This window comes from Pithys albifrons, chromosome 1, assembly GCF_047495875.1.
Source record: "Pithys albifrons albifrons isolate INPA30051 chromosome 1, PitAlb_v1, whole genome shotgun sequence".
Taxonomy (NCBI): domain Eukaryota; kingdom Metazoa; phylum Chordata; class Aves; order Passeriformes; family Thamnophilidae; genus Pithys; species Pithys albifrons.
This window is the reverse complement of record NC_092458.1, coordinates 84,925,094-84,981,447: the sequence shown is the minus strand read 5'-3', so window position 1 is coordinate 84,981,447 and position 56,354 is coordinate 84,925,094. Positions and strand designations below refer to the sequence as shown.

The 56,354-nt window shown below is 40.6% G+C and overlaps 1 protein-coding gene across 1 annotated transcript; it reads right to left on the bottom strand.

Annotated features, from left to right (window-relative positions):
* Positions 1–9,503: 9,503 nt before the first annotated feature.
* Positions 9,504–42,829, bottom strand: LOC139672755 (ovostatin-like). Its single transcript, XM_071557274.1, has 35 exons — positions 42,683–42,829; positions 40,945–41,128; positions 40,108–40,264; positions 39,043–39,095; positions 38,564–38,584; positions 37,635–37,803; positions 36,328–36,412; positions 35,585–35,702; positions 34,835–34,955; positions 34,497–34,606; positions 33,477–33,635; positions 32,550–32,774; positions 32,277–32,334; positions 31,104–31,249; positions 30,560–30,703; positions 29,772–29,942; positions 29,056–29,179; positions 27,632–27,731; positions 26,683–26,911; positions 26,042–26,168; positions 24,672–24,793; positions 23,974–24,025; positions 23,581–23,664; positions 22,419–22,595; positions 21,851–21,932; positions 20,860–21,016; positions 20,321–20,395; positions 19,641–19,806; positions 18,848–19,068; positions 17,546–17,761; positions 17,280–17,404; positions 17,000–17,090; positions 14,425–14,496; positions 11,042–11,144; positions 9,504–10,194 (listed from the first exon to the last, which is right to left on the bottom strand). The coding sequence occupies exons 1-35, from the start codon at positions 42,745–42,747 to the stop codon at positions 10,142–10,144; spliced, it is 4,362 nt and encodes a 1,453-aa protein (XP_071413375.1). The 5' UTR covers positions 42,748–42,829; the 3' UTR covers positions 9,504–10,141.
* Positions 42,830–56,354: the final 13,525 nt, after the last annotated feature.

The window sequence follows — 56,354 nt, the reverse complement described above, 5'->3', positions numbered from 1 at the left end:
CCATAAAACCAGATTAGTATTTGAGGGTTTTCCCCATTGTTTTTGGAATTTACCACCTGGATTGACAATATGGGCAAAGTAGTCTAAACTTCTATACTTTGACACCAGATTCTGGTTAAAGTAATATACTGACCTGTCTTTTCCCTTGTTTCATAGATATTTTGATTATTGATGAAATGGAATAATAGAGAAGCCAGAAAAAGAAAGAGATCTAAAAGCTCTTAATTACTTTTACCTTAGCCTTTAAGCTCTTGGCGGTATTGTTGAAGCGTAATTAATTTCAACTTGAAGTTAGCCAGTTGATTGGTCCATGTGAATTTGTTAGTTCCTTGGGTTTGTAGTTTTCACACCTGTGTGAAAGCTAATTGAAATTTTTTATTAGGGAGAAAAGAAATTCTGCTTTCATCCATCAAGACCAGGTTTTTTAGGATAAAGAAGGATCACCTTCTTCTTTTGTTCTCTTGTGCTCTGGAGAGAAAATAAAGCACTTGTAAGCTCCTCCGCACAAGAAAAACAATGCTGGAAAGCAAAGTTTGGTAATTGTAATTAATTTTTTACAGGAATAGGAATCTTGGTTCTGGGTCTGTCTGGGATGAAGTTAGGAAGTACCTTTTCTCTGTAGTAGTGTGCTGTGCTTTTCATTTGAGGCTAGAATAGTATTCATAACTCACCAGTGTTTTGGCTATTGCTGAAGAGTGCTTGCACAGTGTCAAGGTTTTCTATCTCACCTATCTCCTAGCCAAAAGCCAGAAGGTTTGGGGTGGGCAAGAGACTGGGACGGACCACAGCCAGGAGGGATGACTGGAATTGACCAAAGCTATATCCTATACCATATGACATCATGCTTAACAATAACAGTTGGGGAAAGTAGGAGGAACAGCATTTGTGGTGACAGCATTTGTCTTCCAAAGCAACCACTACATGTATTGGGGCCCTGCTTTTCAGTAAGTGGCTGGACATCTGCCTGCCAATGGGAAATAATGAATAAATCTTCCATAGCTTCTTTTTCACATGCATCTTTTGCTTTCCTTATTAGGCTGTCATTATCTTTGACATCCATCCTGGAGAAAGGGAATGAATAAAAGATGGGGTGGCTTCTTGGCTGCTGGCTGGGGTCAGCACAGCACTGTGTGCTATCAACATGGCTAAATTTTGTAGACCTGAAGGCAGAGAGATATGGCTTCAAAGGCGGAGTACCTGTATGGGAGCATGATTTTCTCTAATATCCTGACATGTTATAGGACTGTCTCTTCTAGTTTCTTGCTAATGTGTGATGCAGAGAATTGGGCAGCATTGAAACTTTCTTCAATAAAAACATAGAGGACATAGGGCAACTATGAAATATTGTTCACTTATGCATACAGATTTTTCACAGAAGTATCAAACCATACAAAACATGTTTGAACATAGCAGAAGGAAGAGATGGTTCCCCAGAGGTCTCTCTGTGGCTTGCTGTGGTTGCTCCGAACACAAACAACAGTGTAATGTTCTGTTCTGAAAGCCCATCTCACCATCATTTCTGTTAAAGAGGATCTCTACAGATTCTACAGTTAAGAAGCTTCACTAAGGATCAGGCTTTATTTTGTCTACAAATGGGATACCCATATCAGGAGCTGTTGAGAACAGAAATTCACTGGCGAAGGCTCACACTTGAGCTGACATTGTGAAAAAAAGACATGATCAGCAGTGCATGTTCTTGCTTTCATGGTTTTCTCAGGTAGTTACGAATTTATTGCAATGTAATGAAGTATTCATTCCAAACAACTGAATTTGATAATCATCATAGTCCACATCCCTATGTTTCAAGAAGCTTTCCGAGGCTACCTTTGAAAGTTTAATCAAAGGGTCAAATGAGTTAGGTGACATTCAAAAGTCATAGAGATAGAGGAGAGTAGTTGTGTATAACTTACTGTTATAGTGAGCAGTGGTTTTGCCCCACATATAGACTGAATTGTGGCTTTGGTCCAAAACTCCACCCTTGTATTTTCAAGAACCAGCACTAGTAGCAATGTCTTCCATGCACATATGTCTCCCGAACAAATAAAGGACAAAAATGACCCAGGCATCCTATATCCAGATAATTCACTAGTTTAAGCCCTCCACTAACCATAATGAAGAACATGCATCTGGTAATAAAATAAACAAAGAAGAAATGCAATTTCGTGGAATAGAGAAGTTACTGCATTAATATATGTTGGCAATCAAATACCTCAGGTGAAAAAAGACCATTGTACCTTATCACAGCAAAGGAAACTAGGGGTCCTCCCATCTTCTTGTCTATAATGTATAATAATTTGTCTTTCAGAGGAAAAAGAAACAGCATTCCACTTGATACAGCAAAGCTATTGTTTTCAGGGCAAATATTTACAAACCACTGACACTGAAATTTTATTATTTCTACATCATTATTATTTGCTGACTGCATTTCTTTGCTATGCAAATCCTATGATTGGCACCTAAGTTAACCTAACCTCCTAACCACACACACCCACACAGGAGACATATAGGATTCTCTCCTTATTCCTCCGTTACTGAGGTTTCTTGGAGATATGTCTCAAGACTGATGTGTTTGTAACAATATGACATCTTTCCTGGAGATTTTTATTGATCTTTCTGGGCATATATGAGGAACTGTGAAATAATGTTGGAGAAATATCTGTATAGGGATGGATTATCTTGCATTCTTGACTCAAAATTAGTTGTTTGCCAGTCTAACTTTGAGTGCCACCGAAGCCATGACTTCAGACCTAAGCTACCTTTGTTTAGTAATAGCACACACAGAGATATCTGTGCATTTGCAGATGGAGAGCAATGACAGGGAGCCTTGGCAATAGTAGAACAAGCTGATTGATTTAGTTAACTTTCTTAATAAATGATCTACCAGCTGAGTATAGTTAGCATTCTGCTACTGAAGCAGCCCTGTTGCAGGCATAGTTAGACTGTAAAAATTGTGCCTTTGCGATTGTGGTTTCATTTATTTGGTACAATAGAAATGGTCTACCTGTAAAAGCTTACTTTTACAAATAAAATGTGTCCTGTTGAGAAAGACTACAGTAATACTACTCAGGTGCAATTTTTTTTTTTTCATAGAGAATTGGCCACAGAGATTTCTGTGTCTGGGAATCATCTGACCTCAAATTTTGTTTACAATTACTGAAAAGAGCTCTATTTCTTTCCTGTGGGAATCACAACATGGCATTACAAAAATTCCGGTAGTCTTTGGAGCTCTGTATTTTTTCCTGGTTTTGCAGTCTTTATGAATGCTCACATTAAATTTCATTCTGGTACTCCTTCTCACTCCTGCTGTTTATTGTCATCACCCGAGCACTCTTTGTGCTTGATGACAGCAGTGGGGGACAGTGGTGATTCTGTGAGAGTTTGCACAGCCTGGCAGAGCAGCTTTGAACCAACCAGCTCAGCATTGCAGTAGGTAGTGGCATGACCTCTGGCAAAGCCCATATGAGAAGTTTCATGGCTGCCCTCCTGCCAGCGCCTCAGCTGGCACTCTGAAACCAACTTGGCTGTGCCTGCAAGACTACAGCCATATATTTGTGGTGTAGATACTGTCACCTTTCTTGTGAATGGGTTAATTGCTGCATTCAGAAGAGGATGAACACAAAGAAATTTGGTCATTATAGCTACAATAATTAGTTGAAAAGCACTGAAGCAACCTGTGACTTTGACTATGACTTCTTCCTATAAAACCTTCTTTAAGTAGATTAGATTGTAACAATATGTTTAGACATAGTAAAGGTCGAAATGCTTGGTTTGGCCCAGGTGGTTGGGGAACAATGCTGAAACATGGTAACTACAGATAAAGTCCTGTTTGGTCAATAGAGTCTCCAGTCAAGCATGCAAGATTTCTTTCATTGTTCAAAGATATGTGAGCCTTGGCAAAGACCTCTAGCAGTTCTGCAAGCTAAAAGGATGGCGAGGTCATTAAAGAAAATAGGTATATCCCTAGCAGAATAGTCACAGCTTGCAGTGACTATGATGAGTGATGAAATTTTTTTTTCAATAAATGTGTTGGTGGGGAGGACTGCAGTTTATTTCTGTGTTCTATGATGTTTTCAGTCCTGGAGAAGGCAGTCATATAAAAGATGAAAGTAGTTCAAAGTCAGCCACTTGCAAGGATTCTGTTATGCCAATGACTGGTGAGTGTGAATGTGTCATCCACAACCTGTTTTCAAAACTGAGACCTGTGTAGAGGCTGAGGTCTGAGCAAGAATGACTGTGTGAACTAAGCTGTGCAGTTTTGGTGACAAATGTTCCAGTTGAAGGTGAGTGAAGCTGGAATCTGACTACTGTCCCTGCACCAGCACAAGCCTAAGGGTGGATACTGGTATACTAATGAAATTATCTTTCCTAGTTATACACAGGTTACCTGGCAGTCTTCAGGCTAAGCTACAAATGCAGTGATATAGTTAGGCTACTACGATAGTCTGCACTTGTTTTGAGAGGGCTTTGCAGCCCCTGTCCTTTAATGAACAAGAAATAGGGATTATTCAGACCTCCTTTTTTTTGTGGTCTTGATAGGCAGTAGCAAGGGTTCGATTCAAATATGAAGAGATCACTAACAAAATATCTGAATAAGGCCTCAAAAAATCTCTGGTATTAGTAAGTTCATTCTTCATACTTGCAAATATAAACCAGGGGTTTTTTTAAAGGGGGAAAAGAAAATATTTAACAATAAGTATCAAGGGGGAACATTTGACATGTAATTCAAAAAACATAACTATTTAAGCCCTCTACTCTAGTGGGACAACTAGTCTGGCTCCATGTTCCCTCCCTAAACCTTTCGTGCTAGCAATTGGCTCATGTCTGGTACTGAGAAATCGTTTTGTGTACCAAAATCTGACACAAGCTGCACATGATATTGCCTTGCGTTCGCTCTCCTGGTTATCAGAAAGATACCTGGGGCTAGCCATCTCTAGCACATTGAGGGATGGTCAACTGATTGTCTGACCTTTTAGCCTCTAAGCTAAACCCTGACCCTTTCTTTCTATTTCATAACTGCACACACCTATCAGAGCTGTAACTTCTGCACTTCGTAGGTAGGAAAAAAAAAAGATCTGGCAAAGCCGGTGGTAATGATATGAAAAGTAAATTAGAACAGGAGATAGTACAAAGATGCTGAGTTGGGCAGGAAATTATTTCTAAAATGAAGTAAGTCTCTCATTTATAATACTCATTCTACCAAAATGGGTGCATTTAAATTGCTGTTTAGGTACCCTTATTCATTGCTGTTTATAGAATATTAGTTTAAATGCAGAGTTCATTTCATTCTCACTAGGTCAGTAATTGTGCTTTGATTTGGGGTGACAACTCATGAGTCACATGTAGAAAGAAGTAGCTCTCTGAGGATTTCATATGGCAATGGCTTTTCTCTGCTATATGGTAAGCTTGTTCTTAATTTCATTCTGCAGAAATGCCCCATAAGTGCATTGTAACAACCAATTTATGTGTGTTTACAACTCCATTAGTCCATCGTATTTTCCTGTCCTTTCCTCCACTAGTTTCCAGTGCAGTAGACTTCCCTGGCTGGTTGCCCTTCTTCTCTGCAATGGTTTGAGGGGTTTTACTGATGCAATTGTACCTGTAAGGTCCTTTCATGGAGTTGAAGCCACTGATGACATAACAGATCTGAATCGTCTCTCTGAAGTGCAGGTTGGTCTCTGAGAAGGGAGAGATGGAGGATCAATGTCTTTACATACTTCTCTGGATGCAGTTACATGAATGCAGCTTTGTGGGCCAAACAAAATTTCTTAGATATAGTTTTTTTGGGAAATGATGTATGCCTAATCCAACTGCTCCAAGAAAGGAAGTGTGGATCTCACTTCAAAGTTGTAAAATGGTGTTAACAGAAGCAAGAGTTCGTAGGAGATGAATCTGAGAAACGAGATATATTTTAGATTAGGTGCTACCTTTTCTAATTTCTTTCAAGTCTGTCTTCAATGTAGACATGATATTGCAAGGGCTCTGTCATGAAAGACAGCATGGGCTTAGGAGTCTCGCTCAACTGGTTGATAACACCAAATGTTGGAGGGCCAGTCTCTTTAGAAGTACTTTGATCTTTTTTGCCATTGACCAACATCTAACTTCTAAATCCATTTTTTTGTGGTTGCAAAGGTTTTTTTCTTTCCACTATGACATACTAGAAATTGGACTTGTTTCAGGCACATTATGGAAGGCATACAAATACTATTGAGAGCCTGCAGCTTTCTCTCCCTTTATCTGCTATTATTATCTACTTGGCAGCATAACAATACTCTTGTGTTACCCGATATATTAATTGTGCTACTTTAAGGACGCCCCCCAGGGAGAGCCTGTTTGTGCCTTCAACCCCTGACCTTATGCCTGAAACATTTTTTTGATTCATTCTCCTCACATAAAGGGTATTTCTGCTTTGTTTTCAGTGAAAGTATATTCTGCAGCTATATATTGAATTACTGAGCACTGTACAGAACAGGCTGGAGTCTGTTGTGTAGTGTCCTTGATAAAGACCTGTCGTTCTTTATTATTTTTTATTATCTTTGCAAACAGTTGAGGCTTCCAAGTCTTTCTCAGATAAACAGGGAGTAAGAGAAATTACTCATTACATAGCGTTCTCTTTTGAAGAACTTGCTTTTTTAAGCCTACTGACTCACATGCAACCAGTGCTAGGCAAAACTCTCTGCTGGAGATCACTGCGTGAAAATGAGGGAGTGATTGGAGCATCACTTCCATGTCACACATAGTTGTTAGTTCAAGAGTAACACAAGTGTTCTGCTACTACACAAAACAGTGTCAGACCCCTGGCTATTCACACCTCTGACCAAAGCCTCCAGAGTCTATTCTGTCACATTCCCATGGACTGCAGCAGATGGGTCCCATAGGAACTGCTGAAAGAAGTGGAAGCAGACGTATGACCTTTTTGCACACTGAAAGTTAAAGGGAATATTGATTCACAATAGTTTTAGGGTTCATGAGTATCTTTCTAACTATAGCAATCAGAGTAAGAAAACTTGACTCAGGTGAGCTTTTAAGATGGAGAGTTTCATTTGGAAACAAAACTTGATGGCACGTTTGGCTATGACAGCAGAACAAAGAGCCCCACCTGTCTTGCACAGGGGCTCAGCAGACTTTGAATCCTGACAAAACCCAGGTAGATGTAAAAGAAGATTCACACTGGCTTTGGTAGGATTCAGACTTTGGAACTGTATAGGAACAGCAACACTAAAGTGCAGGAGAGGCAGCTCCTTGGAGCTGTGCTGAATAGACAGTCTGTGTGATTTGCACTCCGATACATCTGTGACTATACCCCATGAAAGGCTTTGAGTTCAGAAAGCTCTAACTTTACTTTGTTAAAGATACAGTGCAGATTAAAAAATAAAGTCATGGTGAATCTTGTTTTATCTGACAAAAATACAATGCTAGGCAGTTTCAAGGACTTGTTTTCATAGGAAAATATACATACACAGCAGAGTAGTATCTGTGTTCAAACTAAAGAACTGAATGTAAATGGTTTGTATTTGGCATTTTTGGAGATGGGAGGAAGCCCTTACAATTTTCTAATTGATTCACAGTATTCTAAAAACTCAGGATCTGAAATTCCTGTCAATTGTTATACCTTTTCATCTGACTGGCACTGAGGCTCACATGATGCAACGTTCATGAGTTGTGCTGCAGTTAGAAGAGTTAGAGGTAAAAGAAGGCTATAAAAGGCAGATTTTGCTGGGTACTTCTGTCTAGCCTCTCCTTCTCAGCCTAGTGTTTTGGAAATTTGTAGCAAAATTTAAATGCTGTGCTATTGAAAGAATCTGCATTTCGTATCAGTTTCCATCTGACCAGGCTTGCAGTTGGCCATTCACTGGAATGGCATTAAACAAAGGCTTTTGTTTAGCAGTAGACTGAGTTTACACAGCTGAAGAAGGTGGATTGAAGTAGCCCGATTGACCCCTTTTGAAGCTCACACAATCTTTTTTGCTGACAGGAATGGGAGAGCAAAGGGGAGTTTGGGGTCAGTGAAAAGCAACATGGCCTTAACATCTTCTGAGTCATAACTTATTTCTCAGCATGTGTCTGTCTGTAGCAAAAGTCACCACAGGTCTCATGCAAACACGAAAACAGTGTGACTTTTTGGGTCAAGGAGTGTGCTCAGGGATTGCTGCTGATGGGAAGAAAAACGCTGGGGATGGGAACTCTAGGTTTGGAGCAGAATTGAGAGAATTAAAAGCTATTCACTTCACAACATCCTTTTCTCAAAATGTCATTCTTTTTTCACGAGATAGAATTTCCACCAGGATTGTCAGGGACAAAGAATACCCTCTGAACATGTAATGTAAATACACCCTCCCTTAGTTTAAAACCATTCCCTTTTGTCCTATCACTATCTGTTTGTGCAAAAAGTCACTCCCTCTTTTTTATAAGCCCCCTTTAATTAATGGAAGGCTGCACTAAACTGTCTGTGGATTATTCTCCATGCTGAACAACCCCAACCTCTCAGCCTGTCTTCATATGTGGGGTGCTGCAGCTCTCTGGTCATCTCAGGAAGAAATTCTAAGTTTCTACTGGATGGTTCTTAGAATATGAGGTTTCAGTTTCTGTCCTCCACAGGTCGCTTCCAAACCAACACTTAGGTGCTTCTACAGCTTCCAGATTTGTTTTGTATCTTTTTGGGTTTACACTGAGCCTATGGATTTCTTTCAGGACTGCCCCTTATCACAAAAGTTTCTGCACTCCTCTGTGAGGTAGGATTAGTTCCACCTGAGCCATCACTGGGTAAGCCTGCTACCCTACTAAACAGTGCTCTCAGGGTGTACAATGGACTGATACTCTTTTACTGTGTCCTATGTTGTGTAGTCTGTCCCACATGAGGCACATTGCTGTTGAGTAAAGTGCTTGTAAGAAAGACAACTTGCTTTGAGAAGACCAGTTCCATGGTAACTAAGTTTCTTCCAAGACTACATCTGTGACTATGTCTTAACCCTCTGATTGAAGAAACAACAGCTTGGTCATATGATTCAGTTTGTAAGTGTCTGCTCAGATTATTATGGATATGTAGTCTCCTTTCACCAGTGTGATCTGATCAGGATGAAGGTCATGTAAGATCACTGCAGGCTGTGAGGGACAGTACCCACAGTGTGTGGCTGTGTGCTCTACCTACTCATTAAATGAAGAAACCACAATAGGAAATTTCCTTTGTTCCTTCATCATACGTTCCTTTTGGCTCTATTCTTCAATCCCCCCAGATAATTTCCTTTTTCTCCCTGCAAGGGCATTGGATCCACAATTGCTCCCTAACTCCTTTTTAAAGAGTTTCTCTGCCACAGCTTCCACTTCTAGGCTTTGGGTAGAAAGCTTCCATCGCATAGGCCAGGACCCTCATCCTGGTTGTGTCACAAAATGTCACTTATGTCAGGATGTCATTGATTGACTTATCAAAGGTATGAATGTTTTAGCTTATGAAATACCTTATATCACTCATTTCTAGATAGAACAAGGAGTGGAGACTGGAACAAATAGCATTGCCAACCAGAATGTTTTATTACAAAGAGCAGTAAAATAGGAGATGGTAATCTGAAGAAAACATTTCTTTCTAAATAGAGGTAAAAACTGCATAATAGTTGTCTTCCTGTGACTGGAATTCTGACATCTCTAAATCATTCAGTTCAATTGTTGGAAAAGGTGAGGATTAAAGCAATTTCTTCAGGATTTTCCTTCTGGACAATGTAAAGACCAAAACAAAATCTAGAGAAGCAGCAACAGCTGATTATTCTGCAAGATTAGGATTTCTTAAGAGGACTCTATGGCCATGAACACACATATCAGGTGTTTACCTTTACACAAAGTTCCCACTGGGATATGTCATGAATTTCAAAGAACATGGATGGTCAGGCTTAACAATTGCACAGTATCTCCCTTGTCAGGAAATGCATTTTATCTGCTGTTTCTAATCCACACTGACCCCAAGGTCTTTTTGAAGACTGGGCCAGAACAGATCATTTTGATTTACTGCAATATGGGATTTGCTTATTCCTTATTATTCTATAGGTTTTCCATTGTTTTCCCAGAAACAACCAAATCTCTTATCCACTTCTTCTTCTATAAATGCTTGCCTGGTACTTTGTGAATTAATACTTATTCTGGCACATATTTGATTTCAGTCGGAAGGCAGGGAGCAGGGTGTGTTGTATTCCGAAAGGGCATATTCATCTGGAAAGAAGAAAAGAAGAAGACATTTGCTTGAGAGTGAGAAATCATTCTGACCCCGCTCCATGTGCACCTGTGATTAACATACTATGAATCAGAAAATGTGATAAATTTTGTGGTGATCTTCCATTTGGCAGGGCACCCAGTTGCAGAGTGCATAGTCAGAGACCAGTGCATTCCTCTGACTGTGTTTGTCCAGGCACATCATCACTGTGATTATGCAGGATGTGGATCAGGTGGCTCAATTCTCTTGCTGCTATTCTACTAGGACACAGTACCAAAAGGTTGTTCCAAGCTTGAGAAAAGCATGGGGGAGCCTGAGCCACAGCTTTGGTGTAACATAAGTTACACAACTGGGTGATGCCTAATGCAACTGTACCAATCCAAGAAACGTGATCAGGCACTAAATTTTCCAGTTACTTAAATCTCCTTTTTCATCAAGCAGGACTGTATTTAAATTCCACTTATGTATTTAAGTTCCACTTTGGGAGATCTTTTTGATTGCAGTCTGCTATGGCAAGATTAAGCAAAAAAATCCATTAGATAAGCCAAATCAGGGAAGTCAGGAACACTGCTGCCTTTTGGTCATTGATCTTAAGCATCAGGTTCAAACTGTGGAACCACACTTATTTTTGTATATGGTTTGTAAGAAAGCAACTCCTGATGTATCACTTTCTAGTCTGATTTGTGTTGGAAGGATGCAAGAAATGAAAACCCAGGATGGGGAAACTGTCTGCTCTGCAAACCTTTTGCCGTCTGGTAATCATAAGCAGCAGAATTTCTAAGGGAATCTTTACTCATCTCTCCTTTGGATTCAAAGGTTTTACTGAGGCCTACTCAGGTCACCTACCTGTTTCATAATAATCATAAATATGTACAGGCACTGGTTTGATGTCTGAGACAGGCAGGCTTTGCTCCACACTGAAGGAGAAGCTGATTTCCTTCTGGGAAACCTGGAAATGGCAAGATAAGAAAATGCATCAGAACTTTTCATAACTATCCCTGAGGCCAAGGTTGAACAGATGCATTTCTGTATCAGACTGCCAAAGTGTGACATTCTGCAGTTCTCTCCAGTTTGTATACTTGATGTCAAATCAGGTAATTGTTTAAAAGCTGTTTCTAAATATGTTTTGTTCCTGCTAAAATTGCTTGATTCTTTCTTTCTCTTCATATTGCCATTGCAAATTATTTCAACCGTTCCCTGTTACTATGGCTTTCAGCACTAAGCATTCATCCTGTAATTGAAAATTGCTGTTCCTTTCTTTCCTTGTCTTTTCCAGCTAAAATCACCTTCAATACCCTTAAGAATCTACTCCATTCATTTCTTTCTTTAATGACTTTGAGCCAAATATCTCCATTCTCCCCTGTGGTTCTGTTCCTCATTTCACACTCTTGCAGCCAAATGTCCCAAACTTTCCTTCTTGCTCATCTTCCTCTGATTCTCCAGTTTTCTCATGTATGCCTGGGACAGGGATTCCGGATAACTTTCTACATCACTGGTGCCCTGCTGGGTAAATTTTTCACATCTCAATATCTCAGCTTCTTTGTGAATACAGAATACTAACCACAGTTTTCCTTATTAGATCCATGTGAAAACCTGTCTCTAAGAAATAGCCACAAACAGGTTGGGAGCCTGTGGACAAAAATCAAGGACCAAACCTACAAACAACACTTGTCTGTTGGAGTTTACCACAGGCAACCTGACCAGAAGGAGCCTGTTGGTGAGGCCTCTTGCTGCAGCTCCAGGCAGCATAATGCTTGCAAGTCTCATCCTACTGGGGGGGGGGGGGGGGAGGGGCGGGAGGGTTCAGCTGCAGGGATATCTTCTGGGAAAGCAACACAGCTGACAGCAGGCAATCCAGGAGACTTCTGGAGTATGTTGAGGAAAAATTCTGATCCAAATATTGGACAAACCAACAAGAGGAGAAGTTGCTCCCTGTGCAGATGAGCTCATAAGGGAGGTTAAGAGCAGAGGCAGCCTGGGCTGCAGTGACAATTCCCAGGGTGAGTTTGTTATGTTGAGAAACATGGGCTTGGTGAGGAACAAAGTCCAGACCCTGAGCTTTGAGAAAGTGAATTTCCAGCTGTTTAAAAAGTCAGTGAATGAGATCTGGAAACTCTTCTTAGGGACAGAGCTTTAGACCAGAGCTGGCAGCTCTTTAAGGCCACTTTTCATAGAGCCCTTGTGCAGCCCTCTGGCATGGCTGAGTAAGGACATGTTCCTCACCCTGAGAAGAAGAAAATGTGCAGCCAGAGGAAGCAGGGAGAGGTGACCTAGGAAGAGTACAGAGATATGTTTTGGATGTGTAGGGATGGGACCAGGAAAGTCAAATCACAGATGGATAGGGACTTGGCAAGAGATCCAAAGAATAACAAGAAGAGTTTCTATAAGTACATGAGTCAGGAGAGAAAAGCCAAGGAGAGTCTACCACCCCTATGAAACAGAAGGGAGAACTAGTGGTGACTGAAATGGAGGAGGCTGAGATACTCAGTGAGTTCTTTGCCTCAGTCTTTACTGCAGTCAGGCTTCTCATGTCTCTCAAGTCCCTGAAGCTGCAGGTGGGGTTGGGGGAGCAAAGTCTCTCCAACAGTAAGTGAAGAGCAGGTTTGAGACCATTTGATGAAGATGAATAGGCACAAGTCTATGGGACTGAATGACATGGTTCCCAGAGTCCTGAGGGAACTGGCTGATGTTGCCAAGCCACTCTTCATCATATTTGAACAGTTAACAAGGGAAGACTGATGGATATCATCCACCTAGACTTCTGTAAGGCCCTGAAATGGTCCCACATGACATCCTTATCTTAAAATTGGAGAGACATGGATTTGAAGGGTGGACCGTTTGGTGAATAATGAATTGGCTGGATAAACACACCCAGAGAGTTGTGGTCAATGGCTCTGTGTCCTGGTGGAGGTTGGGGATGAGTGGTGTCCCTCAGGGCTCTGTCTTGGGACTGCTGCTTTTGAATATATTCATCAATGGCATAGGCAGTATGACAGTGCACCCTCAGCAAGTTTGCAGGTGTGAAGCTGAGCAGTGCAGTTGATACAACATAGGGGCACAACTATACAGAGGGACAAACTTGAGAACTGGGTCCACAAGAACTTCAGGAAGTTCAACAGGTCCAAATGCAAGGTGCTGCACCTGAGTTGGGGCAATCCCAGACATGAACACAGACTGGAAAAAGAACTCATTAAGAGCAGCCCTGCGGAGAAAGACTTCAGAGTTTTGGTAGACCAAAAGCTGAAAATGTGCCCACAGTGTGCACTCACAGCCTAGAAAGCCAAATGTATCCTGGACTGCATCACAAGAGGAGTGGCCAGCAGGTTGAGCGAGGTGATTCTCTCTCTTTACTTTGTTCATGTGAGACCCCAGTTGGAGTACTGCATACAGCTCTGAGGTCCTCAATACAGGAATGATGTGGACCTTTTAAAGCAGATACAGAGGAAGACCATGAAGACTATAAAAGGGCTGGAGCACCTCTTGCAAAGACAGACTGAGAGAGCTGAGGTTGTTCATAATGGAAGTGAGAAGGCTCTGGGAAGACCTCTTTGTGGCCTTTTAGTTCTTAAAGAGAGCCTATAAAAAAGAGGCAGAGTGACTTTTCACATGGGCAAATAGTTATGGAACAAGGGGAAAAGGTTTTAAGCTAAAAGAGGGTAGATTTAGGTGTTAGGAAGAAATTCTTTACTGTAAGGGTGGTGAGACACTGGAACTGGCTGCCCAGAGAAGTTGTGGATGCCCCATCCTAGAATTGTTCAAGGCCAGGTTGGATGGAGCTGCAAGCAACCTGATCTAGAGGGTGGCATCTCTTCCCGTGCTTAGGGGTGCATTGAAACTAGATGATCTTTAAGTTCCCTTCCAACCCAAGCCTTTCCATGATTCAGTGATTCATTCCCAGATGAACTGATGAGAAGCGTCACTTAGAGGCTGAGAAATATTATGTAGATTAGGAACTTTTGAAATATGGAATGCGACTTAGCTACATTTATAAAATGCTGTTTAATCATACAACATGCTTCACAAAAAAGTAATAAATGCATATCTCTTCACTGTAGACTACAACAATGTATATATATATATATATATTTGATATTGGACTGAGTGAAGTGCCTTTACATCTTTAAGGCAACTGTATTGCTAATTTGCTATTAATGAGATTTTTCTTCTCTCTGGGAGCCTGTTTTAAACTTCCATTTTAATAAAACTGAAGGCAAACCTCCCAAACTTACCTTCTGAAGATAGAAGAGTATATGGTTGTTCTTGAAGTCTACACGATCTACAACAGAATTCTCGACCTGAAGCTTTAAATAAGGAAAAAAAAAAAGGAAATGTTAACGTGGAGACTTGCCAAGGAGACTTACAGATTCCACATCAAAACATATTTAGAGAGACTGCCAGGCTCCTTTTATGCCACCGCGCCATCTAGTCGCCAAATAAGAGAAATGCAAGTTGAGTGGTTTCATAATCTGGTTTGTACGAAGTAATCAATGGTAAACAGTTTTACTAGTCAGCTTTGATGCTTGTGAATTTTATAATTAACTTCAGAATGTTGTCATTTTAACAAAAAATTACAATTAATTTCTGCAGCTCAAGCTGACTCACCTGCTAGTCTATTGCGTGTTTTAAATAACAAATGTTTAAAATTATTTTAGAAAAGAATTTGAACACAATTATTTTACTATGAAAATATACAACCCCAAAACATTCCAAACTTTAAAAACCCCCTATTTTACTCCAAGTGCATATGAAGAGGAGTAGGGTGCCAAAAAAGATTACATCTCAATGGAAAAATCTTGAAAAAAATTTATGAATATCATACAGTTCCAGCAAAAAACAAAACTCCGTCCAGAATGCTGAATGATTTTAAATGCACCAAGCTATGAGAAGACTCTGCAAGGAATTTCATTCTTCTTTTCGTCTACTTGAAATTACATCTGATGGCTTGAAGCCAATGCATCTGTTGCAAACTTAAATTGCATTAGGAACTGAAATGAGGTGCTTATCAGTGCTGTTCCCCAACATTGTCATCATCATACAGAATTTCTGGATAGTAAAGGAGGAGGAGCAGTACCTACTATTTTTTTTGGTTTGTTTGTTGGTTAAAATGTGCTGTAGAGAAAGGAATAACCATGCCAAAGGGATAATACTGTGAAATACCCATTTAAGCAATTTAAGTATGGCATAAACATTTCTTGCATGGATTCGGTTACATTTTGTGATTACAGACTCATACACACAAACACTAAGGTACCCAGGGAAACCTCGGTAACCTGAGCAGAGCTACCAGAGCACTCTGACCTGATTCCCCTCAGGGCTGTCACAGGGCACTGACAAGCCCCATTGTCAGGGGATGAGACCCACCAGGTGAGTCAACAGCAGAATATCCACGGTTCACCTTGCAGACTTAAGGGGAGTGCTGTCTACAGGACACAAGCCAGAGTATGGGATGCTGGGACTCAATAAAAAAGTTATTACAGGATATTTAGAGGAAGAACCAGAAAGTAATAAAGAGAAGGTTAAAGTCCAATTGGAAGGAAAAAGAGTTGAAAATGAGGTAAGTGAAGCCAGTTACACATAAACACATTGGTGGTCAGCATACCTGTCTGCCCTGCACCTGGTCACCACAGTTTTTCCTCTCTCATTAATCTCTGTTCCTGACTATTTTGTTGGATGAAGGGCTCTCTCTTCTTTGTGGATGTGTGTGTAGGGAGTGCCTGTCACTAGAGAAGAGACCACAGATCACAGAAACCACATGTCTGGGGTGACAGAGACACCAGACTTCAGGTCTGTTGTGTGTGGGTGTGTATGTCAGTGTGTGGTAGCTAGCGAATACCAAACTGGACTAGCTGGTGAGCTAATTAAGGGGCTTGGCAGGAAGCAACTGAAGCAGACACAAATCTAGCCCAAATACTGAAAACACCAGAGGATCTGAGTTAGTCACCAGAGGGACCAGGATGTCTGAACCTATTTCTGGGGAGACCGTAGGCTCCTGTTGGTGGACTGTTGATCCTGTTGGGCTGAATCAACTAGTGGAGACTCATTTGCCTGTGTCTCTGTGTGTATGTGTCTCTGTGAGGTCACTAGGGGACCAGGGAACCCCAGCCCATCTGCTGCATGTCTAAGACTGCTTATAGAGGTACCCACCATGAATATATGTGGTGATGGAGACCTCAGCTCCAGGCACTAAAGTGGGGCTGAGATCTTGAGGAGGCATATGTCCAGGTGCCAGCAACTGATAGAACAAGGATCCAGGGGCAGCTACTGGGCAAACTGAGTGTCTTAGGTCAGTTACCAGAAAGAGTCACATTGTGTATTTGTATTTGTATGTGTATATGTATGTGCACATATTTACTTATCTATCTTTTCTACAAATGAGCTTTTAGTCTAATCAGCCACAAAAGGGAACAGAAAAAAGCCATTTATGTTGTCTGTATTTGTGGAAGTGTTGTCTTTCCTGTCTACTGAGCTGTGTGATCACCATGCTTATATGTATATATGTATATATATGTATAGTGTGCATGTCTGCCTCTTAGGAATACACACTGAACATTACTATTGCTGGATATGAATGGGGATATGAAGCTGCAGCAGTCTCGCCTCTCTTGGAAACTGAATTTGGCAACTCCTAACAGATTTGTGTCTGACAGATGAACAGCTACAAGTCTGACATATAAGAGTATGTGACAGAAGGTTATGTCGAGGGACTTTGCAGTATTCCCATGGGGCTCCAATTTGCTCATTAGAGACTATTTTTATCAACTTATGCTTTCAGGGTTCATCATTTACATTGATGCCATTTTTTACCTTTTTCAGAGAAGATTCTACAGGAACAAATCCTGAGAGCATCTTCACATCAATAATAGCCATGTTGGAGACATTACGCTTTCCTGTGTAACTAAAATGAGAAAATTTTGTTAGTCTGGTGTGCAAATGGAAAGAAGACCACTGAATGACATTTTCAGCTCCCAATAATCCTGTTTTTCTTCCGACAGCTGCATAGCAGCAAACTGCCTGTATTTAAATCCTTTCTTGCATGCTTTCCAAAACTGTAAATACAAGAGGGTAGGTAATGAAAGAAAGTTACCTGGCTAAGAGAACAAGGTCAAACTTTGGTGGATAGTTGCTTGTGCAAGATACATTTTCCATCCTTATGGAGAGAGAAAATCCTGCAACTTTCTTTGGCAAATGGATGTTGTATCTCAGCGTGGTCTAAAAGAGATGGAAAATGTGAGATGGTCACAGCCTTAAAGGGTTTTGTGTCTTTGGCATGACATACGCAGAGGAATAAATTATGGAGAACACCTTCCTTATATTCCAGAGGAGGTGGTGCTGAGTTTTCAGCTTGCTTACCTGCAGATAAACACAGCCAGTGCCATTCACTTCCACACTGTATTTCCCTGGAATTTTGGGTAAGGAAGCCTGCTGCAGCAAGAAGCGGTTCTTGTCATTCACCTGGAAAATCTTGCTGGGGGACTCCATGAAGTGGACTTCGACTGTGTTAAGACTTGTTTTTGAGAAGGTGAGGTATGCATACTGGGCTAATGCTTGGAGAGCAACAACAGTGTCCTGAAAAGAACAACATTTCCTAGTTAGATACTCAGGTGTAAGATGGTACATGAGACTAGCACAGCTCCTTTTTCCTTGATGCTTTGTCAGTACTCATAAATGGAGAGGGTCTCTGCCAAGAACTAAGGAAACAAGATGCAAGTTCTTGTAGAACTTGTGCTGGTGGACAAAAAGCTGTCCCTGAGCCAGCGGTGTGTCCTGGTGACCAAGAAGGCCACTTGGGGTACATTAGAAAGAGTTTTGCCAGCAGGTCAAGGAAGTTGGTCCTGCCCCTCTACGCAGCCCTAGTGAGGCACATCTGGACTGCTGTGTCCAGTTCTGGGCTCCTTCATAAAGAAAGACATGGAGCTCCTGGAACAAGTCCAGAGGAGAGTAACAAAGACTATTAAGGGAAAAAAGCATCTCTTATAAGGAAAGGCTGAGGGACCTGGGCATTTTCATCCTTGAAGAGATGTCTGAGAAGGGACATCATCAATGTCTGTAAGTATCTGAAGAGAGGGTGTCAAGAAGTGGAACCAGCTCTTCTCAGTGGTACCAAGGAATAGGACAAGAGGCAATGGACAGAAACTGATACACAGGAAGTTGCACCTGAACATGAGGAAGAGCTTCTTTACTGTGAGGGTGACAGTGCACCGGAACAGGCTGCTCAGAGAGGTTGTGAAGTCTCCCTTACTGGAGATATTCAAGAACCAGATGGATGCAATCCTGTGCAATGTGCTCTAAGATAACTCTGCTTGAACAATGAGGTTGGACCACTGTGGTCCCTTCCAACCTGACCCATTCTGTGAATCTTGGGCAATAGATATTAATTACCTCAGAAGACCAGAGGTAATGCTGTGTCAACAGTAACTGCTGTCTACTGCTAACTTGGAACTCAGGTAAATCCTCATTGCCTAAAAGTAAATTATGTTATGAAGCTGCCTATGAAGAGCATGATGTGTCCTGACGAGATACCCTATGTGAGCACCAATTATCAAGAATTATTCAAAACAATATGCAGTCAGGAAGATTTGTCATACTACTGAGATTCAGCTTATAGACTGGACTGCTCCCAGAAGCTTTCTTTTAACCACACCCAGTTGTTACCTGGCTGGAGGAAAAACCACCATATGGATTCTGTTGTTTGATAAGCCAGTACACAATGGGGGCAATATATGACAAGTCTTCTGGAGTGAGTTTGGTTCTGTTGAGCAAAGCCAGGAGCACATAGCTGGTCATTTCAATCTCAGCAGAAGGGGCATGAGAATAGAAACCAGGGAAATGTTCTGCTGGTGGCTTATTGTCTCTTTGCCAATGAACTGAACCACCTGAAAACAAAAGAGTGGGGTTTATTCATTGCAGGAAATAGATGTACAATTACCTCTCTCCCTTTATTCAGGGAGTTTTTTCAGCTATTGGAATCCTGAACTGGGTAAGTTTTACTTCCAGGATGGAAAAGAAAACAGGAAGAGATGTAAAGGGGATTAGTAAAAGGAGGCTGTATAAGTGAGAGAGGGATTGAAGTGAAGGTAGGGCAGCAGAAGGATGTTAAGGCCAACACAGACAGGAGCACAATGTAGTCAAGGGAACTCAGCTTGTTCAGCATGTAGAAGAGAAAGCTAATCAGGAAATTAGGTACAGTCTTCCAGTACTTTGGACTGAGACTTGCAGGGGACTCTCTCTCCACCTTAATGATTTCATAATTCTAGGAAAATTAGGCCACAGCTCAATCTTTTGTGAATGCAAAACAGACAGAAAAACTCATAAATTCAGTGGCATAGCAGGTATGAAACGGGAATGAAGCAGCATGCATGATAAACTGTGCATCAGAATAGCTTACATCACACAACAGGCCGTTCCATCAGCTGTATTGCCCATATCGTGGCCATTCTGCACTTACCATCTCTGACAGCTGTCTTGTCCAGCTTCTCAAGGAAGAACTGATGTCTTTTCTCTTTGCCAGCTAAGCCATAAGCATAGGCAAAGAGGGCCTGGTTATACAGGTTGTGGACCCCATTGCTAAATGCGGTCTCCAAACAGTTCATGCCACTCCGAATGACAGGATGCTAGTAATGCAAAACACAGGAGGGTCGTCAGGTACTTGGATTTGTGTCTCTACTTCTCTATAAATACTTCCATCACTCCTTAAGCTGCAATCACTGACCCTTCATGCTAGAAATACACATGATCCGTGACATACACATGTTTAAGGGCCTACAGTGTGTATCCTGTAAAAAAATTGTGCTTTCCGTCCTGCTGCCTTCTTTTTGCATTCATTTAGACGTAGCATGATTAGACTAACAGAGCACTAATTTTTTCCTGTTAGACTACCATTACTTAAAACAACTGGATTCTGCAGAGGTTTTTCAAATGAATTCATAGGTACTGGATACATACCTGATTTGTAGCACTCATCAGATTCTTATGGTTACTGCAGGGTTCTGGGAACTACTGTCTACAATCTGCTGCTGTCCTACAGTCATTATTCGAGTTCCACATTGTTAAATAACACAGATGTGAGGACTATGACTTGTGCACTGTTTAACAAATGGCTGGACTAGCAGAGCACCAAATACCTACAGCAGCAGAGTGTCCAGCCTCCAGCAATGCTGCCACCACGTAGGCTGTGAGTGAATATTCAGCTTCTTCTCCACCCTGATGAAAAATAAGCAAAGAATTGGTTAGTACAAATGTCCTGAAAGAAAAAACATATTAATTAATTCATAGTTTGTATATCAATTAGATTTGAGATCAATTTCTGTCTCCCTGTGTGCACAGGAACAAGAAAGACCAAATTCACTTCGGATAAAATTAAAATTATTTAATGTATTTTCTTGGCTTTTACACATATGTAATAAAGTACACAATAAACTGTGGCTGAGCATATACTGCAGTAATGGAAAAGAAAGCCTGAGACTTATAACTCAGAAAGTTCTAAATGTTTTTAACCCCTTTATCAGTTGCAGACGTAAGAATTATGCCCTGCTTGTATAGGAGAGACATTAAAGAACAGTAGTAGAAAGAGTAAGGATGTAGTAGTAAACTTGTGTCTGTCAGAGTTACCCAAATCAATCCTGACAGCAGAACTGGGAGTTTGGGACTATATTTGTCTCAGTTACCTTCAAAGCATTGTTGAAATGTGATCCAGCATTTTCAAAGCAGCCATCTGACTTCTGCTTGCTTGCCAGCCAGATCAAAGTTTGAGACTGGACATTGTCATCAATGTAGATGTAGCGTTTGGCTTGTGCAAATGACTTGTACACAAAGGCAGTGAGCCTGCAGATGGTCCAGAAACAGAAAGCAAGTATGGGTGAACAAGATCAAGAGGACTTACAATGCATAGGATGTGTGTAGAAAATGACATAAAATGAACTTTGTAATGTTTGAGGTAAAAGAAGCATTTTCTAAGTTTTAAATAAATAACGTAGATAAATTCCTGATATTAAAAATGGCCCTGATTTTTCTCCTGAAAAAACATGTGCTGAAATAATTTTTCAAAGCAGGGGTTACATATAGACACATCTTGATGATTGATATTAGTAATTTCTAATCTTAGTTAATAGAATTATGAAACAAACTAGGTCAGAATTTCAAAGTTCTGTCATGCTGCTCAGTCTTTTGGCAATCATGTGAAAGTCACTAGGAACAGAGATACCCACATCCTTTCTAGTAATTTGTCTCAGTGCTGCAGCCTTCTCCTGGGCAAGATATTTTTTTCCCTTCTAGCCAGTTGGAGTTGTCTCTGTTGTCACTTGAGTAAGGATAAACACTTCTCCTTACTCTGTGCACCCCTGACAAGACTCTGACTGCATTTTCCACAGTCGCCATCTTGGTAGCAGAAAGCTTTACCCAGGTTTCCAATTAGATTCCTCTTCTACAGGCTCAGATCCCTCAGTTTCCCCTTGAACATTATGCACTATAGTTCCTAGTCATCATACCATCCTTTGGGTACGCTCTGTCCAGTTTATCTCTTCTTTACTAGGGGATTCAAATTCAAATTACTTGAGCTATATCCATTAGACTATTAAAAGTAAAAATCACTGAACACTTTGATCATTTTTCAAAGCCTAAAGATCCCTTGTTAGGGAAATAGAAGGTATCATCATTTACCATACACTCCCTTCCCCATCTCGTCTCCCAAAGGAGCTGTAGGATCCATCCCAGTGTTTGTATGATAGCTGTTTTTGGTACCCTGAAAACAAAATAAAGAAGACATATTTTCTAATCACAGAAATGGACTAACTGCTGTTTGCTCAACTGAGGCAGAAGGACTTTTGGATTTAATATCAAGCAATGTATGTCTGGTGAATATAGCCAACCACTATGAATTTTAGCTGCTTTTACTCCTGGAAGAATGACATGTTGCTTTAGGGTGCTCTCATTGCCTGCTCCTGTGCAATAAATGTGGTGCTAGAACTCAGACATCAGTGCTCACCACGTAGAACTTAAGAACTTACTCCACACAATCACAATATTAGATCATAGAATCACAAAATATTCTGAGCTGGAAGGGACTCACAAGGATCACAAGGTCCAACTCTTAGCCCTGCCCAGAATTTCTCCAAAAGTCACCCCATGTGCCTGAGAGCATCGTCCAAATGCTTCTTGAACTCTGTCAGGCTTGGTGCTGTGACCACTTCCCTGGGGAAGAAGGTGGAAGAATTTGAGAACTTCTCACCGGTGGATAAATATCCAGTACCCCTGACTCTAATTTCTTCAGTCAGTTGTCCAGTCTTATTCAGATAATCCAAGGCATAGATGTTGGGTGTAAATAAGGCCATGTTCTGTTCTCCACAGCCATAAGGCATATGGAGGAGGTTATCTAAGTTCCTCAGGGCTGTACCCAAAATGTCTCCTGAAGAAAGAAAGATGTAAGAAGTCAGCTCAGTTCAAATACGTTTTATTATATATCATTATACATTGCTTTACATTATCTTATTATGAATACAAGAGCAAGGAACAATACAGAATAATTACAGTAACCAAAGACATAGCATAGAGGAAAAGCATTGAAATGCCCCATTTTTTATTTCTTATCTGAATGCTGGACACCTGGGAGAATCTGAGAATTTGAATAAAAAAATAATGAGCACAAATACCGGCTGGTATGGTTTCTGAGAAACAGCAACGCATTCTCGGAAGGGTGAGATTTCCCTGTCCTTTACAACCTGCTTCCTGGTTTTGAATGTACGTATGAGAATGCTGTGTGGGTATGATGCTGGTGGGCTACAGAGGCTGTATTGCACAGTACCAGCACATCTCACACAGACACGGGCATGCAAAACAACTGTGTTTAAAAAACAATCTGAGTTCAGAATGCCAGAAAAATTTCACTGAAGAGAACTCTCAAGTCTTAATAATGACTTTCAGATTAGTAGAGTTCATCAGGACCTGAAACTTTTATTTTATGGAAACTTCCTGACTTACAAATGTTTTTGATTATGCAAAATGATAAAGTTGAAATTATGCAGTCAGCAAAGTTCTGAAGTTTTCTTTCCAAGAAAACAAGATAATTTTTTTCAAAGAAGTCTGTCTTATGTTATTTTTCAGCTGAATTAGCTGTTTTACTGTACAGAACAGGATATGCTAAGGCAGTATAATCTGAAATGCTATGCAAGCTGAAATAATTTGACTATTTTGTCTTCCCTTCGTATGAGATAATTTTGAGCAACTTTTGCCTTTCACTGCCATTTTGCAAAGTAGAAAAATTATCCTCTTGAATCAAGATTAATTACTTCCTCAAATTCACATTAAGTTTGCCTGTGTATACATGTTAGCACTTGGTGCAGCAGAAGAGGAATGCTATTTATTTTTGGATTTATTCTAAGTACTAAACTTACCAATGACAGAAAAATAAGCTCTTGCTGAGCCCTGCACTACGTTTCCTGGCAAGCTGAGAGACACTGGTTCAGAAATCTTTATGCCTGATGACAAAAGGTAACAAAAAGTATTGTTAAAACCATGTTTTTTTCCAGAAGTCTTCACTTTATAAGCACAGCTACAGTGACTGTTAGAATCTGCAGTCTGGATAAAGAAAATGCCACAGAGACTTGCCCAATGAGTCAAAGTTATCTCTGAAAATCCTAAATTTTAACCAAGCACTGTGACACTGAGAACCTCTTTCCTCTCCTGGAAGGGTCTCTGGCTTTGTAAGACGAGATCTACTAGACAGTGAAGCAGTTCCACTGACTCTCTGGAATTAATGAACTAATGAATGAATGAACTTGCCTTACCTTTTGCACAGACAAGGGAGCTCTGAGTCAACTCCTTTTTAATACCTTCAGGCTGTTTGATTGCAGGGGAGTGATCAGGAAGAGGAAGGAAAATGGAGAACATCACCATAAACCCATGATAATTTAACAGTGTGAATCAGTATGTGAATGTGGCACAGTGCACCCATTGTACCCAGTCCTACCCTGTCTCCACTACAATACCTCTTGGTCCCTGGTTCTCTCTCTTATCCAACATCCTGTCCAAAGCACCTTCCTTCTTCAAGAGCAGTTGTAAAATAGACATTTCCAGCCTCTGTCCAACCAATGTAGCTGTTGCTTTATGATGCTCAAGACAAATAGTTTTCCTTTTACATCTTCTCTACCCCCCCCACCCCCGCCTAGTTTGCAAGTCACAGGCCGAAAGCATTTAAAAAAGTAAGGTATGGAATCTCCTCCCTTCTGGTACCATCTCTACTAACATCCATGGGTTGTCAGGGCTCGTGTGCTCACAGTCCCAGGAAGGAGACAGTGGAAGAAGGACAGTGGATGCTACTAGTCATTGTGATTTTCACTCATTTTCAAATAGAGAAGCCTACCATACACAGTGCCATCTGCATCAGCTGCCTTGTGTCCTCACACTAGCTGACTGCTCCCAACCCACAGCTATAGGAATTGCAGTTTCCGTGAGGCAGAAAGCTTGTGCAGATTTCCTACTGTACCTCAACAAGTAGAGTTTGAATCAAGGTGTCCCTGTAAATTGGTTCCTCTTCTGAAGATGTGCTGTTTTCAGTACCTCTGGTATTCAGCTTGGCCTCAGCAGTAATCACGAATTTCACCTCACCTGGAGAGCCATCCACCAGCCCAAGAAAAGGAAGTTATCTTCAATGCCAACAATTACCCCTGGTTTCCACCACCTTTTCTAGACTGATGAACTGCTGAGAAATGTATTTTTTCTAAAGACAGCTCAGTAGAAACAAATTCCATGAAGGCTCCACATCTGTCCACTAGTAGCAAGAAGAGGTTTCCTGTAGCCCTATTATGAGGAATGAAATAGGGGTGATCCTGGCCGAAAAATCAGCAGTACTCACTACCAGTTTCCACCTCTTCTTAACGTTTTGCTGAGCTTTCTCTGGCCTAGAACAGTGTTACAATAATTTAATTATAGCTCTGTTATAGCTTTCCTTCAGATGGAATTTGTTGACTGAGAGACAACACTGAGGAGCAGCCTCCGTGATGCAGCAGCACTGAGGACCAGCCCTGAAGTGAGCAGCTCTGCTCAGAGCTGAAAAGTTGCTCCCTTCACCCTGCTGCCATTGCATATTAGAAATCCAAAGAAGATTTTTACTTGGAGCAAAATGCATTATTGTCAGAGTTACCAGGGTGAGAAAGCAGCCTTTTTTTTTTCATCTCTCCAGTATTATTATGCATGTCTGGTTTTCATCTCACTGTATATTTGCAATTTTCTCAGTGAGTTTGAAATAAATCAGTCACACTGACTGCAGAATCTTAGAAACAATCTTTTCAAGAAAAGGTTCATCTGTGGTTCATTTTGAGAAGAAGTTTTGCTAATTAAAAGTTTATTTATATTTTAATTCTTGGAGCACTTACACATGCAAGTCATTGTAACTGCTTCTTTTAAAAAAAGGCAATGTTCACTTGAAGGCAGTGTGAATTAATACAGCTGTAGAAGTGGGGAGGAGCAATTTGCTCTTTGCCCATTGAGAAACCAGTCCAAAACTATTAGCAAATTTCATTCTTACTGAATACATTTGGTTAGATACAAAATTGTCAGCTGAAATATATACACATAAAAACCTGACAGTGTTTCATACATCTGGTAAGTCAACAGTTTTTCCTAAAATGGTCAGGAAATGGACTAACCAAAAATCAGAAGAGAGCAAATACCAGAGCAATTCACTGCACATTCAGTGCCTCTAAGGGAGCTTCAGCAGAAGTCCAGTAGTAAATTGTGGAGGAACTAATGGAGTTGTCCAGAAAAGCCTGCTTGTGGATTAGTGATGCTTCATTAAAGGGTAGAAGTAGAAATATCAAATAGGGATATGTCAAGGTGATGAAAAGACAAACTTACCAAGTTTGTGGGGGCTAACAGCCCAAATATAGGTTTTCCTTTCATTGGCACACACCCTTGCTGTGTTACTCTCCGGTGAAAGGACTTCTGCCTTGTAGTCACTTGACTTTGCCAGTAGGGCACTGATCTGAGACAAAGAAAGAAGGAGCAAGATTACAAATAAAATAGACTTTAAAGTTAGGCTGCAGAGCAAAGGAGACTTGCTGAATAAGATATTAGTCATCTGCATCTGTGTGATTGTTCCAGAACAGAGGGATGGGACATTTCTCTGAGTAAGTGGCAAACCCATCTCTTTTCCATCAGTGTCTGGCTTTGACAGAAGTACAATAAGGTGTCTCTGCCCATTAGTCTTCTTATTGAGTTATTGCTGCATAACTCAGTATTTATTGTGTTTTGCAAGCACATGCCCATACCCTCTGCTCAAGTTCCTCCTTCAAGTGCAAAAAGAAGAACTAAATTATGTAGGGATAAAGAGCAAGTTCTTGTCACCCATGGACTAGCCACGCAAGTAACAGACCAGGGACAGGCTAAAGTGAAATTTAGAGACTTATTTCTGCATGTCTAGTGCATTGTGCAGGAGAATGCTGAGATCTCTGGGGAACAGGCAAACAATATAGGAAGTTAAAGGGAACTTGATATACCTGGACACACTTGTTGAGGTAGTTGAAGACATTGGCTATTAAATTAAATTTCTCCCCTCGAATGACAGAGTATGGCAAGGTGAGATCCACAAAGAATGGTTGGAATGCTGTCAGTGAAACAGGTAAGGTGATGCCAAATCCAGCATCATCCTGCACACAGAAAGCACTGGCCTTCCATTCTGTGATGGTGTCAGGAATGGTGTAAATGACATCGACTTCTCCTCTGGAACTGAAGATAATAAGAACAGAATGGGAAATGATCTTTGGAATTTTTCAAGACAAATTATAGAATAGGCTTTCTGTTGGAGTTAGTACTTCTGTTTTCATCTCTCTTTCTGCAAGATATCTCTCCATATTTAAAAAAAAGAAGAAAATCATAATTCTTGAAGTAAAGATGAAGGTGCTGGTGAACTACATGTTTAAAAGCACTCAAATACTCAGCTTTTTAAATTTAGAAATACTGTTTTCTGAAAAACCAGAATGCCTAAACACACAGATTAGAACCAATAAATTTAGATTAATGTTCTAGAACAGCACCTGCAAGCATAGTTAAGATGGAGATATTCTCAATGCAGATACTGTGATAGCCTGAAAGAAAAACAAAATATCCTGAGTTTTCTGCTGCTGAATTAAAAATTGGATGAAAAATAACAAGTTTTGCTTTTTCTCTCTCCTTAACAAACACTTTTATTTTACTCTTAGCTCTTTATTTCTCTCCATCAGAAACATGGGGGACAGAACACAGAACATTTGTTCTTCACAATTCAAGTAGGTTTGAGACTGTGTACAAAGTCAGGAGTGCAATGGTCACTGATCAAGATGGGAAAAGTAGACCCAAGTCTACAAAGCAAACATGCATTCCATGGTTTCTTCCCAGAATCCATTTTAGCTACATGAATCAACTGAAAAATCCACACAGGAGTAAAGCAATAAAGATAAACATACTTACTCAGTGTGAACCAGATCCCAAATCCAGGTCTCAGGGAAGAATTTCCGAACAGTGCTAACACCACTCCCACCAACAAGCCTTGACTCCATTAAAAGTCGGTCTATGGTTAAGGTGTAATATTAGAGAGGTCTGTACAGAAGAATCTGAACTTTGGTCAGACTTGCTTGAAACCATAAATGAACACTAAATATTCTGTTTGAACATTTTTCCATTTTTCAATTCTTTTTTTCCATAAAGGAAGGAAAATTGTAATAGATATATGGTATGGTAAGAAACAGCTCCTATATATTCTCTTTTCTTATGGGAAAATAGTAGAAAAATTAGCTATTTCACAAGACATTTCACTTCATTTCATACTGAAAGGTGTCATCATCCAGTTCGAAAGGCATGTTCCCTATCCTCTATCAAAGCTCTTTGATTTGCAAGTGGGCAACGGTAGCCAGTATTATCACCAGAGCTTATAATGCTTTACAAGCTTTCCTGAGAACTTAATATTTTTTACCCTGTTTGGTAGTATAAACTGAAGCTGAATATGCAGTCAATTAAAAAACTGCTTTTGTTCTTATAAACCTACTACAGGTCTAATTTTAAGAACAGACATCCCCTTTCAGTTTTTCATGGACTCACTTGTGTTGTCAGACAACTCATTTAGTCTGGAGGTACCTCAGATTTCATAGCTGTATCATGGAAGGAACAATACTTTCTTATTTTGCTTGACTTAGAATCTTAGAGTCACAGAATCATTGAAAAAAAATCTAAGTTGAGAGCAACCCCTGTAGCTCTCTAGTCCAGTCTTCTTGAAGTAAGACTAATTTCAAAGTCAGATCAGGTTACTTAAGGGCCTTGTCCAGCTCAGTTTTGAAAACCAGCAGTGATGGAAATTCCAAAACCTCCTGGAGAAACCCTTCTAGTGTACCACAACTCTTATGAGGAAGACCATTTTTCTAGTGTTGACTAACACTTGCCTTTGTGACAATCTATTTTGCTACTTTTGCTCTTTTGCTGAGCAACATGACTTAAAGAAAGATATTGGAGACCATGTGCTAAGTGTGCTTAGTGCTATGTGAAGTCTTGACATTGGGAATTTCCATTGTGTTTCTAAGTTGACATTTTATTTTAAATACATAATTGAATTATGGTTTAATGAAAGATTCTGACCTGAAAAACTCTGGAAAAATAATATCAGTTTATGAAAGAAGCAGTAACCCTGCACTCCCAGTCTTTTCTACATGCAGCACGTACCTAAGGGAGAGAGAATTCACTCTGCTGCAAGGCCCGTCAGTAAGACATTACTAGACACAAACCAGGACACATAGAGCTGTTCCCTGCCCAAGCCCCCCAACACACTGGCTGTTATTTTATACAGGCAAGTTTTGAAGACCAGGTACGCCAAGGCTGGAGATGCAGAATGAACCTTCTTTTACCTGATGTCTCGAAATTGGCATTGGGACCATAAAGGTGAGGATAATCTTCCACATCTGATGCTTCTTCATTGCACAGAACTGGCTTCCGTAGCATAGAGTTTGTGAAGACTTTCAGACCCATATCCTAAATGTGAAAGAATACATCAAGTCACTCAGGACATGCATTAGCTACCAGTGCATGTCATGGGTTATCATACATCATCTCTTTCCTCCCTCATCCCATCCCATTCCATCCCATCCTTTCATCCTTTCATAACTCTACCTCTCGAACTTCTATGTACTTTTTTATGGAGCAGTGACAGCTTTTGTTCTGTAAAGAGCAGTAATGATGGGTTTGATGTTAGTCTTATGTCTTAGGCTATGGGGCCTGTGGGCAGTGGAATCAAGCGTATCAGGAAGCAAGTGGCCTGCATCACAGATACAGGTCTTTACAAGGAATGCCTGAAGTTATGAGCCAATGCTATGGACTTGCTTAGGAAATGTCCACTAAACATAGGCAAGATCCCAGTGGATGTATCTAGTAGTGATTTTCAGTCCTCCTGAGTAAGTGATGAGGCTAAGGCGGCAGAAATTGGGTGACTGGAGACTTTAGGCAATTTCAGGTATCAGGTGCCTTTTCTTAACTGTTAAGAACCACCGCCTGAAAAGGTTGAATGCTAATGTGCATGAATACTTCTGGAACACCTCCCACTTAAAAAGCCACACAGATCACATACCTTGAAAATCCTGTAGACATCGCCATCACGACTGACATTCACAGGTTCAAAGTACAAGCCATCAAAAAAGATGGTTTTTGTTGGGGTACACCCCTCTGGCTTGCCATCTTCCAGGTTGAGCCCATTGTAGTAATAACCATACAAATCCCTCACACCAAGTTGGTAGTACACCTGGGAGGTGAGAATGACTAGTGTAAACACAAGGAAGATGTCAGGCAGATGCAAAATCACATATATTCAAAGCTTCTGGTGGTGCCTGAGCAATCCTGTTGACTTCAGTGGGTTTGCCTACTGATGCTTACTAAGAGAGGAATAATCAGTTTGGCTGGTGACGCATATGAAGGACTGGACTGTACCCTCCCCTTCTAAGTTGCAGCGGCTTTGTGGAGTGAACTTGAGTAAAAAGCATGGATATATACACCTAAGTTAAGCCAAGAGGAGACTAGAGTTTTACAAGATACTAACTGATATCTACAGCTTTTGTTCTGGGCCCAAGGCCCATCTGAGCCATAAAAATGCAATTTTGACATGATCGTTCCCCAGTAAGGAAACATGTTGTCAAGGATTTACATTAGACATATTCTTGGGATATGTGTTACACTGCTATGCTTTCCAAAAGTAATGTTCTGTCTTTGAAGTGTACAACTGTCTTAGACCTTTTTTAACCACAGATGTTCTGTTTCCAAAGGAAAAATAAAAATAGCAGTAGAGAGATCACAGCTAGGAACTCTGGACATTATTCTGGGTATTCCTAGCTTGAAAGAGCACAGGGCTGTGGATGTGCTTACACTCTCAGCAGATAACTCTTGCCCAGACTGATGAAGGACACTCTGAATTGCTCGCAGGGCACAGTAGGAGTTGGCAGCAGCTTCAAGGTGGAGTCCAACTTTAGAGCCTGGGAGACCCTGCTTCTCAGAGAACTTGACCTGGACCTGGAAATTAATAAATCCAAGAAAACCACATGGAAATCAGGACAATAGATCTAAATCTGGCACATAGATCTAAATCTAACCTTTCACCAGCACTCACTTTATTCCCTGATAGACAAAGCTCCTACCACTAGATGGCCCTTCTGAAATCCTGTTTCTAAAAATTCACATCCTCTATAAAACCCTAGCCACCTCTCTCTCCCCACTCTATTGAGAACTTTGTCTGAATCTGATCATATGTGTCAGTTCTGGGGACAGCTTCTCATGATCCCACCCACATCTGCACCATTTCCATTTCTGAAGGCCATCCCTAGTGCAGTGCCCTTGATGAAGTAATTTCCTAACTGTTCTCTCAGTCAAAGGCAGCTTATATACCCCTTAATAAGAAAGCAAAGGTTTTCACCTTGTTTTTGAAGCATACATCACTGTGTATCCAAGAGCTGTCAGCTACTATCTCTCCATGAGGATGCACTGTATAGAGCAGCAATCTGGCACTGGGGGCAAGCTTCTCAGTGACAGTCAGTGTGATGGAGAATGTACCTCTGGAAACTGGGAAAGGAGGAACATGGGCCAGAGGAAGACAAGCCAGCAAAAGAGATTTTGCAAACATCAGATTTAGTGGAAAGATCACATATTTATTCATTACCTACTAGCTTCTTTAAAACCCAGGGAAACTAGATATTGGAAGACTCATCTCTCAGTAGCTGAGGAAGCACTCCCATCAGCAAGACAACAGATACAGGGGATTTTGAAACCAGGGTGTTTGCAGGGAGGGAGGGGTCTAAACTGAGAAGCTGAACATGGAAATCTGGCCCTGATTGTTATGAGAAGAGCAGTCTCAAACCTACAACCTTCTACCCTAGGGAAACCAGATAAATCTCTTGAGCTAAAGAAGAGTTCTCTTAACACTAAGAAATATGAAGTTAATATATACATGGATGAAAACTGCTAGTGCATGGACAGAAAATTAAACATAAGACTTAAGACCAAAGATAGTAAATATGAAACAAGTTCTACATGTGGAATGAGGCATCCTTAAGCCACCTCCTGAAGACTGGAAAGACACTAGGTTCTGTAAGAAAAGGTATTTTTAACAATGAAAGAATGAAGGTAAGGATCACTGTTATTTGTGTGTATTTGGAGACTTCTGAAAGTGCAGTGAATTTCAGGAGTTAACTGCTAAATAACCCTGTCAAATGGGATGTCTATTATTTCAAATGATAAAAGATTTTATTATTCTAATTGGTGAAGACTAGGATGTCACTGAATAACTGTGAAACCATAAATACTCTTTGGCAAGAACTTCAACACATGAAGGTTACATTCCATGCATTTCATCACAACAAAATTTTCATCTTTCAATTAATAAGACAAATTTGGTTATGATACGGGAGATTGCATAGATGCTGTAGCAAAAGCAAATGATATTGTGAGTCATAATAGATCATGGGATTTAGGAAATAATACCTGATTTAACTACAGTTCTCTGCTGTCATCACTTCTTACAAAACTTATTATGCTCTAGTGCTCAAAACAGCGCTCTGAAGTATGAGTAGTAACATGGTCTAGAACTTACCACCAGAAATGCTGACTTGCTTCTGGCCACTGAAAGTAATTTTTCCTTTTGTCATCACCTGGGCATAGAAAAATCTCGTGAGACTGGATCAAAATAGTCTTCTCGCTTTCACCATGAAATCACTGATTTTGAGTAGTGTTCTGAGAAGCCTCAAAGGTGATCAGGTTGAGCCATGATCTGTAACCATTATCTGGTTGGGAGATTTCTGCCTTATAGGGTGTTCAAGGGAAGGTGAAAGAGAAGAAAGGTTTGGGGAGTCACATTAGCACTTACTACATAATAGAAGGTTGTGTGTGTGGCATTGCTGTAGCCCTCTCTGTTCAGGACATAGTGAACATTGATTTTTCGCTGCTGGCCACAGCTGAGCTTCTCTGGCACTCGCTCAATTTTCAAAAAGCTGTTGGTTCGTGAGTAGAAACGCCGGACAAAGAATGAGGCTTGGGGCTCATTTTGAATCCCCCAGGAAAAGTCTGCACAGTCATCTGGTGCCTGTCTGACCTATGAAATAGAAGAATCATACATGGGCAATAAACAGCATGGAAAATGAAAAAAAGAAAGCAAAGCAAGTTAAAGGCAAAGGCTTCTTCCCTCTAAAATACTCTGTTAGGAAGCTGATTTTGTGAGACTGTTTAAGCCAAGAGCAAAAGCTGGTGTGAAAAATTAGTGCTTCACCAGTGCAGAGTGAGTGGCCTATGGTAGTTTGCAGTAGGGAGGTTATTTCAAATTCTTTCAGGCTTAGGACCAGTTTGATAAACTGCTAGGACTTACTGTGAATTAAAATGGCATTGTTCTCAATCTGCTTTTTCTCAGCTCTTCTCATCACACCAGAGCAAAGGCATGACAACCAAGAAGACCATGTGATGGTAACAGGCATGAGTTTCTGACAGCAGAAATGCAGGGAAGCAGGGAGCAGCAGTGAGGAGATGCTGGTGTGCATCCAGGCTGGATGGGGAAGGCAGCACAGTCTGTGAGGAAAGTTCTCTGGCACGCAGAATAAAGAGAAGGAAGATGAATGCAGAAAGAGTTCCTAGTGGGAGGGAAAAGCAAGGAGGTGCTGAAGATCACTACAACCCAAAATCACAGGGTCAGGCACTGGTGCTTTCTCATACTACTTTCACATAGGTTGCACACTTTGCTTCTAATCCCTCCCTCCAACCAAGTATTTTTTCATTAATTAGACTGTACGTTACATTTACTTACTGTCAACTTAAAACTGCGATCAAAGAAGTTGGTTGTGTCAATGGAAAAAGCAGCAGTGCCATTTTTGTTAGTGGTATAGTTGGCCAGGTATTCTTCATTGAGCTCCAGAAGGACAGTCTTGTTGCCAACAGGCTCACCATTCACATTTGTCACAGTGATCTGAACAAAAAGAAATACTCAGGAGATTCAGAAAAAAACCCCCAACCCAACAACAATGACAAAGAAATTCTCTGCTTAATAGGGGATGCTTACTTAAGCACTGAGGACAACTGCAGGGAGTAGAAATCAGGAGTGAAATGTATTGAAGTGGTAAATACTCCTCAATATTTTGAGGGAGCAGTAGTTCTGTGACAGGCAAAGGCAGGCAATTCCCATCAGTGCAAAACAAACTATATGTCACAGATGGAGAAGAAATATTCTTTGGAGGATATTGATTAACAAACCTAAAGCAACGACATGACTTGATGGCGATAGGTAACCTGTGGAGCTCAGTTGCTCCATTCAGCTCCCATGCATCTGTGCATACCCACTGTCTCCATTGCAGGCCAGAATGATGCTGTGCAGGTCATCTTCCTTTTTGTGCCTGGGTTTATCTTTCATATGCATGTTGCCAAGAGGTCTGAATGAGCTCCAACACCTCTACTGATTTAAGTAAACATCCCTGGGAATGTGTGATGCAACACAGGGTAAATTTTACCTTCAGTTTTGGCATAACTGTTGATTAAGTCTTTTCTTGAAGACTCCTCTTCCCTACTCATACAACCTTTCACTTAGTTGCCTTTTAGGCATCCTGTGACTATGGCAGAAGAGAAACCCTAACACTGCAGGTATGATACAATTTTATTTTTTTCTCTAGGAGTATCTAATCTAACAAGGGCACTATGCAGTCAATGTTAAGTAGCATTATCATGGGAAGCTGACAGCATAGAGTTAGGGGAAAGCCATAAATGGGGAATCATGGAGATCATCATGCTGGACCTCAGGGAGTTTTGGTCCAAATGCATCCTCTCATGTACCTACCTCACCACAGTAAGGAATTCCCCTCTTGTAATAGGGATCCATATTCTTGAATAGCACTTCGTCCTTTTCTTGGTTGACTGCAACATAGTCATAGGCCTTCATCTGGATACCTGTGAGACACACCCAGGATAAAGGAGAATAAACAGAAAGCAGACATGGGCAGAGAGCTGTTTCTTTTGATAAGCTATACGGAATGGTGATGCTCTGGAGTGGGAACTACATGGACAAAATCAGGATTGTTGGTTGTTTGCCACACAGATTGTGATCCAGGGCATTCCTCCTAGGAATTTCCATGTATTAGCTTTAATCAGCTACTGCCAATCTGCAGCTGGTGTTACCTGTTCCATTTTCAGTGACAATGCTTTCTATGTTGAGGCTGGCATACATCCTGGCATAGCTGCGGTAAAGATGGAATTTTTTGATGGAGATGACAGTGTTGAGGCAGCCATCCTTCCCCAGCTGAAAAAGCAGCAGAAATGGGAAAGACCATTTTTTCAAGGTTTGGAAAATTGCTCTTAAATCTGTGTTACTGGGATTCTGAGGAACTCCCCTCCTACCTTACATTTTTCACTCCCCAGTTTCCTTCCCAGTTCACTGTTTCAATACAATTTATTCTTCACCTGGAAACTTCTCTCCTTATCCTCCCTAGTCTTCTCTATGCTCATGCTCCTTCTTAAACCCCTCTTGCATGATGCCTGCATTCTATGACCACAGCCCTTTGAGTCTGAGCTTCTTGAGAAATTCATAATTCATTTAACATCTAGTGTCCTCAAAGACTCCCAGCAGAAGTTTCCTCATTTGGCAAGAACACAGCTCCAGTGTTTTAGGAGTGATCATAAATTTACAGTTTCATGTTTCCCTCCTTTTTACTGACTCTTTCTGAAGGAAAAATCAAAGTCTTCTGATGAAGTCATTGGTAAAAGATACATTCACAGTCTTTCGGCATTGCCTGTGAGACAGTGAGAAAAAACACACCTCTAAGATTGTCTCTCTCATTTTTCCTTGGAAATGAATGAGGCCACCAAATACTGTGCTACATGTTAAGTAGGAAAGCTGCCTGGGAAGAATAAACTTGTCATATATCATACCTGGCCAGTGACAGCTTCACAGGCTTTTTTCCGGTTTTGCTCACACTGTGGACTGTAAAAGCGCCACTGACATACATTGATTTGGGCATTCCCTTGCACTGGTTGACCGTAACTATACCTAGGAGAGGAGAGACACAAGAATCCAATTGTGGATTTAGCATGAAACCTGCAAAAATTGCACACCAATGCAGATTCTAAAACCCTCAGGAGTGCCCACAGACAGAAGAGCAGGAGGGAATGATGTCAGCTCTAGCAGAATTCCCTTCTACTATTTTCAGACTGTTTCTGCCATCATCTTGTTATAAAAAAAAGCCTGCTTTGGTGTTGTCTTCATGTAGTCATTCTTCAAGATCTGAAGCTATAAAGTGGTGCTGGACTCAGGGTTGGTATATCATTCCCTCCTGCTTGCTGTTTCTTGTTAATGCCTTACACAAAGTAGGATGTATTGCAGAAAGACTCCTTTTAGCTCATAGCACTCTGTACTTTGGCAGTGTCACAGCCAGCAATTTTAATGGTTGACTCTCTTTTTTACTGTAATAATAAAAAACAACAGATAGAAAATATGTAATGCTTGCTTGGGATACACACAAACTCTTTCAGCTTTAATGGAAGCCACAGCTAAAGAAATTGCTCTAACCCATACTCTGAATCAGCAGCAGGATCTCTGTTTTCCAGCACAGCACACTATCCTCTATTGAGAGTTTGTTGTGTAGAAATGTGTTGCCTTGAGCTCTGATACTTACGAAGCACAAACCTTCACACTGACTTCTTCATCAAAGAAAGAAATCCTCTTTGGCCCAGTGGTTGTCACTTCAAATTTTGGCAGCACTGAGAATGCAATGTGAATATGACTGATCAGCAATTGCATGCCATAGGCAGGTGTATGTGTAAGACAGTAAAAAACAAAGTTCGCAAAGACATTTTCATCCACTAGGGAGAGGAGATGGTTCTAACTAGGAACTGCAGGATATTACATTAGAAAATATAACAGAAAGAATAAGCTTCAGTGGTAAGATGAGTAACTTGTTTAAAATTAAACAATATTCATACTGATAATTATGACACAGTAAGAACTGTGATAAATGCCTTTAATCTCTTTTCTTAAAGAAAAAGATGGGAGTAACGCTGATGCCTCAAACTCACTAAGACCTGGAGAACAAAAGTTATTATGCAATCCAGCCCCAGAGCAGGAGAAAGGCAAGTGATTAAGTGAAATAGTAAAATCAAACACGTCACTGACACTGTCTCTCTTCAGCTTATCTTTTATCCTAAGTCACCAGCAATACTGACAACCTATCTGGAAAAGGTCTTTTTCTTGAACATCTGTACACAGGAGACTGGAAGGTGTGAAAGCGCTCTGGAGGGTAAGCAGGAAAGGTGCTTTACTGCCCTTACAAAAAGCCCCACGCAACTGGGAGTTGTTCAAGCTTTCTCTGTGAACTGCTAAGAAAATCTACCACTGTAAGATGAGAAAACTTGTAAGGTCAAAATGAATTTAGGAACTCCCTGATTTTGTCTATTCCAGGGAGTACGCAGATTTCCACGAGGGCATTGGCACCCCCACTCCCCACTTGTTTCTATCTTGCACTTTCACTGGCTGTCCAGCCTCCCTCAGTAACATTCTGGTATCTGTCCCATAAACTATTTTATAGACATCTTCAGAGTTTTCTTGCATAGTGCTCTTTATGTAGTGATGGCCTCCACAAAAGAGGACAGGCCTGACATTCACTTTGCCTCAGAACAGATGGAGAGTGTAAGGCCTGAGTGATAGGATGTGTACCCCAGAGTCACACAGTGACTGTGTGCCAAGCCCAGAAAAGAATTAGACTTCTAATTTAATCACTGAGACATACTGCCTTTCTCAAATTTCTTTTGAAAATAAAATGCCCTTCTGCCTTCACTGTGTCCACCCTGCTCCCTCCATGTCTTTCTTTTCCAGCCATGAAGTGGAGAGTTCAAAGGATTTAAACTCTGCACTAGCAGTTCCTATCTGACTTAGGCAGAGTCAGTCTCATTGCCAGCACAGGGTAGTTTGTAAGCCTTTACCTACCATATTCCTCCACTCTGAAGGAGTGGTACTTTTTTTCTCCTGACTTTGTCTCCACAGTGATGTCGTAGGACCCCAGAATAGGCTCTGGGTTTAGTGGAAAGGAGAGCTGGACAATTCCATGATTAGATGCTACCTCCAACCACTGGAAGATCTTGTTTTGCTCTGGATCCTGGACAGTGGAAGAAACAGATGAAGAAATACCTTTATCACCCTGTTTCTTCTTTTCTTGCCTTCTTTCAAGTGTTGTCTCCTGACAAATTGGCTAAGTGCATGACAGGTTAAATGGGATTCGGTCTGATGACATGTGCTCTGACTACCCATTAGTTTTCCATCTCTGACTGTGGATTAAACAAGCCTAAGTTTATGTTTCACTGAGAATCAGCTACACTGACAGATGATCTCAGATCATCCAGAAATACTACCTGACTGGGACACAGGCTACTGATTCATAACTCTTCTACCATAAGTCTTTCTGATTCAACTCCTTCTGTGAAACAGGAATATTATGCTGGCCTCCTTCAGAAAGCACTTTGAGATATAGCAATGTGAAATGTGGTAGAAGAATGATTCACTATTAGCCTGTCCCCAGCAGAATATAGCATTTTAGTAAGTTAGTATTCTCATACCTGTATGAGAATGAGGCTATTTCACCAGCCCATTTACTGTAGTCCTACCAAAGTAAGACTGGACTGAGCCCTCTAGTGTGAATTCTAATGAAAGACACAGCAACAATCCTATGATATTTCTGACTAACAGCTCTAGTTGTGCTGACGTTTTCTTCTCTAGTACTTGATAATGGGCACTGCCACTGTTCAACCCCAAGTCCATTGGCTTTAAACCATGTGCTCTGGATAAACTTCCCTCAGGTATTGTCTGTGTGGGGAATGAGGAAGCATAGTCTTTCCAAAGCAACTCATGGCATCTCTTACCTCCATGATGATTCTGGGATACTGAAGGAGGAAAAAAGAGAGAGAGAAAAAAATTATCAAAACATCAAGAAATTAACTGTGGAGATTAAGAAATACTAGAAGAGAAAGAAGGCTGTGAACATCTTTACAGAGAAGACTGGGCTAAGGAAACAATTTGGAACTCGTGTCTGTAATTGTAAGAGGGTAATTGGCTTGGAATTTATCTTTTCTACAAAAAAATCCAGTCTTTTTCTACGTATCTGAGGCAGGTAAAGTGACTAAAAAACCCGTGCAATGTGAGAGATTTCCAGAAGTGCTTTCAGACCTTATATAAAGGCAGGGAAAGAACAGAGTGTGAAGCTAAGGAGTTACAGCAGTTCTCAAAAAATATCAGAAGGCCTATCCCATATCCTTCTTATTCATTTTCTAAGTGAGAGAATCTCAGTGAACAGGTACCTCAAGAGGGTGCCTAAAAAGTCTTGACTATCACTCATACTTACTGTCTCCTGAACAGGTCTGAACTGAGTGTCCAAACTGACCACACGAAACATCACTGAAATGGACATAGAACAAAAAAAAAAATCACAGACTTGTCAAGGTTGGAAGAGACCTCCAGATTGCCTAGTCCAACCATTAACCTAGCACCAACCTAATAATAACAACAACAATAACAACAACAATATCCCCGTCTGCACATCCAAATACCTCTGTCAATTAATTTATTAGTAGTGATAAATCTCTCCAATATACAACAGAAGCAAAGTATACCCGAGCTTTTTGGGACAACTTGATCCAGTGAAAAAAGAAAACCAAAGTAATTGTCAGCTGAAATATCTTAAATTATGACCCACTGGGACTAAAGTAACCTCTACAGTGTATATACAATTACTTTCTCTATATAATATATACAATATTGTGTAATAGATAACATATATACTTGTATTATATATCATTGTATATAATACAATTAGTCTATTCTGCCTTTAGTCCTTCTTGAAGGACTCTGTTCTCTGGAGCATTTCCTAAAATACTCTTTACACAAACCAGATAAATGTAAAAATCACAGAGAAGGAAGAATTTGTCTTTATTCTAAGTAGAAAATCTGTGCAACATTGATGTATAATTATGCTAAAGAGATAGTTAACTACACCACAGCTAATACTGTCATTTAAATATTGTGACGGAATCAGCACTTTGAAACAGATCAGCAGTTAAATACAAAGAGCTGCTGACAGGAAATGAAGTGCTTACTTCATTTTTATATTAATCATATTAGTTCCAAATTTAAGCTATTATCTTCTATATTTTTAAGGACACTTTTTATGTGACTAACTTTAAGTAAACTTGACAGAACTCAAAATCCTGTAAATGAAATTAACGCAGTAAAAAACACATGAACTCTACTAATTTGTTGCAATTTTGTTAATTGGTTCTAATTTTCACTAGCTTTTGACAATCCCAACCTCAGATGAGGTATTTTATTTCACAAGAGGAAGCTTGTCATTCTAGACCCACCCTTGTACTCAATTTCTCACTTCTCTAGCTGACTCAAACTCATCATCCACCTGTTTGCCCTGGTTTGTAGATGGGTTTGTCCGTCTGGATGAAGACAGCTTTATCCACATTCTGAATTGCCACTGATCTTCTCTCAGCAAGATCAACTGTGGTGCCTTTGGCAGAGAAGGAAATGAATGCCAAAGGGTCAGAAGTAGCAGCAGGAACCTGGAGAGGAAAAAAATCCCAGAAGAAAAGTGATAAATGAGATACATTGAGGACCCCTGATGCCCATGGGTTTTGAGTAAGATACTGACTGTCGATTGTGTCATAAATAGCTTATACCAAGTCATGAGAAGCCCCATTATGGTAATAAGATATTTCTGAATATTTCTGCCATGGAAGTCCCATAATCTGTCACCAAGTACTAAGATTTGAAGCTATGCTCTGTCCTATGCGTTTCCTCAGCTCATTGAGCTACCTGCTTACATGCAGGTTGCTACAGCCATATACCTCAATTCTGAAGTGTTTTCTCCTGCTGTGTACTCGAAGACCTAACCTTGAGGACTTTTTTATCTTATGTACACAGATCTTGCAGAGTCACAGGAAAGGGAATGAGCATAACTCATATGGGTTCTCCACCTTGAAACTTCGACAGTCCCATGCAGACCCTGCACCTGTGATGACAATCTAAAGCTCTTTTCTATTCACTTAGTGAATGGAGAGGGAAAGTCTTTCTCTACCTTCCCCTTACAATCCATATACCTTTCTTTTGCCTATTCTGTCAGTCTTTTGAGCAGTTTATCTTTTTTTACACACTTCATCTTTCTCTCATTGACAAGGAGAGTAATAATCAGAAGTATTTCCAGTTTCTACACCCTGTTCAGTAGTTTCAAAAGAGAAAATACCTCAAATTTGCCACATTTGAAGAAATCATTCTTTGTCATGGATTCCTCAAAGAGAGTCTTTTGGATACTGCCATATTCCAGGACAATGCTCATGAAGACAGTCTCAGTGAGGTTGTGGAACTGCACACAAGCAGTCTGTGGAGAGTCGCTCTGCACAACTGATGGGACCAGCAGCACATACTGACTGTAAGAAGGCAAGAACAGAGCAGAGAGTTCAGTCATGGAGGAAATTTAGAGCAAACAGGAGAGGAAAATACCACTGAAATGCCGTATGTGTGAAGGAAGACATGGTCCAAAATTTGTTCAAACCAGTGGAAGGATTTCTATTTCTTTTGATGAATTTTAAATAATATGCTAAGGTAGGACAAATGTCAAGTTTTTAATCCCTCACAGTTCTTTCTTAGCTGAGACACTGGCATTATTCTATGGATTGCATTATCCAGCATGATACTGGGTTTTTCCATTCCAAGCATTTACACAGCTCTGATTACTAAAGAGGCTAAACATGTGACAAGCAGAGTTGCATTTATCCTCCTGTGACCTATATGTGTACTTAAACCTCTGTAATGTCCCATAAGGAGGAGTGATATTTAACTTCTTCTTGCACTCAAGGACAAAATACTAGTGAGTTGTTGCAACAACTTTTAAATTGCTTTTTCTCTGGATATCTCTTAGGTGAGATATCCACTTAAGCACAAGAATGCTTTTTCATTTTGCAGGATATTCCAAGGAATGCTCAGTCTAATATGTATACTCTATTGTGATTCCATGCCTCTGTTTCCATGCTTCTCCCTGTGCTCTTTCCTTTGTTTCTTTCTTTTATTGAACTTTTTAATTTATACTGCTCTCTATAATCAAGGCAGAATTCCTTCCCAAAATTATTCCTCTGAAAAACATTCCTTCATATTTGCTATGTTTGTCTAACATTCTACTGCTCTTAACCAGTTTGCTACCTAAACTAGGCTTTCCAAACAATGTATGACAGAATTAATTTTTGTAGCACAACATGAATCACACAATCTTTTCATTCTAATCTGATCCTTTACCTTTTTTTCCCCACAGGTTTGCTAGGTCGTACTGCCTTTATTGTTATTTTCACTTGCCTAGTTCAGGTTGCATGAAATTCAAAGACCAAAAGTAAAAGTAGTAAAATTAATAAATTTAACAGTGTATCTGAGAAAGGTAAATTCTCTTTGGCAGTGTTTTCATTTAGAATTTTTGAGAAGCGGATTTAGGCTCTGATGTTGGTATATTTTTGAAAATTGTGGCCGAAATCTTCTGTTTGTATAAAGCCATGGACATTGACTGTGCTGGTCTAAATACTGATAGTAATAGCACTAGAAGTGCCATTCAGCATAATTCTTCCTTCCAGCCATTATTTGGCCTCTGGCATGTCCTCATACACCATTGCTCCCTCTATACTGCTGACGCATATTGATCCTGATCATTAGTACTACTTGCTAGTCTAGTCTTGAAACTTCTTCCCACGTTAGCCATGCATGTCAGACTTCATCTACTCCAGTTTCAGATTTTTGTCATTCAAATTAGATTTCATAGCAGTCTCCCTCACAGAAAGATGGAGAGCATCATTCCAAACTGTCCTTCAGAGTCACCTGCTTCAATTTCAGGCACATTTAGCGAACTAGTTTTCAAACATCCTGTTTATTATATAGCAGTGGTCCAGAAGAAATATAATACACTATGTTATCATAAAAACACAGAATGTGTGATCACTTACGTTTCAGAAGACACTCTGGCAAACCAGTTCAAGGACAGAATACTCAAAAGAATCCTTGACCACATGTCTTTGTGTGAAGAAAGAAGAGAGACTTGATCTCAAGTTGACAGCTTGTCTCTGGCTTTTAAACTGGCCTGAAACAGGGCTCCTCCTCCATGACTTCAGTCACACTCTCACAAAAGACACTTACATAAAATTTACATGCATTCATTTTCCTCCCTGCTGTCTGTTGTCACATTCCTTGGACTCTCAAACAACAGCTTTGGAAAGCTCTCATGTTTCACATAGCTTTGTGGGGTATTGCAAGCCAAACCAGTTCCTGCCTATATGATTGTTTCATGGAAGCTTACCTCTTTGATTGTCATGTCATTGGTTGAAAGTTCCTTAATGTTTCAGCTTCTTAGTATTTGCCACTACTTGAGTATTTCCTTATCCTGCAGAAATCTTCTGTACACAGATGCCACATAACAGAAATAACACAGTGCTATTGTATGTCTGCACGGGGTCCTTGACATCAATAACAATACACCTATACCTGCATTAAGAATGGCACTAAAGGAAACTCCTAATTGTAATCTGAATTTTTTTACTGCAGATATTAAAATTAAGCAAGGAATAATGCTGGCTAGTGGTCTATCATTTTTGTCACTGGTCAGGACAAGCATATCTCTAAGGAAAGGAACCTGGTAGCATTACTTATCTGTCTGTCAGTCTGGTTTCCCCTCCTCCCATCCCTGCTCCCCCCATTACACAACTTGCAAATCTGTTGTGAATTTTTAGTAAACATGACTGAGAAGTTTCATAATAATCAAGATATAGAATCACAAAATAATTTAGATAGTAAGAATCCTTCTAACACAATGTGGTTCAGTCTCTCCCTTTAAGAAGGGTTAGCTTCAAAGCAGCCATGTTTTGAGAGTCCACATCATTTCTGGACATCTGCTCCCGTACTTAACCATCCATGCTGTGAAGACTTTTTTCCTTAAATCAGAATTTCCCATATTGTATATAACTTGCATCCACTTTTTCTTGACCTTTCACTCTGTATGTCTGGGAAGAATCCATCTTTTTCTTCTCTATAATCCCACTTTTCATTGTAGAAGACTAAACTTATGTCCCCACATAATCTTTGTTTCTCCAGGCTGAATTAAATGAGAATATCTTTTTCTGTATGTTTTTCTCAGTTCCCGAACCTGCCAGTGACCTTCCACTGGATTCCCTCCAGTTTGTCAATGTCTTTCTTGTACTGGGGAGCCAAATCTGGGTGTAGAATCTTACCTGTGGACTCACAACTGCTGAATAGAGGGGACGAATCAATTTCCTTGATGTCTTGGCTAAACTGTTGGTAATGTTACTAAGGAAAGTAAATAATCTATAGTAATTGGGGACTGCATTCACACTCTTACACAGGAAATGGAAAAAAAAGCCATCCTGAGACAAAATAAGGTAGCCAATCAACAGCAGCATGTAACTGCAACCTTGGGGAAGTAAGAATTTCACTTCCAATTTGTCTTCCTCAGCCAAACAAGTGATGAATGGGAAGAGGAAGCCGAATATACTGTAGGAGTAATTAGGAACATGAAAGAGCTCTAGGATCATTGAAAAAGGTATTGGGCAATGCAGAGTGGGCTTAACATTTTTTCAGTGGTAAAGGGTATGAGAAGGAAATGAAAACTACTGTAGTAATGTGGTGTACAAATAGATGTGTCCCAGAATCTATCAATTTCACTTTTCATGATACAATACATTCCTGCAACCCTGTAGCTAATGATTCAGCCATACAGGATTTTTTCAGCATACATGATGCACTAAACTACTTATGCCTAATCACCTTACCTACCCATCTTTCCCAAAAGCTTTCTGATGACTAATTTAGGGCACAAAGAAAACTGTCCTGGGTGCTGCCAGAGCTATGGTCTTTTCCCACTGAGTTACCAGTGAGAAATATTGCACAAAGCTTCCCAGAATGACCTGACCTTGTTGTGACAATGCTGAGAGGCAGGCGGTTAGTTTGCAAACAGGGCAGTCACATTGTGAGGAATCTGCTTGCATTAGTTGTAATGATGCCAGAAGACAGTTAAGAACATGTCACAGACATGTTTGTATTTGCAGCTTTGCAGTGCCTCAGACCCCATCTCTTACTTTAAACAGGTACTAAGTAACAGGAAAAAAGAATTAAGGAGGGAGAAGGAAACAGTAAGCAATTCCAGGGTCCTGGTGCAAATTGCTCCAGAAACTCACCCTTTATTTAAGTTCAGCATGCCTTTAGCATGAACATAAGAGGACTTTCTTGCTGATAACCAGACACAGAAAATAAAAAGATAAAGCAGTTGAAAAAGTGAAATCTTAAAAGACATTATGTTCAGATTGATTGAAAAGTGCATGTTTATCTGGGAAAAAAAGATATTGAATTCATTACTTGAGTGAAATTACTGATTCCAGAGGACTCTTGGTGTTGTAGCAATTTTGTGATAAAAACACATCACTGTCATGTTCTTAAGATCCCAGTGCAAGGGGTAAATTATTCTGGTTATCTTTGGTAGAAGGGAGAAAGAAGAAACTTTCAGTTGCATGATTAAAAATCTAGGAGCTGGAGAGGATTAATCATCTAGAAGCATAAAGACCAGCATTTAACATGGAGATATAATGAATCTCACACTAAGCAGTGGTTAGACAAAGACACACAGAAGGTAATTTGATACTGGAAGTCCTAAACAAATCTGTGGACCCGAAGGTGTTCCAGCTTTGTACTGGCAAAAAGAGAGATTAATTGGATATCATAGTTTTGTTTGAAATTTGATAAAATGAGGAATAGCATCAGCTTCAAGACTGAAGTCAAAGTGATGATCGTTGTAGTTGCATAGAAACATGTTTTTCCAAAAGTTAATTTTCTTTCAAATAAAGTTGAACTTGTCAATCCATTTTGTCACATTAGATGTGCCTACCGTCTTTTTCTTTCTCCTTGAGCACATGTACATGGCAAGACAACATGAAGTTTTTCAGCCAAAACTTATCCCACTCACTTTCTCTGAGCATTTCAGTGTTTATCCTGTACACTGCTCTGATAACCAAGCTTTCTATGAAGTTGTGACTAACTCACATCCAATACCCCAATTAGGTTGTGCAGATAATCTCAAATATCCCTACATTGTCCCAAAATTCCCAGTATAGCTATAAGTGCAGAATCTAGACACTTACTGTAGTCACAAATAAAAACACCAAATAATGTCTATTTGCGGTGCAGAGTTCTGCATAGTCTGAATGTGGGGTTGAGACATTCAAATTCTTGGTCTGTACAGATCTAAGTCATGCCTGTTTTCCTTTTTGTCAGCAGGAAGTTCAGTAGAAATATGAGCAGCTTTTAGCAGTGAAGCCTTGGATTTTCCAGAAGAGTGAGTAATACATAATTACTTGTTTCTGTTCTATGGTTCCACTTAATATTTGCATAACACTGCATAGCAAGGACTGTGAGTACTTTCTAAGACATGACTTCACCTGAGATGACGTGCAAACAATCCACCACACCCCACACACTACAATACCTGTTCTATTGCCTGATTTCTCTATCTGAAAAGGTAGACGTGGGATCAGAGCCCCAGCTTCCATTTCACTTAAGCAAACACTCTCAGTAACAGAGCTGGGCTAATTACTAACCTGTGATTTTCTCAGGAACTGATAATCTGAGATATGCTTTCTCAAAACATGTTTATCAAATGCACTGTGAGAAAACATTTTGTTTTAAAATTTCTGAATAGTGTTCTATATGCCCAGACTTCTGGTCTTCCAAGGCATGTCCTTATCTGCAAGCTTTTAGGTTTCCAAGTGAAAGTATTTCTCTGTCTGCTGACAACAGGCAGTTCATAGTGTGTCTGCTAGAGTATGCTGTATCATTTCATGCTGAATGGGTGGAATATTTTTCTGATATTGCTCATTTTCCATAATAATACAGATCAGGTAATATTAAACTTTGTAACACTTTATATTGAGAAGAGCAAGCCACACCCTATTCAGTCCCTGAAGGGTTTGTGTTACAGAGAGACTGACAGTCAATTAAAAAGTATGCTGTCAATGTCATCTTTATTGAACATATTTTAGCACTGACTATGAAGAATTATGACCTCATATGTCATGAAACACTTGAAATACAAATAATTTTTCTTTATCTATAAAGTGTAATGTATACAGACATTCTTGAAAAACCCCTGCTCTGTCTAAATTATGAAAATAGGAAAATGTAAACATAGCAAGGCAGGCCAACGAAAAAAAAGAAGTTTAAAAAATATTAGCAAAGACAATCAAAATGTATCATCGGTCTTTCTTCACAAACAACAGAAAAAGGAAAATTGCCAGAGAATCCACAGGGCCACGAAACAAGAAGAATAGAAGATGAGGTCAAAAAGAGTGCAAAAGCAGTGCAAACAATCAATATTGTTACTCATTGTTTTAGCTAATCTAATTAGTATTAAATATTGTTGTATTTAAATGAACTACTTCATATAAAAATTCATTTATCATAAAATTTCCAACAATCTATGGACAAGGCAATTTTTAAGTAGCAATTATGTTGCTGACATATTGAAGTAGCTCAAAATCTTGAAAAAATTTACATACTGATTTAACTCTAAGATTGGTTGTTACAGACCTTCAACATAAGGAACCATGAACATTTATTTCACTTGATTACAAAGGACAAAAATATGTCCTAGTGAGCCTTTTAAAGGGTAAAAATAATTTTTCCTTCACTAGAAGAATTTTCTTGTTTTCCTTATTTTTCTTGTTCCTTTATTCATATTGTTCTACTACTTTAGATAGACATAGGCTGACTGACTCACCAGGCTTTAAAACTGTCAAATAGTAACAGAGTTAAAATAAAGAAACACATTTGAGAGCTTCCTTTTTGAAACGTTAAATTTTGAATTCTATTACAAAGAAAATTAATCAGAATCAGTTCACTGCAGATTCCTATTCTGAATATCCTCCCACTCTCTGTGGTTAAAGAAGTTCATTTGGGTATTTCATATATTTTTGTTTTTAATGAGGGCAATACATGAGTCCCCACACTAGCCCATTTAAAAACCTCCCATTTTACCCTTTTGGAAACATCCAAACTCTAACAGTCAAAGCACTAGTCTGCAGTCACAGGAAAGTGAGACTGATACCCCAAAAATACTGCTCCTTTTTCTTCTCTGAGACAATCCAGGTTTGGGCTCCTCACTTCTAGAAAGATATTGCGGTGCTGGAGAGTGCCTAGAGAAGCTCAGAGAAGATAGTGCAGGATCTAGAGGGTAATTTCTATGAGGAATAGCCGAAGGACCTTGGGTTGTTTAGCCTGGAGAAAAGGAGGCTCAGGAGACACCATGTCTCTCTGCACAGCTACCTCAAAGGACACTGTAGCAAGGTGAGAGTTGGTCTCTTCTCCCAGGCAATTGGTGACAGAAGAGGAAATGGGCTCAAGTTGTTCCTGGGGAGATTCAGGACTCAGCAGGAGGAAATTCTTCATGGACAGGGTTGTTAAACATTGGAATGAGCTCCCCAGGGAGGTGGTGGAGTCATCACCCCTGAAGGTGTTCGAGAAAAGACTTGATGCGGCACTTAGCGCCACGGTCTTGTTGGCAAGGTGGTGATTGATCAAAGGTTGGACTTGATGATCTCAGAGGTCTTTTCCAACCTTAATGATTCTGTGATCCTTGCCAATAGACATTTCACAAGATCTGCTCAGGTTGAAGCTGTAATTGGTCCATGAGCTGGAAAAAGTCCTACTGCTCACTCCTATAAGATCAGCTAGAATTGAGTTGGAACAAGTGCCTGTGAGAAACTGTTTCCCAACTTCATAGTCCAATGAAACAAAAAGACCAGGGGACTACCACACGCAGGTAGCCAGGCATCTTGACCATGAAACTACAAAACATAAACACTATAAAGACCAGATGATTTTATGGACACCTGAGAACTAGTTAACATGGTCTTATGTGCTGCTAGTTGTTCAGAAGAGCTGGTAGTTTAAGGATAGAAGAGATCTTGTATAGAGTGATGTGATCCCTCTTTATATGTTAAGACCTCATCTTCCCAGTCTTTTGAACAATGTATGAGTATTAGCTCCAAGACAGACCTCATAACTCCAAGATTTCCATTTAGTACAAGTCATTTTTCAGGTGTGTTACTTCATCTCACAAAGGCTTACAGGTTTCCTTCCTGGTGATAGGAAACAACTGCCACGTGCACCTGCTGTGCTACCCTCTGTAATTTTGCAAGGGACAGCATTTAGTGAGCTAATCTGTAGGCAACAGGATGCTGAAGAAGCCTTTAAGAGTGACTCTTCAGTCAGCACAAACAAGCCTTTTGTATTCCTCCTCATTTTATCTGAAGAGCCAGTCATTCTCCCAGTGGTCAGGGACCAAAGACTTTGCAGATCAAATTGCTTTTTGTGCTCATCTCACTTTTTCCAACCACTGAGATTACACTGCAGGTCTTTCCCTTAAGGAATTTACATTTTCTAGAAGGACTACTTTAGTTTCTACAAAGCCCTGACAGCTGTTTATGCCATTTGGAATCATAGGAGTGCTCTGTGTGTCTGTGGTAGCCATGCATGTATGTCTATCTATGAGGTGTGTCTGCATGTCTCTACTGGGAATAACATGCTCAGCCTCACTATTGGTTGCATTTGGGGGCAAGGAGCTGCAGTGATTTCACCCCTGTTGGGCTGACAAATTCTGCCCTCTCTAAGAATCTTTTGCACTGTGTCCTTTATAAGGCATATTTAGGGACTCAAATATAAGCAGAGGGCTCTGTCTACTATCTTTTTAGGGAAGACATTTAAGTAGAAAGAATGTTAAAGACATGAAAAGAGCTTAAAAGCATGCTATGTTATTTGAAAACTACTTCCAGGTAAACTCATTATTTAGGTCTTTTCCCAAGAGGAAAAGAAAATTAGCAGAATCATCAGTGTCCTAGTCACTATTCACTGGTGAAAATCCTAGAAATTTATAAGCATTATTAGTTGCTAAGTTCCTAAAAATAAGGTCAAAATGAAAAAAAAAAGTCAATAAATTGGCAAATAAATGCTTCAAAATATAATTTCTGTTCCGGGAGATCCTCACATGGATGACAGAACACAGGAAATCCTCACATGGAAAACCATGTCTCTGGAGGCAGCAAATTACCAAGTAGGAGAGTTATTTTTTTGTAACTGAGGAACACCTCAGACCTTTGTAGAAACAACTAGAATAAGAGAATAAGTCTAGGTGTGGCCCAAGCCTACATTTTATTGTGTATGTCTTTACTTTTAGCACAAGTGCTTTTAGTTATATGAACAAGACCTAAATCTTTTGCTTACAGTAGTAATTGCTCTAATTTTCTTTGTGCCTGAATCTCGCAGGAACAAATTATCTTTCTCTTGAAGCAGTGAATACAGTTTGATCAATGCTCAAAGCAAATGCTTTTCAGCAAAAATTTTAACAAATTTGAATATCTCAAGAACTGGGCTGTGTCACCTTCTAGTCTGCAACCAGTTGTCTTTGGCATGTGTTTCTGCATGCTCCTATCAACGCCAGATGTATATTCATTATAATCCTGGATTACAATCCTGTGTTGCAGCCTTCTGACGCTTGTTCAAGCTCCATAGGAGGTAATAAAAATGGAAGTTCTTGAGGGAATGCAAGAACAAGTCCAGTCACATAGCTCAGGACTCTCCTATACAGAAGGGAATGAGGCCCTCCAACCACAGTCCAAAGCAGGCTGGTTTGGAGATGATGCTGCAGCCATAAAATCTTCACCTGGCTCTTTTGGACAACCAGGCTGAACCACACTTGTGAAGGAAGAGTATTATAAATATGGGTAGGATTACCCAGTAATTATTTAGCAATCATTCAGAGCTCTTTAAATGATGTCCCCAGTGATACCGGGACTGTCAGGAATTGGGAGTGGTGGCCATGGGTGTGGTCCAAGATGCACAGACAAGCAAAGGGAAACTAAATGAACGCAGAACTGTCAAGGGCCAAAAGCTGTTGCTAGCTTTCAAATTCCCTTGCAGCTCCATCCACTCTAACACATGACCACATACCACGACCACAACAAACAAGAGAAAGGCTAGCTGCTAGCTAAGGCTCACACAAAAGAAGTGATCAGCAGTGAGAGCTATTGCTGACCCTCATCATCATTGGCAGCCCCTTCAGATGCCCACCAAAACCTGAGTTCTGTGGTTGCTTCATTCATCACCAGTGCCCAGTAAGATAACAACCATCAGGCAGCTGGGGCTGCCACAGAGAAGTAGCCAAGACTGGAAGAACTTGTCAGGTCTCATCTTCCCTTGACAGCCCATTTAAGTTCCCATCAAATAGAGAGATCTCCACTTCTTCTGATATCTAGTGATTTTTACCATCTACTGCCTCCTAGTAGTCACACCTAAAAAACAACAAAGCAAACTTCCAGGAAATGCTGTCATACAGAACTGGCAAAGAAGGAGTCAGTGCCCATGCCACAGCTGCCTTTTACAACTTATTTACAGCCTCACCAGCAGCAGTAGTCTGTGCTTGTTCTGAGACTTAATAATTTTCCTCTCCACAGTAATCACTCAAGCTGGACTCCAGATCCACAAGACAACAACCTCCAGCAAAGGCTCCAGCACAGAAGTGACAAGGGCTAAAAACTCTTCTGGTCCTTAGCTTCTCGTGGCAGGCTATTTTACTGTCCTACCTAAACTAGCGCTCTGTCACTTGATCATCACCAGAGCCTAATAAGGAATTGGACAACCTGTAATTTGGATCCCAACACAGAGATGTCTATAGCTCAGAGTTGTTGCTGGCCCTCACCTCCATGGGCAGCCCCTTCACAGCCCCACCAAACCGAGGCTGACTTAACTGTCACCATCACCATCACCCAGTACGAAAATGGAGAGCAGAGAGCTAGGTTTATCACACACTACAGGCAAGGGTCAAAAACTATTGCTGCCAGTCACCTTCACTTAGCAGGCCATATCAAAGCCACACTAACACTGACACCCTGATCACGCACCACTGGTTAGCTCTGACTGGCACCTGTGCACAGTAACAAAACATAGACCCACCAGATGCTTCTCCCATGGAGAAGTGACCTACACTGAAAGGTGTTGCTGGCTATGTACTTGCACTGGCAGCCTATTTCCCAGTCCTACCCAAACCAGAGCTCTAACACCTAATTATCATGACCACCTCAGTCAGTTGAAAGGCTACAAAGGGAAGGAAGGTGAATGTACCATGGCACTCTCTAACTCACCTCAAGTGCAGATCTGAAATTGAAAATGTCCAGCCAGTGCTCCCACAGAAAGGTGTCTGAGAGGTTTTACTGGTTTTTGCCTTTTCTCCTGTAGCTTTTTAATAGCACCATCAGCACTACAGGCTAAAAGCTTGCCTAGCCAACTAAGTGCACAATCACACTCTCTTCAAAGAGACAGCTCCAAAATTGAAAATGTCTGGTGAGTGCTCCAACACAAAATGTGACAGGACAAAAAGATGTTGCTGGCCTTATACTTCCCTACCTAGCCTTATACTTCCCTACATATCCTTTCACAGTGTATCCAGAAGGGTATATGAATTGGCCTAGCCAGCCAAATGAATCATCACACTCTCTTACTCTACCAGAAACAGACCTCCAAAAATGAAAACACCCTGTAAATGCTCCACACAAAAGGTGACAGCACAGAAAACTTGTGCAGACCTTCAGCTTCCTGTTGCAGGCTTTCAACAGCACGACCAATACTGGGGCTATGTGCTTTCCTTGCCATTAAAGCTACCACAATATTCTGTCACTATAGCAAGATCCCAGTTACAAAACTGAAAACAGCAGCATTTATTTTGATGCAAAAGGTGACAGGACATAAAGGTGTTGCTAGTGTCCACTTTCCCCTGTAAACTCTCAATAACTCCACCAACAATGGGACTATCCCTATGTCTAGCCAAGTAAACATGTCATGACAAACTCTGACTAATACCAAACACAATTCTGAAATTGAAAATGTACAGCTATGCTTCTTATATACATTTTTAATTATTTTTTTTAATTTAATAAAGGGTGAAGTGGTTATTGAGGAGTAGTCCCCTCTTCTAGTCTTGGTTAAGACCTTGGTTTCCCTTAAACTAGGACATACCAAATGCAGCTCTGAAATTTAAAAGGTGCAGGAACTGTTTTCACAGATAAGGCAAGAGGACAGAGAGCTGTTGCTTGACTTTTTCGCCCTCTTGCCTCTCAAGAGCACCACCAGCTCTCTGGCTATACATTTGCCTAGCCAGCTAAATGCACCATCACACACTCTATCTCACATCAAACAGGCTCAAAAATTGAAAATATCTGGTGACTGTGACAGATCAGAAAGGTGTTGCTGGTCTTTACATTCCTGCTATAGCCTTCACTTTCCCTGTGCAGCCCAAAAGCTGCAGCACCAATAGCGAGGCTATGTGCTTGCCTTCCTAACGCTGGGACAAGTGTACGGTCACATTTATTCCCTGTTTCACAAAACTGCAGGTACAGGATGAGTTTCCCTGGGATCTTTTCTGTGTTGGTAATGCAGTTTACCAACATGCATAGCCCAGTGCTGGTTGTGCAGTTTACAGGCTGCAATAGGAAAGTGAATGCCAGCAAGAGCTTTCTGTCCTGCCACATTTTGTGTGGGAGCAATCAATGAATTTTTTCAGTTTTCAAGTTTGGTTGCTGGCTACTAAAAATAGGATTTTATCTTTAAGTGAGAAGGAAAATTCATAGCCCCACTGTTGCTGGTGTAGTTTATAGCCTAGGCGAAGAAAGAAAGAGCAAGCAACAGCTTTCTGGCCTGTCACTTTTTGTATGGGAGCGGACACTGGGCATTTTCAGTTTTCGAGATGGAATCTGGCACAGGTAAATAATGTGATGGTACATTTAGTGGGGAAGGAAAACACATAGCCCTGGTATGCAACTGATAGCCTGCAAGGGAAATGTGAATGCCAGCAACAGCTTTCAGTTTTGGCATCCTTTGGGTGGGAGCTGTTGCTGGACATTTTCAGATTTTACCTGGGCTCTATAGAAAGAATGTGACAGTAATTTTAGGTGAGAAGGAAAATGCATAGACCCAGGGTTGGTGCTGCAGTTTATAGGCTGCAATAAGAAAGTGAAGAGCAGCAACAACTTTGTGTCTTGGCACCTTTATTGCAGGAACAATGCCTGACACTTTCACTTTTTTAACTGCACTCTGACTAGGGTGAAAGAATATGATGATACATTTAAGGAGAGAGGAAATGGCACAGCCCCAGAATTGGTGGCTAAGTTTATAGGTGGCACAGGGAAAGAGAATGAGAGCAACAGCTTTCTGTCCTGACTTCTTTTGTGCTGGAGCAGTGCTTGGATGTTTTCAATTTTTGAGCTGAAATCTACTGAGATTAAATAATGTGATAGTACACTTAGGTGGGAAGGAAAGCACATAGCCCCAGTGTTGCTGGAGCAGTTTACAGGCTGCAATTGAAAAGTGAAGGTCAGAACTGCTTTCTGTGTGGATCATTTTTGTGGGAGCATTGTTTTCAGTTTTGGAGCTTGCCCTCGTGGCCCATTAGAGAACGTCACGATACACGTAGTTAGGATAGTGCCTTGCCCCATCTAGTGGTTATGTTGAACGGCGACGGGGGAAAGGTAAAAGCCAGCAATAGCTTTTAGTCATGACATTCTTGTGGGAGCAGTATCTAGACGTTTTAGAATTTGCCGCAAGTAAATAATGTGATGGCACACTTAAGTGGGAAGGAAAGCACCTATTTGCAGTGTTTGCATTGCAAAGGCTTCAAGGGGAAGGTGAACACCAGCGTCAGCTTTCAGGCTGGCACATTTTGTGTGGCCACATTTCCTGAATGTAATGGCAACAGAGGCACTAGTGACACCAAGAACACCTGCCAAAGCAAGGGTTTCCATTCCTATCCCAGCAGCTACTATGCGATCTAGGACATCACAGTCAGCTGTACAAGAAAGATGCCTGCTTCTGCCCTGTCATCTACTGGACACCCTATGACATCACTGTTTTCTGCTTCTTCGCAAAAGGAACAGAGACACCAGTGACACCAAGATCACCTGCCAAAGCCAGGAATTCCATTCTTATTCAAGCAGCTAGGACATCACAGCCAGCTGTAAGAAATAGGATGCTTGATCTGCTCTGTCATCTATTCAGTTACTATGACATCACCAAAACTGCAGATCTTTGTTTCCTGCTCCCATATAATAGCATTATAGTAGCCAGTTAAACCAGAAACACCTGCTAAGGCTGGGATTTTCCATTCATACCCAAGTGGCTACACTTCCAGCTGAATATCACTAGCAGTTGTACAAACCAGCAGTCAGCTTCTGCCCTTTCCTCTACTCAGCCAACTATGACATCACTAAATCATCAGTCATCAGTCTGATGGCGAGGCAAGCAGTGACAGCAGCACTAGAGTGAGCCAAGGAGGGAGTTCTTGGAGTCAGGGAAACCTGAGGAAGAGCCAAGAGACCTGCTAGGAACCAGCAGCTCTCATGAATGAGACTGACGTGGTGAAGGCATTGCCAAAGGCAACCACAGGAAATTTAAATGGCTCCAGGGAGCGTGAGTGACCAGGACCATGGCAAACGGATTGGGTAAACAGGACTTGGTGCGTCAGCAGGATATGGTGCAGCAGTTTGCGCAACAGCTTACAAGGAAGGGTGTGCAGGGAGGGCACAGTCACCCTACGGACTCCAGAGCTCAGTTGGTGGTCTTTGCTCTCTCAGGAGGTGCTCAGGTACGGTAACCACTTGTCAGACAGACGTGTCCTCAGCACTCACCAGAAAGGATGTGATGACACAGACGAAGTTCACACAAAAACATGCAGCCATCCAGGCCTCCAGCTGCAGGGAGTGCTAGAGCCTGGCACTGGTATCAGACAGCAGTAGAGAAGACCTATCTGTAAGATGTGACCAAGTGAGTTTGAGATCCTTCATTCCCTCCTCTGGACTCACTCCAGCAGGTCCACATCCTTATGTTGGTGGTCCTAGAACTGAATAGTTCGGCTAGAGCATCACATCCTCATGTGCAGTTCAGACCAAGGTTAGTCATTCCCAAGATGTATTATGAGTGTTTTGGAGCAAAATCTCTTTTAAAATCTCCTGTCCTTTACACAGATATGTTATGAGATTGATCCTGATGCAGACAGGTGTGCACTCCCTGGTGGTGCCAAGAGTTGGTTTTCATTTCTCCCAGTGCATTCCTGTTTTTCTTACAAATGAGCTATTGCATTTCACATGACTCAAGTTTATTCAGTACTCTGTCAAACCTGGAGTGCTGTCAGACTTTTTAATTATTTTTATGTCCTACTAGGCCTCTTATAGAAAGTCACAGAAAGCCTCTAGTTCAGCATGTACACCTCTCATATCAACAAAATGGTGAATAACTCAGTCCTCCATGCTCTGCGTGATAGCTTGTCCTGTAAACTTCACATCTTGATCTTACTTCTGAAGATAACTGGTTTTATTTGCACAGATGAAGAAGACTCAGATAGATGATACATTTTTGTAGTGTGTTCAACACTAAGATATATAAGTTTGCATGCCTTTCTCAAATTTCAGTCAGTAGAGACTCAACAGGAAGTGATTTATAAGGAAAAAATTCTTTATAAAGTCTCTTTTAGTTTTGCCTGCTAGACAAAAGTCACTGTGCTTTCAGTAACTTGCAGTA

Coding starts and splice junctions, on each gene's coding strand:
- LOC139672755 (XM_071557274.1), bottom strand. CDS start 42,747: ATGTGGTCAAGGATTCTTTTGAGTATTCTGTCCTTGAACTGGTTTGCC. Junction 38,585..39,042: donor TCAGACCTGTTCAGGAGACA/GTAAGTATGAGT, acceptor TTCCTCCTTCAG/TATCCCAGAATCATCATGGA. Junction 34,956..35,584: donor GTGAAGCTGTCACTGGCCAG/GTATGATATATG, acceptor CTGCTTTTTCAG/CTGGGGAAGGATGGCTGCCT.